Source organism: Camelina sativa, chromosome 7 (assembly GCF_030686135.1).
Source record: "Camelina sativa cultivar CO46 ecotype springtype chromosome 7, ASM3068613v1".
NCBI classification, from domain to species: domain Eukaryota; kingdom Viridiplantae; phylum Streptophyta; class Magnoliopsida; order Brassicales; family Brassicaceae; genus Camelina; species Camelina sativa.
In genome coordinates, this window is record NC_141886.1 from 17,904,721 (window position 1) to 17,976,809 (window position 72,089).

Below are 72,089 nucleotides of genomic sequence, written 5' to 3' on the forward strand. Positions count from 1 at the left end.
AACTCTTCCTAAATGCTATGAAAACTATAGCTAATATGAGTAAAATAATGATGTTATCAACTCCCCCAGACTTAGACTGACAAGCAAATAATGAGACTAAATCATGGAAAAGAGGTTTTGAAAATAATGGGAATTCACTTATATTTGGGGATATTGTCTTTGCACTCTTCTTCGCCTTGACATTAGGAACTTCCATTTGTAACCCACCATGAGAATCATCAACGCTCCTTGATCCCACAATTCTTTAGAGTCTCCAGAATCTCCATTGTCATCTCTTTACATAAATTAAGCAGTAATAAAAAGTGAAATCTTACCAAGGGAAAATCGATCAGAGGCTTGTAGACTCTCTTCAAGCCAAGTCTTTCTTCATATGATTCTTTTCCTCTCCCTTTTCTCACTTCTTCTTTTTTTTTAAAAAAAAAAATCAAAGGTGTAGGCGAATACTGGAGTCATCGGTAATTTACCTACCCTTCGCTTCCAAGCTTTGTGTGATCATTTGACTCAAGAGTAGAATAATGAGGTCACAGGTAATTTACATACCCCTCTAAACTGATCAAAATCATCTGAAGGGAAGAGAGACGGGAACATACTTTTTTTTTTTTTTTTTTTTTTAATAGAGTATTGAAGGGAAGAGAGACGGGAACATACTTTTGAAGAATTGCAATGTCTTGTGTGGCTTGAATGTAGAGATCTAGTCCAATGAATACCAATTCCCAGGGCTTGAAAATTAAGTCCGGTCACTACAACAAATATCTACATTGATAGCAGTAGAAAAACGCTATAATACATTATTTATAGCTTTTTCACAAACGCTATGTTAGGCCACTGTTATCGTAGGTACCACACATACGATAGCGCTGAATACGTATGTTGTGGTAGAGTCTTCTACCATAGCAGTAGCAAAATGCTTTGTTATCACGTTTTTCTAATTCTTTTAAATAGTGTTATAAGTCATTTTACACGCTATGTTAGGAGCTTCTACCGTAGCTATATTATACCACTAGATTGTAACACAAAAATAATGCTATTTTATATGTGATAGTATTTTTTTCACAATTTATTTAATTAGATTTATATTTTTATATTTCATAAAATAATCAACATACATAACCTTAATATTACATTAACCAAAATAAGTCTTACATAAGTGCCACCAAGTCTTAAACAAAATAAAACTAACATTACAAAGACGAACTGCTTCCAACCTTCAAGAGGGTATGTCAAGGTCTGACCAAGCAATCCAGCGACAGACCCGCATACAAGTTTAAGGGAAATGTCTTTCTCATGTTTTTTTCAGGGACATGGCGTTTCATCTCTTTCGACATAGAACTTCAAACCAGCATAAGGGAAAGATCACAAGCAACAAAAGAGGCAAAGAAATATCAAATATTTTCTGAGTCATAGTGAAGGAAGAGATTTAGGAAATCCAAAGTTACAATTTGTATGTACCTACACCACGATAGAGGCCTCATAATCCAGATTCTCTGTCTGTCCTCGAAAAACAATCTACAATACCTCTATACACAATTTGTTCCAGGGGAACAATGGTTTTTATTTGCGCATTTGCTGAACCAACAACCTGCAGTACTGAAACCTCTATGAGCCTACTCAGGTTCTACCTCGGTAAGCGACATAAAAAGGAGAAATATAGACAAGAGACACAGAAGAGAACTTACTGAAGAGTAGGAACAATCCCAGATGCTTAGTAAGGTCAACTGGTTGGCTCACTTTCATAAAAGAGCAAAATCGACTATACCAAAAAATCTACAAAGACAAAATAGGAGAAGAACAAGTCCCATGTTTCTCTGAAAACAAGAAATTGTCAGCACAATCGTTAAGAGTAAGAACATCTGTAATCGACTTAGCATAATTAAACCATAATGTATTGTTGTTAACCAACACATTGTTGCACAAAAGGTTGTGAGGTATGGAACCCTTCTCTTAAGACCAATGAAAAAAACACTATTAAACCATACGGTCCTAAAGAAATAAGCACAAAACACACATGTCAGATTTTATCAAATAAGCACACCAAAATTTAGAAATTATAAATTGTATCTATAGCATTAACTTGTTTTCCATTTTACTATTTTCAATTGAGTTTGCATCCAAACGTTTTCTTAATTTTACCCAACTAAAACTCAGATGTGAGGAGTATCATATACCTAAACTGGATTTAACAAACACAAACAACTATGGTTAATCCCTTAGATTTGGTCTATCCTTAAAGAAGAACAAAAGATTCTTTGGAGTACCTTCTCAAATTCAAGTTTCAAACGCACCCTTTTGAGCTTCAAGTTCCTCCTTCTCATCATCATAAAAAATTGATTGAGAAGTAGAATGAAGTAGGAATCTCGTTGAAGAAAACGTACCTGAGCTCCTTAGAATGTTCTCTCTTTCTAATTTCACAGAAAAATCATATACTTGGTGGTGAGTTGGTTCAGTGATAAACAGAGTCTCAAGTTAGAGAGAGAGAGAGAGAGATAGAGAGAGAGAGAGAGAGATAGAGAGTACCTTCAACTAAGTTTCCTCCCGCATTCGTGATGGTGGTACAAGCAAGTGGTTGGTGACGCTTTGGATTTGCTGAGTCCTTTACAGCCCAACAGCCTAAGGAGATCTACGCTTGTCGGATTCTGGGTCTTCCACTTCTGTGGTTGTTGCAGTAGCGAGATATTTTGCCGGAAAAACCAAAGATGCATCCTCTAAATTCAGATCTGTTGGGAGAGGGGCCAGATTCTTTGCCTTGGCAAGAGATTGGGCACTAATCTCAAGGAGAAACCAATTTGGGTCGGGAGAGAGTCGAGAGACACCAGATTAGACTTTACTAAAGCTCCAACAACTGATGTCGTTGATGGAGACGATGGTGGTTTCGCAGATGAAACCCTTGACGAAGGAGAGTTTCTAATTTTTTTTCTTTTGAGATATGTTTAATGTTTTAAAGGTAAAACTTTTTTTTTTGTCTATGGACTTGTTCACAAACGGCACTTAAGTGAAAAATTTCCCCAAATATTGGCGGAACAAGTGATTTTAACTTCCCACTTCATGATTTTTTTATTATAGTGTTGTTTAAGTGTTATTATAGAGTAATCGAAAAAAAAGTTATCTTTCATAGCATTACGGAAAATGAGCTATTGTCATGTGCTATCAATGTGGATATTTCTTGTAGTGGGTTTAGGTCCTATAAAAGTTAGAGACAATAGAGACAACGTTAGATCATCTGGATATCCATCGAATAGAGACTTGGGGATTGTTGAGTCGGCTGACAGTCTTTCCAAACTTTGGTTCTGTTGTCAAGCATAATCAAGAGTCATAAGAGTGTTAATGCAAATCAAATGAACCATTAGAATAAGATCATAATTCCCTACTAGTTTTGACTCAATAAAAAAAATGTGACTCGATAAAAACGTCAAAATTATTGATGTAAAAAGTGGAAAAAGGTCTCAAGTCAACAAAATAGAAAGTAGCATTAGTATAGGGTGGAACATCCTTCCCCCCAGACTTAAATCACACCGTCCTCGGTGGGAAAAAAGAAAGAGATGAGGATTAAAAATCATAAGGAAAAGTGTAGGGTTTAAGAACAATGTCACCTTGATGGAATGATGTTTGACGACTCTTAAACATTTTATGGTTGCCCAAAAATTGTCTAGAGATCGGCTGTGGTATGAAAAAGTGGTGACTAACCGTTTATACTTCCTTTGGTTGCTTGACATCGAGTTTGAACTAGGATAAGTTCATTCGAATTGTGTTGGATATATCTCTAAATGCATCCTCCTTGAAACAAAAACCTAAAACCATCAATAAAAATGAGAAAACAAACATAATAAAAACATACCTAAATGAAAGAATGGTGATGGTAGGTGGTGAGGATGGTGAGGATGGTGGTGGTTCAGATTTGTCGCACGGTACACGGATGAACGGTCGCGGACAGAAGCAGGTACGGTGGGGCGTGGTACGCGGTACGCAGGACATGGTACATGGTACGCGGTACGTAAGACATGGCATTGGCTACGATTGATATGGCTGGTGGGCACTCTCGGCATCGATCACTCAAGGACGGTGATGATCCGTTGCCTGCAGCGTACGTCAGTCACGTTAAACATGGCCGGTCAGTAGGTGGTGCTTGCCACTAGACATAGTGTGCATAGTCAATCCATGGACCTTCTTCTTCCTTCTTTTTGGCTTTTATATTTTCTATTTTTCTATTTTGTTTTGTTTTTTTTTTTTATGAAAACCTGAAACTAAAATGCAAAAATATTAAAAGTAAAAGAAAATAAATCCTAAAAATAAAAACTTACTAGACATGGGTTGCCTCCCACGAAGCGCACTTGTTTAACGTCGCTGGCTCGACAGTATCGGCCAAGTTAGGCTTGAGAAAGGTGAGCTTCGGGAATCAATGCTCCTTCGGCTCCTTTGATATCTTGATAGTCTGCTCCAGCTTCAATAACAAGTTGTCCTTTTGCAGAAGTTTCAAAAACATTTGCATGAAGAAGAACTTCTTTGGTATGCTTTATCATTTCTTGGATCTGTTCCTTGCTCTCATTGCTTAGCTCAGAAGGAACTATGATCTTGATCTTGGAAATTTGTGGTGGCTTAGGCGGTTTAGGTGGCTTAGGTAGCAGGTTGTTGGTACTTGTGAATGCTCTTTGGTCGAATTGCTTCAGCTTGTCAATGTTAGGATCCATCGGCTCTTCATGTAATGAGTTGGTCGGCCATGGCTTTGGCTTGGAGATAGTCGGATATGACTTCTTCTTGTTGATGTTAGCAAAGGTTGTCCTCTTTGACTTGTGGTCGATGATAGCTCTAACAGTAGCTAGGAATGGTCTTCCTAAAATCAATGGTCTCTCGGTCTTGTCTTCCATATCTAGGATGTGATAATCGGTAGGGACTATGCAATCTCCTACTACAAGTTGTAGGTCTCGAACAAATCCATCGGGAACCTTTTGTGATGAGTCTCCAAAGACTAAACTGAGGTTGGATGGCGATATGTCTCGCAATCCTAGTGTATCGGCTATACTTCTTGACATAACATTAACATTAGCACCAGAATCACAAAGAGAGTTAGAGAATTCAGTGCCTGTTATGGAGCATGAACAAACAAAACGTCTAGGGTCTTCAGCTTTAGGTAGTCTCCTTAAGGGGTAGTGGCTTGCGGTTTCTTCATCAAATGGACATGTCATACGAATAACATCTTCATAAGAGTCAAAGAGTGGTACCGTAGGTTTGGCTTCACGGCAAGTGAGGGCTGGTACGGCTGAGATAGCATTGCAATATCCTTTAGGTTTCTCTTCGGGTTTTCCCGGAAGTACACCAACTAGGCCTGGAACGGCATTAGCGGTTTGAGCAACTTGGGTTTCAATCTTCTTTACATGAATAGAAATGCTTTCAAACTTCCCATTCAGTTCGGTATAGATGTTATCCATCCTTAAGTTGATATCTCTTGATTGCTTTTGAAAAGCAACAAGGAGTTCTTGCATTTTTATGTCGACGTTAGCATCGGCTTGAGAGGAAGGCGCCTAGGCTGGTCCGAATTGGAAAGGCGGCTTGTTGTTGTTGAATTGGGGTCGCGGCTGAAAGTTGTTGTTGTTGTTTCCACCGAAGTTGTTGCCTTGAAAGCGGTTAGCTTGCTGAGGATAATTCTGATCTTGGGGATTCTCCACATTTCGGTTCTTATAAGAAAGGTTAGAAGTGTTTCTAAAGTTGTTGTTGAATTTGTTGTTGTACCCTCGGTTTTGGTAGTATCCTTGAGCACCAACATAGTTGAATTCTTCTTCTTGGTCATAAGAATCTTCTTGGAAAGGCACCATGTTTCCATTGTTAATAGTCTCACAAGAGTTTACTCCGCGTTGTTGGTTCCTTAGAAGTTGGTTCATCATGTTCTTGAGGTCACCAATCTCCTTAGCGTCGGAATTGCTAGAACAGATGGTTCTATCAAAATCGGTGCAAGTGTTGCTACTACTTGTGGCAAGGTTGTCGATGAGAGCTCGTCCTTCTTGAACGGTCTTCGTAGTAAAATCTCCATTGTTGGCCGTGTCGAGTGAAAGTTGATACTTAGGGTGTAATCCTCTATAGAAGGTACTTAAGAGGTTACCTTGAGCAAACGGTGCAGTCACGTTCATAGTCCTTGAAACGTTCCTATGCTTCATAAAAATTTTCGACCGGTCCTTGTTGAAAACTTTGCAGCTTGTTGCAAAGAGAGTTGGATCTAGACTTGGTGTAGAAGTGGCTAAGAAAGCTGACTTGCATCCTTCCCAGATAGTTAGTGATCCAGGAGGTAAAGACTTTAACCATTTATGAGCCTTGTTGGCTAGAGAGAAAGGAAAAAGCTTACACTTCAAGTAATCTTCGGGAATTCCATTGTTTCTTGTTGTAGAGCAGATTTCTTCAAAAAGATCAATGTGGTCCATCGGATGTTCGGTAGTAAGGCCATGGAACTGATTTTGTTTCACCAAACCAATAATTTGAGGTTTAATCTCGTAATCACGTCTTGGAGGATGAGTGATACGGATAGCAGCACGGTCTTGAACGAATTGGTTAGGAGCATCATAATTGGCTATGGTAAGGTTAGGTGCGGCACGTCTTAGCGGGTGCACATAAGCAGGTTGTCTTCCACCAACTTGAGGTAGTGGTGGATTAGCGACGAGAGAAGGCTGGTGAGGAGGAACATCGAGGTTGTCTCCCACGCCTAGAGGATTAGCATCACGAGGAGCTTGTAGATTGTCTCGGCCAACTTCAGGGTCGAGTTGCGGATCAGCGGCTACAAGGTTGGGGTTGCCACCTTGTGCAAGAATTGGTTCTCCTTGCTCGTTGAGGGCAGGAGGTATCAGCGGTTGGTCGAGGTTAAGGAAACCTTGGTCCATGAGTTGTTGTCTTCGAAGTTTCCTAGTTTCACGTTCTACTCGATCAATGTCTTGAATTGGAGATACGGTTCCGAGGGTTGACACCTAGTCATGCAGTACAAAATCCAAAAACATAAACTAAAAGGGAAAATACAGGTTATCGATAAACAAGAAAATTAAAACTAAAATTGAAAAATTCAAAGTATCTTAAACGAAAGTTCTTATCAAATTCAATGGGCAGCTAGTTACTCCCCGACAACGGCTCCAAAAAGCTTTGATGTGTGTAGAATTTCACTCAAAATCTTTTACCTGAAAAGACTACACGATGACTGAAAGTGCACAGTTAATCAATTGTAGTATTTTAGGATCAATCCCACAAAGAGTAATAACAAACACAAATTGAATTATAAGAGAAAGAACTATGGCTAAGACTAAAGAATAGATTGGGGTTTTGGTTTTCCTAATAACTATTGCAAGAAAATAAAAGTAAATAAAAGCGGTTTAAGCTATAAGAATAAGGCGTTGGACGTTTTGGGAGTCATATCAGGGTTTTCATAGTTCTAAGCAATATTAAGTGTAAGATGTAACAAGTAAATACTAATTTTTGGTCTAGGTTCTCAACTACGAAACACTAATGAACTAACAAGCTATTCTCATATAATGAAAGTCTAAAGTCTTCACACTCAGATACTCAACTTTCGCAGGCAACGACGCATGTCAACCAGCTAGTTAAACAAGTTCGATACATTCACCAAACTTTGCAACTCAACTTACGCAGGTTACGAGCAAGGTTTCGGTATAACACTAGGTCGGAGAAGTAGGATAATGCGGTTAGCGCTCCCGTTCTCTAGATCAGTACTTGGTGATCAATCCAAGCATAAGCATTAAGATAAATATGTCCCAAAAGAACTCTATAATAAAACCGAAAATAAAATCTAACAACCTAATTGAAGCGAACCATGAATTCCCCTTGAATCACCCCATAGAACCCAACAAATAAAACTACTCGCTCATGATGCAAAGAAACGACATTGATATTATAAAGTATAGCATCAAAAATGAATCAATAAACAAAAAGGGTTCAAAGGAAACTTCTTTATTTGTCACAAAAGTAACTTGATCCCAAAAGTAAAGTAAGAATGAAAGAAATCAGGAAGAGTAGAGATTTGGTGTCTTCGGCGATGGCTTCTAAAAGGAGGTGAGAGAGGACGAGCTTCGACGGTGGTAGAGGAGTCTCTGGTCGTCTCTAGGTCGGCTGCTGGTGGTGTGGATGAAGAACTTAGAGGCACAAAGGAAGCACCGAGGAAGCACACCTCAAGGTCTTAAGAGTATTTATAGGGTTAGGGTTTTGTAAGGGTAGAAATGTCTTCTCTTCTTAAGTGCAGGACAAGGGGCGGCGAAAGAGGCTTCTGGACCGTGGAGGAGGCTTGGACTGGGCCGCAGTGGTGGTCGCTGGTCAGGCCTTGAATGAAAGCCCATCGGCTGGTCGCTTCTCTTTACGTCGGTTTATAACATGTCTCGGTAAAATAGGCATAACTTTCGGATGAATGAATGGATTGACTTGATTCCACTTTGAGGAGAAAGATGACTCTTCCAGCTTTCCATAGAAACAAAGCATGATATATTTTGAGTTCTCCAAGCTCTTAAAAAGTTGCCCATATTGTAAAGCTCTGAAACTTTCCTAAAACGTATTTTCCTTGTCTTTTGGTCCAAATTGCTATAAAACCTGTAAAACCTTATTAAAACCTGAAATACTTGATAATAGACATTTTATACTTGAAATCTCATCAAACTCTTCCTAAATGCTATGAAAACTATAGCTAATATGAGTAAAATAATGATGTTATCAGTATTGCTTCTACTCAAATTATCTGTCTCAAAAACTTCTTCTCGGTTTTGTGATAGAAAATTGACTGAAATTGGAGAATCAAAGAGAGATATCCAAAGAAGGGAGAAAGAGGAGATGAGAGAGAGAGAGCCTAACTTTCCAAATGTATTGCATTTTTACTTCGGGTAAAAACTGTGGCAAATCCATTACAATTACGCTCTTGCTTGAGAAGATAATTATGAAGGATATGTTGGTGGTGATACACAGAGTGTCTGTTACAACTTGAATGAACACATCAGTTGCTACTCTCTCTCTATATGGGTTGAGGAAGAAAAGCATATGGCTTGAAGAAGACGAAGAGCGAGACTTTTAACTTTTTTGATTCGGTCGACGAGAGGCTTACGAGTAGAGAGAAGGTGACGTGGAACCAAGAATAATTGACATTGGTTCAAAAATCTGAGTTGTATCAATCGTTATATTTTGATTGGCTAGCTGGTTTAAATTAGGTGTCAGCTCCAGGTTTTTTTATATTGCTGAGGTGTCATGCTCTGGTGAGAAGCGTTCAAGTTTTATTGTATTATCGAGTTTGTGGGTTGGGTGAAAATCTTTGGTATTGCTTCTACTCAAATTATCTGTCTCAAAAACTTCTTCTCGTTTTTGTGATAGAAAATTGACTGAAATTGGAGAATCAAAGAGAGATATCCAAAGAAGGGAGAAAGAGGAGATGAGAGAGAGAGAGAGTCTAACTCTCCAAATGTATTGCAATTTTACTTCACGTAAAAACTGTGGCAAATACATTACAATTACGCTCTAGCTTGAGAAGATAATTATGAAGGATATGTTGGTGGTGATACACGGAGTATCTGTTACAACTTGAATGAACACGTCAATTGCTACTCACTCTTTATGGGTTGAGGAAGAAAAGCATATGGCTTGAAGAAGACGAAGAGCGAGACTTTTGACTTTTTTGATTCGGTTGACGAGAGGCTTACGAGTAGAGAGAAGGTGATGTGGAACCAAGAATAATTAACATTGGTTCAAAAATCTGAGTTGTATTAATCGTTATATTTTGATTGGTTAGATGATTTAAATTAGGTGTCAGCTCTAGTTTTTTTTAAATCGTTAAGGTCTCATGCTCTTGTGAGAAGCGTTCAAGTTTTATTGTATTGATATTTGTGTTTATATTAATTATATATAATTGAAGTTAGTACTAATAAAAAGAATTTTAAATTAAATTCTAAGAAATATATATTATTTAATTTTAGAAATTAATATAAAAGCAGATTATTAATTTCTTTGTCATAATAGTTGCCTATTACATGTGTTTTTTTTTAAGCATGGAAAAACACTAATATAACTATATATAAGAAAATTATGAAGTCTTTTATCAATGGAAGCAATATAAGACAAATTAAGTAAATAGTTGCATCACTATTAAAAGCTAAGGCTTTGTTTTTAATTAGCATCAGTTATTATTTGTTTAAATTGTATCATTTTCTAAATGATGTAAATTCAATTCATATATGTGTATCACTATTGTAAAATTATGCTTAAGGATTTATTTTTGCAACACTAATCAATAATGACATGTTTTATCACTACTGATGTTAAATTATAATTTGTGTATCGATAATTAATAAATAATTCATATTTTTATCATTCAAACTTTTGAGTCAAATTAGTTTATGCAATTGATTCATGATCTTTTAAAAATACCACCAAAGTTGTTCATTTACTTGGTTCATGATTTTTTGAACAATTTTGGAACATAAACTATCCTTACATGTGAAATGAAATGATTAAGTTAAATTTACCATCAAGCAAGCTTATAGATGATAGAACCATGAAGAATTTACCTTTATACATCATCTAAGAACCATTATATTAGTATCATTCAAAATTTTGAGTCAGAATAATTTATGTAATTGATCCTTGTTGTAGTGGAATATACCTTTTACCATGAATACCTTTAATTGGATATAGAGTTATTCATTTACTTGATTGATGGATGATTTTTATTAGCAATTTTAGAACAAAAATTACCCTTACATATAGAACAAAATGATTTTTTTTTTTTTTTTGTCAAATAGAACAAAATGATTATGTTAATTTTGCCATAGACAAACTTATAGATGAAAGAACGATGAAGCATTTACCCATAAAAATTATTTAAGAACCATCCTTATAAAATCAAAAAGGTAAATTCTTCATGGTTCTATCATCTATAAGCTTGTTAAAATATTATTATAAGTACAAAACAAAAAGGTTATAAATTTCATAAACCAAAGAAAGGAATCCATCAGTACATACAAATGTTGAATATTCTGCGCATACATGTAATGTGATTCCTCATACATATGGGGATGTTAGTTTGTAGCTCATTAGTGTTAAACTTATCAAATAGTTATTTCACTTTCTTTTTTTTTGAACAAACATCAAATTGTTTTTTCACATGTTTGCAGTATATTAATTGATTGCAGTCTTTAAGATATTTCAGAGATTAGGTATATTTAAGATATTTTAGATATGAGGTATATTCATGACATTAATGAAATAATTTTTTTTTAATTATTTTGAAAATCGTTCACCGATACTCCTGGTAAAGATGTTCTTAGAGACAAAAAACACACATAAACAAGTTGAAAGATGAAAACACTTGAACTACCCAATTTAATTTTTTTTCGACATCAAGTGTATATTTTTCGATATATCTCAAAAATCCTAAAAAACTTTGTCTGTTCGTCGATTTGTGTATATATATTCTTAGTGACTCTCGAAAACCTCAAAAAATTAGTGGTTCGATTTTGTTTAGTAATTCTCTAAAACCCAAAATTAATCAAAGACCTCATTCAGTCACATTTCACAATATCAAGTGAGGGTCGGGGGTGAAAATGGAGTGAGCAACTAATGATTTCAAGAAAAAATGGTGAAAACTTGAAAAAAAAACAAGAAGTTAGACTACCAAGTTCTTTTGACATCACATAGATTGTATTGTTGAGAAGTCTATACAATAATGGTAAAATATAGTTTTATGCACATGCAATTTTAGTCAGGTATTTTAAATAACAATCTCAAGCAATATTTTTTAAAATTACGTCTTTTCATCATAAAAGGGGTTTTTGAAAAATATATTAGATAGTTTGGAAAAAACTTGTTATTGTTAGGTATAATTTTAAAATACTATTTAAAGTTTTTGGAAATATATATTTCCTCTAGCTTTCAGCCATTATATATATATTCACTAGATAAGATCCCGCACGATGTGCGGGTTTGAAATTTTATAAATTAAATTTAATTTAATAAAAATATATTAAAATTTGTTATACGTTATTTATAAATTTTATTTTTACTATAATACACTGATTTATATCTATGTATGTTACTATTAAAAGTGTATTTTTACACCTAAATATACTTTACGTTACAAATATATTTTTTATCACCACCTAGAAAATGTCTATATGAACACATTAATCCAACTATTTTACTTTCACTTCTGCATATTTTTTTAATTAGTAAAATTGCTGTCTCAAAAAATATTTCGAATAAAAAATATATAATATACTAATCAATGATGTATCATCACAATAATGTATGACTACCATGGAGAAAACCTCGGCTCTGCCCTCATCCCTTATGGAGAGAACCTTGCGTTCAACCTCCTCCACCATGGAGAAAACATTGGCTCCTCCTTCCTCTTTTAGGGAGATAATCTTTTATCCAACCTCCTCCACCTTCCTCCCTTGGAGAGATAACCTTGTGTCCAACCTTCTACACCATAGAGAGAACCTCGGCTCTGCCCTCCTCCTGTGTGGAGAGAATATATTCATGTCTTTTTGCTATTTCAAAATGGTTTGCTCCAACAACCAATGAAAGTAAAAACCTTTTTCTAACGTCACAAAATCATTTGATAATAACTAATGCTATATTCCCCAATGTATTCGTGTAAAACACACCATGATGTAGCCTCTGTCTCTGTAACGCCCCAACCACCACCATGCATAGTGAGCCCAAATCCACTCTCAGTCTATAGGCCCACCTTCCTAAGTGGGCTCTACATCTATTCTCGGCCCGTAGACCCACCCATATTTGATGGTCGTTCTTGTGTTTTATCCTCACTCGCACAGTTCCGACAATCACATCCAGGAAGGTCACCCATCATGAAGTTCTCTCAGGACCCTTGACCGAAAAAATAATTACATTTTGGTGACATATGTGGCCAAATCAATTATTTTAAACATTTTTGCAAACCAGCGTGTCACAGCCTTTGAGCTCCTGTAAATATATCAACAACGATTTATATTTTTTCAATCTATATATCTATGTTTTGTTGTAAGTTTTTGTTTGATTAGCCTATTTATCCATCCATTAGATTGATGAACTTCTACTTATTATCTCCCTTTGGGATTGAATGAATAATTGTAACAATTATGTTTGAAAACAAAAAAAGGCTTTATGATCAACCAATCAATGTTGAGAAATTAGAAGAAAATTAGTTTGACATAATTAAAGAAACAATAGAAAATTATAAGCACTGTAGTATATGAATCACAAATAATTCAAAGATGAAATTATAAATTAAATAAAACAATCAAAAAATAGTTCAATAAATTTTTTAATAAAGTATTAGGAAAAAAATACGCATATATTAACTTTTTTTTTGGTCAGCATATTAATCTTACCTATTCCCAACTGAAAAATAAGAAAGTAGGAGAAAATTTTGGATAAAAAAATAAGAAAAATTTACCTTCCCATTTAAAAAATTTCCCAATTTAAAAAATTGAAAACAGTGTTTTTGAATAAATTATCTAAATATGAGACGATCTTTGTTTAATAAGTGAGTGTTTACAAAATTTAGAATTAATAATTAATTGTATATTTTCCTTAATCCCTTTTCCTATTTTTTTTTCAGAATTAATAACTTAAAATTAAAAATAAGTAAATAATATCATAATTTAGGATTTTATAAAATATATATATATATGATCTCCTTATAATTATTTTTAAAAACTTTATACTTTTTATAAATTCTGTAATTTTTGATAATTATCTATTTATATTATTAATATTTTTTAAACAAAATATTTTATTTTTGTTGGAATCAAATTTCTCCTATTAAATATTAATTTTTACACATGTCAAAATCTTAAATTGATAATTTGACACATGTCAAAATCTTATTAATGATTAACTTTCAAAACCCAAAATATATAAGATATTGAAACATAATTCATATATCTTTTTATATATCATTTGAGCTTATCTTCGTGAGCATAACTAATAGAGTTCATATATCATAATTAAGTTGATGGCTAATGATAACATAGTCTGGTCCCGTTACCACAACTTAGAAGTTAAAAGACAAGTGGACTAGAACTGTAGAATCATGGGGCTGCCTAGCTCCTTTTTTTTATGTTCCCGTTTGACATATGATTTGTCGTATTTATTTTCTTTTATTATATAGTTTTATTTTTGTTTGAAGATTTTCTGAAGTAATAAGTTGATGTGATATTTTGTTCAAATTTATTTGAATATTGAAACTGTCGTCGCTTTCTCTACAACTCTGAATTCGGTGGAATATGATGTTGTCGTGTTTTATTCATAACTCATTATTTATTTAAAGTTTCTAATAAAACAAAACAAAAAATGGGAATTGTGAGAATCAATTTTTAAGACTTTGTGGTTAACAGATTACGAGAGTATTTTAATATTCCAAAGCAATGTTCCATAGACTGTTCTATATATACTCAAGTATCACTTTCAGAAAAGTTTTATACATGAATGGTTTATACAATAAATTTCGATTATTAGAACTTGATGATAATTCATATAAAAATAATTATATTACGGTTTAAATAAAACTATGATTTTTGAGTATTATATATGTATGAATGATTTATATAAATAATTTTTAACTATTAACTTTTTAATGATAATTCATATCGGAAAAATTATATTACTATTTAAATCAAACTATGATCTTGAATATATATTATATGTTGTGAGCAAGAATGTTATAAATTAAAACAGTTGATGAGATTCATGAACGTAGACATGGTCCTACGGAAATTAAATTCCTGTAGTTATAAATACTATTTTTGAGTTTCATTTAATTTGACAAAGAACTAAATATGTTCACAAGATTCAATAGACATATAATTGGATCAAATATTACCGTTTTGTGTAAATAGTAATACAAAACAAAAGCTCTCACACGTCAACGCGGTATCGGTTTTAGTTCTTCAAAGCAAAGCTAGTGACACCTTTAAGCTCGGTTCTCAATTTAAAGTGGGAAATTATTTCCGGTAAACAAATCAATTAAAATAAGACATCACATACAAAAAAGTTTGTAACCACCAAAATTTAGAAATAATAATAAGTGTTGGAAGAAAAAAAAAACATTTATATAAATCTAAAACAGAATTCCGTAAGAAAACAAATAGTATGGAATAAATCATTGTCTCAAATTTAAGAGAAACCGCGTTTCGAACTTCATATTGCTTTCGGCCTCAACATCTTTTGTCATCTTTCCCATTAACACATAAATTGTCTCCCACTTCTTACGACATTTAGATGTTTTAGAAGTCTTTTCTTGAAATTATTAAAGAAACATACTAATTTTGTAGAGAATGGTGTAAAACTGAAACTGAACACTTGTTTTAAGGGTAACCATTAGCTATAGAATTTGCCACTCAAGAGGACAAAATTGTGGAGTATTGTTTATTATTGCAAAAATAATCATATTAAAACCTAATTGACTATTGTAAAAACAATATTTGTTTTCTTGATAAAGTACTTACCTAACGTAATCCAACTACTTAAAATAATATAACTAAACGAAGAAGTGCTTATTATTCAACTATATTAACTACAAAAAATATTCAACACAATCAGATAATTCGCTTATTTGCCACCGTAAATAGTAAATACTGTCAAACCAAAACTATATGTGTTTATATACTGTATAACGAAATGAAAACTCCACTACCTGTGTATTAGATAATTAAGCCGCAAGCTGTGTATGAAGTGTAACAGGAAAAAATGCGTCCTAATTTTATTTATTGAAACTCTTGGTAATCAGTTTATAGCCATTAAATCCCCTATATAATAAAACCGAAGTACACAATATTGTTTTGTAAACTATACAATTTTAATAAGTTAATTATAAATAAGTTATACATTAATGATAGATTAATTGGTTACAAATAAGTTATACCAAAAATTTTAAAGAGAATATTCTAAAAAATCATATCATCTAACTTACCATATTAATTTCTTTTATTAAATTATTTATCAAATAAAATCTTTTGATATCTAACTTAACATATTAATTTGTTAATTATCATTATACTTCACCTCTCATTTTTATATATGAGTCTATTTTGTGAAACAAATAAATTATAATATTATTTATTATAATTAAAAAATAGTTTTATTTCCGGATATACCATAAGTTGAATTATTAAAAACAAATATAAATTGTTCAATCTATAAAATATTCAAGCTTTAGTAATATTATTCTTTAAAAATAATATCTATTGAATTAAAAATATTACTGAGTAAATGGTCAAAATTTGAATATTTAAATTTAATTTCATATTTTTGTTGAATTTTATAATTTTATATAATATAATAAATTTCAAATAATTTATTTTGAAATACTTTTAATATATTGAAACTTGATATAAAAGTTAGAAACTATAAACACTCTAAATTGATTTGTTATAGCAATATCAATAATATGTCACTATAATATGAAAAAAATTTAAGAAACCAAGTATATTAAAACAAAAAGTATAACAATATATTAAATTACTCATAATATAATAACTCGCTTTTTAAAAACTAAATTTACAAAATTATTTCTTATAATGACATTCAAGTCATGATGTAGAATATATATTGTTGAAATAACTTCTCATATATAACCTAATGCAAAATATTAAAATTTTATTTTAAAATATAAAATATATAAATTTTGTATAAAATAAAATTTAATCAGTATTATAACACGGGTACATATCTGGAATCATTAACAATATAAAACTTACAATATATGTGTCTTTTTTCAAGTCATCATATTTAGTTTATTGCATAATGTTTTATCCAAAAATATTTTAAAATAATCACATAAAATATATTTTATAAAAAAATTATAATATAAATAAAATAAATTTCAACATGTACTCTAGCAGAGTCTTAATCTAGTAAAAGAAATATTTGGTTAAGTTAAAACAATATTTCCTTGGAGGAAGACACACAAGAATACATGGTGGACCATATTTTTGGACCATATTTTTAGATCCGATGTAGAAAATTAGAAATAATTCTTTCTTCTATTTTAATCTTTCATTTCTAAAAGTTGTCTACAAAATCATTTGGTTATATTTGATTTGAGCATTTATTAATTATTTCAACAAATATTAATCCATATAACATTATGTAATAATGCAGGTAGATACAATAAAAATTTACATAGTACTAGTTATTATTTTTCTAACTAAACATTACCCTAATAATCATCTCAAAATTATTTATCTCCATTTTTTTTGTTAAAGCATAGTTAAAATATGTTACATATACTTCATATTTATATATCTAAAATGTTTCGAACGAAGATTCATTATTATTTAGATCCGGATCAATTATATATTGCTTGATAATTAATTTCTTGGTTGCAATAATTTCCTTCAAAAATTATCCTATTTTTGTAAGGAAATGATAAGTATTTCAAAATTTTTAATTTACAACCAAATAATAATACTATATCCCAAAAAAAAAAAATCTAACCATTTTTCTTATTTTCAATTTTGTCAAACTCGTACAAACTTACTATAAATTACATACAACCTTAAAACTCCAAAATAATATGGGATATCCAAAAAAACAAAAACCCTTTTAATAAACCTGAAAATTAAGTAAGAAAACGTGTATGTTAAGTGTCTATATATTACAGTCACACCTTCCATTACTCTCCATCATCTCTCTCACTTCACAAAAAAACACACAAAAAAATGTCTCCCATTCCAAAACCACTCTTCTTCTTCTTCTTCTTCTTCCTCAACTATGTTGTATCTCTCTCAACCTCACTCTCCATCCACCTCCCACTCACCTCTCTCCCCATCTCACCCAAAACCACAACCTTCACAACCTCCCTCCTCTCCAGCAAAAACCCATCTCCACACTACCACTTCCGATCAAGATTCAAATACTCAATGGCTCTAATCATCTCACTTCCTATAGGAACACCACCGCAAACACAACAAATGGTTCTTGACACAGGAAGCCAACTTTCATGGATCCAATGCCACCGCAAAAAGCTCCCACCAGTAACATCGTTCGACCCATCTCTCTCCTCTTCTTTCTCAACCTTACCTTGCTCTCACCCTCTTTGTAAACCAAGAATCCCAGATTTTACACTTCCCACTTCTTGTGACTCGAACCGTTTATGTCACTACTCGTATTTCTACGCTGATGGAACCTTCGCTGAAGGTAACCTCGTCAAAGAAAAAATAACTTTCTCTAATACCGAAATTACCCCTCCTTTGATACTTGGTTGCGCTACTGAGTCCTCTGATGATAGGGGTATTTTGGGAATGAACCGTGGTCGTCTCTCGTTCGTCTCTCAAGCTAAGATTTCGAAGTTCTCTTACTGTATCCCACCCAAATCAAACCGGTCCGGTTTTACACCAACCGGTTCGTTTTACCTCGGAGATAACCCGAATTCGCACGGTTTCAAATACGTTTCACTGTTGACTTTTCCTGAAAGTCAACGAATGCCAAATCTTGATCCGTTGGCTTACACTGTACCGATGATTGGGATTAAATTCGGTTTAAAGAAGCTTAACATTTCCGGTTCGGTTTTTAGACCCGATGCAGGCGGGTCGGGTCAAACGATGGTTGATTCAGGATCCGAGTTTACTCATTTAGTGGACGCAGCTTACGATGCAGTGAGAGGAGAGATAGTAAGACGTGTTGGGCGGCGATTAAAGAAAGGTTACGTGTACGGTGGAACAGCTGACATGTGTTTCGATGGAAACGTGGTGATGATCCAACGGTTGATAGGTGATCTTGTGTTTGAGTTTACTAGAGGAGTTGAGATACTTGTTCCGAAAGAGAGGGTTCTTGTTAACGTGGGAGGTGGGGTTCACTGCGTTGGAATCGGACGGTCGAGTATGCTTGGAGCAGCTAGTAATATAATCGGGAACGTTCATCAACAGAATCTTTGGGTTGAGTTCGATGTGACCAATAGAAGAGTTGGTTTCGCTAAAGCTGACTGTAGCAGATTACTCTGAGGAAACGGGTTGGATTCAGCTACGGTGGGAATAGAGTTCTTCTGGTGGACTCGATTCGTTCGAGGATGTTTAATCGGACGGTACATAGTTAATATCAGTTTTGAATGAGGATGTCCTACAAAAAATAATTAAAAGTGTTCACGTAGATTTTTATGGTTGTACCGTTTTGTACATTATATGGTTCATATTAACTTGGGGATGTTACATAAAAAAAATATCTTTATATTTGTCACTGTGGATTGTTGACTCGTGCTGAAAGACTTGTGGATGAAGAAAAATATGAGATTTAGATTTGAGAATTTTTCAGAAGTGCTTTTGTTTGGTGTTATTTTTATTATGGTACTACTTAATTAGTACAATAATCCAAAAATATAGATCTACTCTAAGCCGAATGTCTACATATGTGGCCACTAATAAATCAAAGTAAACTCAAAACATGGAGTCTACTATACGTACTAACTATAAAAAGTGCCAATCAGATTTATATTAAAAATTATAATAGTTAATTTTATTAGATTCGGAAATTTTTATAATCTTAAATAATTATTTATAATTGTATAAAAATTAACATGTAATTTTTTTTTAAAGGGAGCGCCGCTGTCTCTTCTTTCAAATAGTAAAACCTTATGTTTTTTTAGATATGTGATTGGAAAGTCACTCTAATGGTTGGCGCTTCTCACTAACGCCGTGAGTGGCTTCCCCTTTCGTTTGTACTTTAGTTTTTTGGTTATGCAGTTCATCTATCTCATGGTTTTCATTTGGAGAAATATTTATTTTGGTGGAAATGGCTAATCTTCATGGCGAGGATGTTTGGTTCTGTCGGTGGTCAGCTTCTCTAGAGAGGGTTGTTGTTGGGTGACCGAGATCTTTAGATCTGGCGGGTGCTCTGTTCTTGTTGGTGGATCTCGAGGTTTGGTTTTTCGTGAATCCATGGCCATGGTCTCTTCTGTTTCTATTGTCCGGTAAGTTGGCCTTCTGGTTGTTCTTCTTCGACGTTTTGCTAGAATTAGATGGAATCACATAGTTGGTTGTTGTTAGTGGTAGCTTTATGGTAGTCCTGAGTAGTATTAAGCAGAGTTAGTAGCCTTCAATTGGGATGTTTCGGCTCCTTTCTAAGCAGAGGATTCGTTTTGTTTAAATGTGATGGCAGAATCTTAAGTTTGCTGAGTTCCTTCTTCTTCTTGTTGTTCTTAGTAGGTGATAGCTTTCTCCTTTTATGTTGGTCTCGTTTATGTGATTGGTGTTCTTCGAGAAGTTAGGCCTCGCTCCTCGCGTTTGAAGACTTCTAATTTGACGTTCTTGGGCGTATCAACGTCGTCGTCGCTTCCGGAAGTGAGTGGTCTTGCTTGTCGTGTTATGAAGTCCCTGGTTCTTGGTTACGAGAGATTGGCTCTCATCGTGTTAGGAGGTGGTTGATGTTATTCTTGAGTTGGTCGTGGGCATCCTTGGTAAATCTCATTCGTTTGTGCGTTAGAAGAAGAGGTTATTTGTTCCCTTGGTTCCATTGTTTCTCTTAAAGTTTTATTGCCGGTTGCTTTTGTTTTTAGATTAAAGTTGTTGTCTCATTTCGTTTTTGTTATCAAATGTTCTGTTATGTATGGCAACTTGCTTTAGTTTCCTTGTTAGTACTTAGTTTAATTTCCGAGAAAATCTCGTTTTTTTTCCTGGCTTTTGTCTTCAGAGACATCTTGTAGTCCGCCGGCTTAAACCTCCCTTCTTTCGTGCGTAGTATTCTACCTTGTATTCTACGGTGTTGACTGGTTCTGCCGCTACCTCCCGCAAACGCTGCGTTTGCGGGTGGTAGCGGTTGCTAGCGATTGGAACCAATCACACAAACCGCTTCCAATCGCTCCTAATCGCTCCCAACCGCTCCAAACCACTGAATTCTAAAAGCTGCTACCCGCAAGCGTTTGCGGTTGCGGGCAATTGCGGTTGGAAAATTTTTTTTGTTATATTTTCTATCTAACCATTTTACTCATTAAGGATGAGAGAAAATGAAGTACGAATACGATTGCAGAGATTATAAAATAAACAATTAGAAAAAAATAATATTCCAATTAACAATTATCCGGAAAACTTGATGTAAATTTAATGGCACATCGCACATAAGTTCAAAAAAATCTAAATAAATACTTCCTCCGTTTCAAAATATAAGATGTTTTAGAGAAGTTTTTTGTTTTATAATATAGGATGTTTTCAAGTTTCTATGCAATTTTTAGATTAGTTTAGTATTTTATATTATGCAGTATTATTTCTGATTGGTTAAACTTGTTAAAAGTAAAGACTTCTTAATCTGCGTGTTTTAGTTAAAACATTCTATATTTTGAAACGGAGGGAGTATAATATTTCATCAGAAATTTAAGAAAATAAGATTATTTGTGAAAAATATTAAAACAAATCACCAATGACTCTTCTCAATTCTCACTTGACCATTCCTACCGATGCAACTAATGACCCACGATCTAAGAGAAAAGAGAAAAGATCTACGATCTAAAGCATATGTTTTGTCATTTATCAAATTACTTGATTAAATTTTTGGTGAAAACCCAAATACATAAAGGAATAAGTATTTCAATATGAATTTTTTTTTGAATAATTATTATTTTGATAAATTTTAATTATAATTCAAGTTTAATAAAAATTTTGGTGTTTTTAAACATTTATATATTAGATATCACATTTATTATGTTCCAACCGCTATTGCACCCGCTGCTCAACCTGTCGTAAACTTTCCGCAAACGCACCAATTTTAAGCCGCTAAACCAGTCGTTCAAAACGCTTAATAATGCTTACAACCGTAATCGTCCACTTCCGCAATTTCCCGCAACCGTAACTGCAACCGTAACGTTTGAACCAGTCAGGCTTTACATCAATAATATCAGTTGACTAAAACAAAATTTAACATGTCATGTTCTTGTATATTTTTCATTATATTATAAGTTAACGAAAAGACAATTTCGAACAAAATTAATAGATATTAAAATATATTTTCTATGATTTTGATTCTTTGTATTTGATCACTGATACACACATATTTCAAAACTTTATACAAAGATTTAAAACCCATTAATTTTATAATTATTACTCAAACATTTAAAAAGTAATATATGTAGGTGATCGGTGTAATAACATTTTAGATCTTTGTTTACTTTATTATAAAACATATTTAATTCTAGACATGTATACTACAGTCTTAAAACTCTCGTGGATGTTTTTTTGTCTAACTAGTCTCCCACCACAATCCACATTTATAACATTAACATGCATTTACTCACCAACTAGTCAATGCTAGTGGTTACAATCATTATCATTATCATATATTTGATTAGAATGTGGAGGAAACACGAATTGCTTTGTGTGTGTATTTATACTATAACTTTGCTTGTAACATAATTCTTGATTATAGAAATCGAAAATACATTAAGAAAAGACAAACAAGCATGGCTTTATATTTTATTGTCTCTGTGATATTTACAAATTATTAGTAAGACAAACCGAAATCAGGATCACAACACGACATTTTAGAATTAATATAAACCAAAAACATAGTATTATTCTAAGAAATTGGATAGAAGGAGAAAGATGCAATGGATAAACCACAAAAATACATGCAACAAATAAAGAATACTAAGATCAATTAACAGTCGGACAAGGTCACAAGGAGATGTATCATCTTATATTTTTGGGATTAAGCAAATATAGGTCAGATTATTTATTAAAAAATGTAATTGATACGTTAATGTTAGAGAATCAAGTATATTAGGCGCCGTCAAAACCAACACAAATCTAGAATATGAGTTAAGATTTTCTATGTAACCCCAAGACAAAACACTTTGAGCATTGCAAGTTGCAACACATGAAAGTTTTATATCGAAACAAAAACAAAACCAAAGATATTAGATATGATCAACTAACACGCTTTTAACTTTGAAAATGTTAGGGAAGTGTGAAGTAGGGGCCACAGATGAGCTGGTCAGCCTTAACTTTGAGATAGGACTTGGGGTCTAGTAGCCGACAGCTTAGTTCCAACTCTTCTCCCTTTACCTTTTCTTTCCTTTTATTATTCTCTTTATTCCCGACAATGACGTTTCTTTAATTTCTTCATTTTTCGTCTTTCCCATCTTTGTTACCATCATTGTAGTTTAGTTTTTGGTTTAATCATCATTGTAGTTTAGTTTTGAAATTCTATATGTAAGAAAATTGACAAGCTAAACAGAAACTAAAGTTGAAGTCTTTAGCTTGAATAAGCTTAAACTAGGGATCTCGAGAACTTAACTAAGTTTGTAAAATACGAACTCGAAACATAACAGAACCAAAAAAACAGAACAAAACAGAGCACACCAAACAAATGTTTACCCAATGCAATTCCGTTAACGAAGAAGCTACATCTTGGCCGGGATCTGTCTCCCGGAATCCACTATTAATAGAATTTAACACAAAGAAATCTGTCACCCACTACTGAACCCTTTACAAGCTCACTCGATTCAATCTCTCTTGTTTCTCTCTCTTTCCCCAAGAACACAAAACACAAGTTTACTCTTTGTTTTGTTCTCTCTACTTACCTTACATCTCTCTCTCAAACATACACATCCTTTAAATAGATGCTTGCTCAATAACTCTAGTTCCCCTTCTAGTTGCTTTTACAAAGTTGTCTCTTTCTTGGCGTTATTCTACTAACATCACTCGGTCTCTTTGCAAGGAGAAAATAAGACGAAAACTCCTTTTGCTTTTGCTTTTATAGGCCCGACGGCAAAAATAGTTAGCTGCAGCTTGTGGTCCTGAACGTGAGTCATCACTTGAGCTCGCACTACTTATCCTTCACGCTTCTTTGAACTTTTATTTGTCTTGTTCTTTATTCACTAATTCCAAACAAAAATAATTATTTCTTACTAATGTATGTGGTCTTATAGTTAGTAGGTCATTTAATTGGGTTTGTTATATTTTGTTTTTTTTTAATAATCATTTGAGAACTAAAAAGGACAAGTGTGAAGCTATATGTCATGTTTATGCTTATAAAGACAAGTGCTAAGGTATATGTCATGCTAAACCTTATAAGAGGACAAGTGTTAAGTTGCATGTTCTTTAGGTTCAGTGAACCAAGTTTGAGAAGCAATGCTATACATTTGTCCTCACACTTGTCACCAATGTCTTCATCTCTACTATGATGGATGATTGAGATTAGATTAGCAGACAAAACCCTTATGAGGAGTAAGGTCCTCTTCCCTCCTATAAATAGATGGTTTGCTCCATCACAAATCATCACGAAAATAAAACAACACTTAAAGAAAAGAGTTTATAGGAAAGGGGAGAAAAACCTTATCTTCCACCTAAAAATCATCAAAGAGTTCTTTTTCAAGTCTTTAAGCCATTAAAGAAGAAAAGAAGAAAGCTTCAAGAACAATACAAGGAAGTATCATTTCTACAATTACTTTAATCCTATTTATGATTCCATTATGTGATTGATATAGATGTTTAAGATCTTAGGGTTCATGTTAAAGTATGTTTAACATGTGGTATAAGAGCTTATGGTTATGAACATCTAATTAATTCATTAAGAATAATAGATTTATGGTTTAAAGAACTGAAAATTAAAGCTTTAAGTTCTGATGTTTGTACACTTGAATTTTTTGTTTGATTTAGCTTCAAGTTACAATCTTTGTTTAAATTGTAGATTTTTTTTTAAGTGATAAAAGATTGGTTTCTCTTAATGTGCATAACTAAGAAATTGATATTACCATAATGGTTTTATCTTATAATGATTTACACATTGAAAACCAAAATATTTAAATTTTGATATATTTATGTATTAATTAGCTACCCACAGGTAGACTATTGACATAAAACATGATCAATAATTTATTAGAATGTTTGTATGTGAGTTAATTAAGTATATCCACATATAGCTTAATTAATCTGATACATCATTCGAGAAAAGTTTCTGAAAGTTATGACCTTAGGATATATTATAATGACTACCCACATGAGCATTATAATTTAAAATCATATGCATTCAATAATTTTTGTTATGTCTTGTTTAAATTTTGAACTTCAATTGAAGCTTGTTATATCTCTAAATCACAACATCATTTCCTGCTAGTTTGTCATCTATGGTCTCTACTGTTCCGATCCTAACTGGAACCAACTTCTCAGAATGGAAAGAGAAAGTTGAGTTCACATTAGGAGTACTAGATATGGATTTGACACTTCGTGATGAAGAGCCGGATCCCTTAACTATAATTAGTATTGAGGAAGAAAAAACTCTTCATAAAGCTTGGGAGAAAGCGAACAGATTAAGCATGATGTTTTTAAAAATGACCATAGCTAGCAATCTTAAAACTTTCCTTCCAGATGCAGATAAAGCTAAAGCTTACCTAGCAGCTATAGAAGAACGGTTTAAGACTGCAGACAAATCCTTTGTAGGGAAACTTATGGCAGATCTTAGAACCATTAAGTATGATAGGACAAGGTCTATGCATGAACATTGCATTGAAATGACCAACCTTGCGGCTAAACTAAAGAATTTAGGAATGAGTGTGGACGATTCATTTCTTGTCCAATTTATCCTTGTAAGTCCCCGACCGCCACCTCTTAGTGGGCCTCATGTCCAATCCCAAACCATGGGCCCACCTTCCTTAATGGCCCTCACGTCCTCTCACGAGGCCTGTGAGTCCATCCATATCCGACGGTCGGTTTGCTACGTCCGGGAGGCTTTAAAGACTTGTTACCATTCCTACAAATCACCACATGATCTTTCCCTGTGTTTTGTCTTCACTCGCACAGTTCCGACAATCATTTTCCTGAAGGTCACCCATCCTGACACTACTGCAGCTCAAGCACGCTTAACTCTGGAGTTCTCTCAGGGCCCTTGACAAAAATTATAAGTGCACTTTGGTGACATAGGTGACCAATTCAATTCTTTTAAACCTCACCGCAAATAGGAGTGTCACAATCCTAAATTTACTACCTCCTCAGTATAGACCAATTCAGATCAATTATAATGCAATTGATGAAAGGTGGACATCAAATGAATTGGCTAATAAACTAGTCCAAGAGGAGGCTAGACTTGGTCGTAAAGGCATTAAAGTTTACCATTATGTTCAAGGAGCTGGATCCAAAGTTGGGAAAAGGCATTAAAAGAGCCATCAAAGAGCACCACCCATTATGAATGAATTCGATCAAGTTAATCCGAAGAAAAACGCAAAGAAAGATTACAAGTGCAACTTTTTAAAAAAGGTTGGATACTTTCAGTAAGATTGCCCTAAAAGAAGAGAATGGTTCAAAAAAAAAGGTAATCCTATGGGTTTCGTAAGCTTTTCCGAATCTAATCTTACTCATGTTTCTTCCAAAACTTGGTGGATAGATAGCGGTGCTAATGTACATGTAATGAATTCACTACAAGAAAACAAGCCTTTTGCGAGGACACATTGCGACGGAGTACAGCTCTCGCAAATTTGCGATAGATTTGCGAGGGATTTAATAGGAAATAAAAAACCGTAGCAAATCCCTCGCAAATTTGCGAGGAACAACTCCGTCGCAAATCTGCTGCTCATTTGCGACGCATTTACGACAAATTCGCTGGGAAGGTCCCTTTCCTCGCAAATCCCTCGCAATATTGCGACGATTTTGCGAGAACAACCTCCATAGCAAATTTGCTATGGAATTGCGAGTAATTTGCGAAAGCCATAGCAAATTTGCTATTACAAAACTTAATAGAATTATTCTGAAATACATTTAAATGTGTTCATAAGGTGAATTTAGTAACTTTTAACATTATTTTGATGGTTTTTACAAATTAGATATTCAAGGTTTGCGACAAATTTGCGACTGATTTGCTAGAGCCATAGCAAATTCGTCGCAAATCCATTGCAAAAGACCCAAAACATAGCAATTCCCTCGCAAAAAAAACTTTAAACCCTTAACCCTAAACCCTAAACCCTAATTTGTTACAATTATTTTGATGGTTTTTACAAATTAGATATTCAAGGTTTGCGACAAATTTGCGACTGATTTGCTATGGCTTTAGAAAATCAGTCGCAAATCCATTGCAAAGGTCTCAATACATAGCAATTCCCTCGCAAATAACAACCCTAAACCGTTGAACCTAGACCTTTAAGACTTACTTTGCGAGGGATTTGCAAGAGTCCCTCGCAATTTGGTCGCAAAAAACTGTAAATAAGAAAATTTATATTAATTATTGTTTGCGATGCTTTTGCGAGGGACTCTAGTAAATCCCTCGCAAATTTTGCGAGGGAATTGCGACGCCATTAATTTCTTATATAAGTAGAAAACCTAGTTTGAGCAAAGCTCAAACCATCACCCGCAGCCGACAAACCCTAAAAACTTCTCTTCTTCTTCCGATTTCATTCTTCTCCGGTTGTCTTCTCCGGTTGTCTACTCCTCATCTCATCCCTTCTCCGGTTGTCTACTCCTCCTCTCATCTCTTCTCCGGTGTCTACTCCTCCTCTCATCTCTTCTCCGGTGTCTACTCCTCCTCCCATCCCTTCTCAGGTTATGCTACTCCTCCTCTCATCCCTTCTCCGACTAATCTCCTCCTCCTCTCTCTTCTTCTGTTGTTTTTTAGATGGGTTTCGATTTAGGGTTTGTCGATTTAGGGTTCTTAATTCAATTTTTGGGTTTCGATTTAGGGTTTTCCGATTAGGGTTTCGATTTAGGGTTTTCCGATTAGGGTTTCGATTTGATTAGGGTTTCAATTAGGGTTTCGATTCGATTTTAGGGGTTTTAATTCGATTCGATTGGGATTAGGGTTTCGATTGGGATTAGGGTTTTGATTGGGATTAGGGTTTCGATTGGGATTAGGGTTTCGATTGGGATTAGGGTTTCGATTCGATTGGGATTAGGGTTTCGATTGGGATTAGGGTTTCGATTGGGATTAGGGTTTCGATTCGATTGGGATTAGGGTTTCGATTGGGATTAGGGTTTTTAATTCAATTCGATTGTGATTAGGTGTTTTAATTTTTGTTTTTAATTTAGGGTAATGATTAATTTTACATATTCTCCCTCTCTTCTCAGATGTCTTCTCGAGACCAAAACGGATCTGTCAACCAAAACCATTACTCAAGGTTCATATCTTCACAAGGATTATCTCCTCCCGTCCCTTCTCGAGGGGTACGCTCTACTGGCTCTGCTCAAAGGCTACATTCTACCGCCTCTTCTCAAGGTACCTCACCGGTGCAAAATGATCTTCCTCCTCTGCAAAATGATCCTCCTCAGCAAAATGATCCTCCTCAGCAATCAACGTCGTGTGTCAACGGTGCAAGTGCCTCTCAAGTGTTTTTCACTTTGGAAGAGTTACTTGCAAGTCCCGGGCGTGCTGGCTTACCAAAACTGGATCCTAAGCGGCCTCCGGGTACTATGTGGTGAGAATGTTATGTATCTAACATATAGTTTATCTTTATGTTTTGTATTTTCAATGATCCTAATTCCTTTTATCTTATGTTTTGTAGGTTTGACCAGGATTCTTCGGTTGTTGCTACTGTCCGGGCCATTTTTGAAAGAGATTTCAAGTCAGCTCATGCCAATTGGACCCAAACACCATGTCCGGTTGTAAACCGGTGGTTTGAAACTTTCGCGGTAAGTTACAAATTGTTGTTGTGTTTAAATTTGAATTTGGTTCTGATTCTGTTTCTGATTCATTTTATGTCTTTACAAGCAAACATACAATTGGGATGCGTCCATCAATGGAAGAGTTAGAGCTGAGTTTGAAAAGAAGTTGAAGACCCGAATGAGTGATCAAGTGTCTCGGTGGAAGGGTAAGTGAAGGAAGAAAGGTAATGACGCAATGCCGCGGTGGCTTGATCCTACTGTATGGGATGGCTTGGTCAACTTTTGGTGTGAACCAAAATCAGAAGCAAAGAGTATCAACAGCCGTAATGCTCGCTATAGTGATCCTGATGGCACCGGAATACATAAGCACCGTTCTGGTCAGACCTCTTTTAAAGCCCGAGCACGAAAGCTTGTAAGTATATATGTTTAACACAAGTTCATTAATCATATCATATATACAATATAGTAATATAGTTGTTTGATTTCTCTGTTTTTAGTCTGAGAGTACTGGTGAGCCACTACCTGATTTCCTGCGAGTACTAGAAGATACTCATAGGAAACCTGATGGGTCGTTTGTTGATGGATTGTCTGAGAAGGTGTTCAATGAAGTGTCGTCAAAGATAGCTGAAGCTGAGTCTTCCCTAATATCAGCGGATAACATGGAGAGTCGTGCTTCTGGTGGGTTATCACTAATTGTGAAGAACCAAATTTATGCCGAGGTAAAACATGCTTCATTGTTTATGTTAATGTTTGTGTTTGTGTAAACACTTATGGTGTCTATATGTTTTGTTCGCAGGTTGCTCCAAAGAAAAAGAACCGGATATATGGTGTTGGTAACATGCAAGCAGAAGCATCTTCAGCTCATATTGTTCAACCGCCTCCTCCTTTTGAAGATCCACTTGTTCTAGCTGCGAACCTTGCTGCTGCCGAAGCTGTTCTTGAAACTCAGGCAACTCAACTACAGGCCAATGCACAAAAGATGCAAGAAAATTCATAGAAGATGCATAGTTATGATGCATACTTTGATTATCTTACATCTAAAGATCCAGAGTTTGCTGCTAGATTTCGCCGAGAAGATTCACCGGCCAGACCTGCCACCGGAGATGGAACCACCGGAGATGGAACCACCGGAGATGGAACCACCGGACAGTAAACAATGATGAACTTGTTTTGTAAACTTAGTACTCTTTATCCTCTCATATTTAGAACAATATCGGTTATTATGTTTTGTTATTGTAAACTTAGTACTTTTAATTTGCTTAAGTATAAAGTTTAATTATAATTCCAGGTTTAATTTTAATTACAAGTTTAATTTAATTACCAAAATGAAAATTCTATTTTTTTTACAATTTGCACCGAAATTTGCAACGGAAATTTTAATTGCAAAAGCCTCGCAAATTTGCGAGGGATTTACTAGATCCAGAATTGCTAGGATTTTGCTAGAATAGTAGTTCCTAGCAAAAATGCGTGGGATTTGCGAGAGACAACGTTTCCTCGCAAAAGTTGCGAGGGAATTGCAACGTTGACCGATTTGCGAGACACGATTTGCGAGGAACGGACTTTCCTCGCAAATTTCTCGCTTTTGTCGATTTGCGAGGGGTTCACGATAGATTTGTCCATCGCAAAAGACGTGTTTTCTTGTAGTGATTCTGTACAGGGATTCCTTACGATCCAAACCATAAATTCAAGTGAAAACTACTTACTGATGGGAAATCGAGACAAAGGCACCAGTTGAAGCTATCGGTACCTATATTCTCATTTTCGATAGTGTATTTTGTCTAGATTTATATCAGACACTTTATGTTCCATCTATTTCCCGTAATTTAGTTTATGTAAGCAAACTTGATTTGGCTGGTTTGAAATCTACTCAAGGTGATGGTTGTTTTAATATATTTCTTAACTCTAAACGAATTGGTTCTGGAATATTAGTTGATGGTCTTTATATGTTAAAACTGGCTGATCAACCTTATGAGACACATCTCTCCTTGTATTCTGAAAGTAGACTTAAAAATAAAACATGTATAGATGACTCATATTTCTTGTGGCTTAAAAGATTAGAACATATTTCTTATGAAAGAATTAAAATATTGGTAAAAGATGAAGTCATTCTGAATCTTGATTTTACCAATAAGAAAATGTGTATAGATTGCATTAAGTTAAACAAACTAAACACACTAAGAAAGGAGCCACAAGAAGTACATAGCTTCTTGAAATCATAAATATAGATATTTGTGAACCATTTGACGTTCCAACTTTTGAAGGTGAAAAGTAGTTCATCACTTTTATCAATGATTATTTACGTTATTGTTATCTCTATCTATTGCATGAAAAAATCTCAATCTGTGGATGTTGTACAAGCATTCATTACTAAAGTTGAGATTCAATTAGATAGAAAGGTGAAAATCATAAGGTAAGATAGAGTTGGTGAATTCTATGGCAGATATAATGAAACAGGACAACATCCTGGACCATTTGCCATACTCCTTCACAAATTAGGAATTGTTGCACAGTAAACAACGCCTAGTTCTCCATGGCAGAATGGTGTAGCTGAAAGGCGTAATCATACTTATATGGAAATGGTTAGATCCATGATGAGTTATGCTAACTGATGTTCATATATTTTACCTTGTTTTCCCTTAATATATTCACATCTTTTGCATCTTTTGCTATCCATTTTGACCATTATTGCATAGCTTTAGGATTCTTCTTGCATTAAAGTTTAGTTGCATTGCACTTGCATCTTTTCATGCATAAACAGGTGATTTTGGAGCTTAACGAGCATGGAAGCAATGCTGAGGAGAAGTGAAGCAATCATGAGGAGAAAACAAAGGAGCTAAGGCTGAAGAACCAAGGTCCGGAGTCCAACTCGACTGCCCACTCGACCAGACACTCGACCGTGTGCTGAGAGGGACTCGACCGAGTGGGAGGAGCACAAGAGGAGCCAACTCGACCGAGCACCAGGTCGAGTTGGTTGAGCCGCCTGACTATTTTGTCTTTTAGCGTTTTTAGGGCTTCCACTACTTTTTCTATATAAGGGCTTGTACCTGCAGCCACCAAAAAAGCCCAGTTTTTTAGAGAGTCAAAAACCTAGTCTTTACCTTTTTGGGATTATTCCTTTTGCATTTTTATTTTCTTAGATCTTGTACTTCTTTTAAAGGAGAAAAAGACTAAATTCTTCAATATTGTTGGTTTCATAACTTTCTTAATATTGAGAATTTGAGTTTGGTTCTTTCTTCAATATTGTAGATCTTTGATTTATCTTTCTAATGATGCAAGTTTCAGTATTTTATGGGTTTATGACTTTATTGTTCATCATGTATGCTTGTGAGTAGTTGCTTAGGATCTTGAGGATGGGTTAGGCTGGGTTGTGTTTGAGGTTTGTTTGATTTGGTCAAGCTTGATTGTTGTAGATCTCTTCTAGGCTAGATGTTCTTAATGCTGATCCTATATCTGAGAGGGTAGGATCTGATTTCAAGCCTCTTAGCATCACACCAATGTCTAAGGAGCATAGATAAAGCTAGATCTGGAGACTATCATTAGGCTTGCTAAGAGATTAGAAGTCTTGTTTGATTTTTGACATATTGCTTAATGCCTGCTTGTGTAGATTCTTTACTTTGTGAGAACAAGTCTAGAGATGCATGAGTTTGATTGTTTCTTGCCATGAGAGTGGATTAAACATGTCTTAGAAATATATGTCTAGAGATTAGCTCAAGTTGTTTGAGATTTGTTGACCAAGTTAGATGACCTCAATCATAGTCCAGCCCATGAATCCCTCCTCAAGACCTTTCTTGTTTATTGATTTCTTAGCTTAAATCCTGTTGTTTGATCGTTGTTTGATTTGTTTTGGTATTGCTCTGTTTTTCTTGTGTTGCTCTGTTTTGCGTATTTGTCCAGCTCGACCCTGCACTCGATCAGCACTCGATCGAGTGCTTGCTCGAGTTCCAACCCAGAACTTGTGTTTATGATTTGTGTTTGTCCTGTTTCACTCTAGTTGCATTTCTGTTGCATTCATTTAGTATCCTGTTCATTACTTACCTTGCATTAGTTCAATACTTGCATTTCCATAGTTTCTTTTTCTGTTTTAGCTTCATAATTGTCATAATCATTCTGTTCCATTTGCATTTAGCTCATAGTTCTTGTAGTTTTACTTTCTGCATTTTACATTTCATCATAGGATTGTTAGTGACAAACAACCTTTACATCTGGCTTGACTTAGACTCATATGCACATCTTGATTGATCACAAACACTCAGATTGGATTGACACCTCTTATACTACAATTGCATAAGGGGAATTGAAACACCCTGACATCCATTCATTCATAATTCATCATTCCATACATCATTCACCACAACCAACAAAAATAATCTGTTTCACTAACCTACCTTTATCCTTGTGGATGGACGCATTATGTACTGCGACCTATATTTTGAATAGGGTTCCTAGCAAAGCAGTTTCAAAGACCCCTTTTGAACTGTGGAAAGGTTGGAAACCTAGTTTGTCACACCTCCATGTTTGGGGGTATCCAGCTGAAGTAAGAATATACAATCCACATGAAAAGATATTAAACTTCCAAAACGATCAGTGGTTTCTTTATAGGTTACTTTGAGAAGTCTAAAGGATATAGATTTTATTGTCCATCCCATAGTACGAGAATAGTAGAAACCAATAATGCCAGATTTTTTTGAGAATAATGAGATTAGTGGGAGTGATAAAGTTCGTGATATAACTATTCAAGAAACTAGGGTTAATATACCTTTACCCTTAGTTTTGAATGTTGGGGTTCCTAGCATTGTTGAACCATTAAACAATGAGGAAAACCCATTGAATGATCACACACTCCATTATGAAAATCTTGCCAATAATGATCATGAAACACAAGAGGAACCAGCATTAAGAAGATGAACTCGTACGAAGAGATCTGCTATTTCCAATGACTTTGTGATTTATCAAAGAGAAACTAGAGAATGAAACATTAAAGATCCGGTTTCTTATTCACAAGCCATGAAAGATGTTAATTTTGATAAATGGATTGATGCTACTAAAAATGAAATAGACTTGATGGTTAAGAATGAAGTTTGGGACATTGTTCCATTGCCTGATCGACACAAAGCGGTCGTGTTTACGTGGATCTTTAAGACCAAACTCAATTGTAATGGCAATGTAGAACGATATAAAACCAGACTTGTAGCCAAAGGGTTTAGTCAAAAAGAAGGCATCAATTATAGTGAGACTTTTTCACATGTGTCTAGAAAAGACTCTCTCAGAATTATCATGTCATTAGTAGCTCAGTTTGATCTCGAGTTACATCAAATGGATGTGAAAACTGTTTTTCTTAATGGAGACTTGCAAGAAGAAGTCTATATGTGCCAACTTGAAGGCTTCATAACCGAAGGTCAGGAAGATATGGTTTGCAAATTGAAAAAATCAATATATGGACTGAAACAAGCTTCGAGGAATGGTATCTAAAGTTTGATGTAACCATCACAAAATTTGGTCTTCCTCTTTAGACTGGACGACAATCTCGCCGTACCTCGACGATATCAAGATTGACAGGGAAGAGTTTACTTCTTTCTCTATCTCTTATTTCTAGAAATGCAAATGTAAGTGCGGATTCTTTGGCACGACAAACGTATACATCTCCGCATAATGTTTTGTATATAAACAATTTCCCACCCAATATAAGCTAATCTTTTGTCGTAAAAAAAAAAAAAACAACTACAAACTCTTATGACACTTGAGCTCTTATTGGACGACACATAAAAACTATAGAATAAAAAGAAATACACAAATTGTAACAAAAAGTTTAATTACATGAGGTTCAACCAATTGTCGTACCAACGACCCATTATAATTTAAAGATGCATAAGTTGATTATGGTGATAAACATACTTTAACGTGAACCCTAAGATCTTAAAGTAATACCTCCACTCATTGTAGAAATTATGCTTACTTGAATTGTTCTTGAAGCTTTATTCTTTAATGACTTGAAGACTTGAAAAAGAACTCTTTGATGTTCTTTAGGTGGAAGATAAGGTTTCTTTCCCCTTTCCTATATACTTTTTTCTTTATGTGTTGTTTTCCATCTATATATAGGAGGAAGAGGACCTTACTCTTTATAAGGGTTTTGTCTTCTAATTTAATCTCAACCATCCATCATAGTAGAGATGAAGACATTAGTGACAAGTTTGAGGACAAGTGTCTAGCATTGCTTCTCAAGCTTGGTTCATTGAACCTAAACACAACATGTAACTCCACTAACTCCACCTCAATAAAATATTATTTTAGCGGGTTCCTTCATGTTTCCCGCAACCTTTCTGGTTCACGGTACTATCTGCATGAACGTTCCCTCTTCCGTCCTCGTATGCTGTCCTGCGCATACCGCGTATACTGGTACGTACCAACTGATTGGCCTGATGCTCGATTTACTTTTTCTCGGACATCTCTCGGCAATTCTTTTCTGCTTCCACCTCCCTTCCTTTTTGATCCCTTCTCGTGTCAGTTCCTTAGGAAAATTTTATCCTGTAGTGAGGGTCACTACACCACCGGTACCTGAGTTAAAGCCCAAGCCTGGCGAGCGGAAGGACACACAAAGATGGCATGATTTATTGTTTTCTCATTGACACCACACCTTGCACAGCCTGTATCAAAAGCAATACCATGCCGCCTCAAATTTGCTGATACTAAAATGCATCTTGACATTACTTGCCACATAAAATGTTGTATTTTTGGTGGACATTTAACTTGCCAAACCCTGGCTAGAAGATTTTCTTGACCACAACCACGGACCTGAAAAGTCCTAGGTTATGCCCTACGTTCTGTATGATACCCTGACTGAACCATATACTTCCCTGTTTTCGTAAAATACCAACTTATAGAATCTGTTTTTTGGCAACTTCCTACAGGTAAATCCCCTATGAGTGCGACATCGACCGGGTCGAAATGCTCTTTAAGCAGATCCATATGCCATGTATTCATTTGATGATGAATAAAATGATTCATTTAGAGAGAAGGGTCCTTAAACAGACACTTACTTAAAGCTGGTGTCGGGAAATGAGCCAATATCGAGGGATCAATCCATATAGAAATAGATTCCCCGAAACCAATTCTTTTAATAAGCCCTTTGTTTACCAAAGATCTAGCAGAAACAATACCCTTCCACCCATAAGATGAAGAGTATGACCGAATCGGTTCTAGTGGGTTCGAGTTCCGATAATACCTACTTTTGAAAACCCTGGCAAACATTGAGTCTGGAGCCTCAATCAGCCACCACAATTGTTTAACAAACAACGTCGAATTAAAATCATCAACATTCTTGAAACTCTGTCCGCCCATCTGTTTACTACAACATAGTTTCTCCAAGCTAACCAATTCATACCCCCTGATTGGCTATTGTTACTCCACAAAATGTTGGCCACTGCACAAGTGAGTTTGGATGTGATTGTTTTCGGTATCCGAAAACAAGACATCACAAATGTCGGTACAACAGCTACAACTGATTTAATCATCACATATTTTCCCCCTTTTGAGTGTAGTTTCACAGTCCAACCATTCATCCGACCCTGCAGCCTATCCAAAAAAAAAAAAATACCTTCGTTTTAGACCCACCCTAACTCTCAGGTAACAAGATATGATCCCATACCGCCAAATTTAATATCCCAAGAACCCTCTGAATCTCCGTCTTTGCCACCTCATCAACCTTATGACCAAACTGAATTGAGGATTTCACAAAATTAATTTTTTGTTCCGAGACGGTCTCATACTTCTTTAAAATATCCAAAATAACTTCACATTGTTTTTTATTTACATTATAGAAGAAAAAACTATCATCCGCAAACAACAAATGCGTTATTGGCGGATATTTGTTTGCTACCTTGAACCCTGTAATCAGCCAGTCCCGACAAGGGTTGATAGTCTCGATAAGGGGTTTACGACAGGAGAGGCCTTTATTTTTTTATTTGTTTATCTTATATACAAAAGTTTTAATCGCAAATATCCATAAAGTGGAGATGTATAAAAAAGATTTTGTAATTTTGTTCTCTAAACTTTTTTTTTAGCATATTATAAATCTTTTCTCATACTATTTTGTCAAATAAATGCATTATGCCGGATTTGCATCAAAAATGGGTGACAAAGTATTATTGTAAACTATTTATGAATTTAGGAGAATTTAGTTTGAATTAGGTTTCGGGTAAAACATTTTAATTCACATTTTATTTTGTTTGTGGTAAATTTTTATTGCATAAATTACCGCCGACCTGCTTTATTGTAACCACTATTAGGTTAAGAAGTTGCAAGGAAAAAAATTCTAATTCCACTGAACTCTTTTGTATACATCTTCGTGTCAAAACTAAATATTTTTCACCACATGATGAAGATTAGAAAAGGGTAGATTGCTAATATCTTAGTTGGTCGAAGATTGCTAAGATAACTAGAAATAATTTCACAGGTTATTTTGGTTGATAGACTTAGTTTATCATATTTGCCCTCTGCTCCAAAAACCAAGTTTACTTTTATATGGTTACATTCATCATCTTAATATCAAAATAATTCTAAAAAGGTTGATATGATCATAAAATAAGTATACTTGGATTTTGGGACAGAGCAACTACGATGAACCATCTTCAAGCAGCTAAGACCTTCACAATCTGTCCTTTGCGTCATCGTGGAAACAAGATATTTAGTAATGAGAATGAAAATGCATACGAAGGAGTTCAATGGAGTTAATTAAAATCCCGATGCTCTTTTAATATATGCAATACAGAGTAGTCATATTTTTTAAATAATTAATAAAATGCAAAATACCCAATGAAAATTATGAGAGCTTTACTATTAATGAAAAGATAAAATCTATAATATTATTGCAATTATACGCTCTATTCGATATATTACAAGCGAAAGAGTTTGGAAATATATATATGTAGGGAGAGAGAGATTTACAAGGTTCGAAAATTATCGAGGAGCATAATTCTCACAAACTCCTATAGATGCATGTAGTATGCTTCCCTACACAAGCAAAACGTTTGTGTTAAAACTTCATCAACAACAAAAACGTCGAACAGCATACAAGTCTAAGGAAAAAAAAGAATAAGTAAAAAAAAGGAGAATGTTGTTATCTAGCTAGAAAGAAAAAAAAAGATCCAGTGGATCATTTAGGAGTCCCGATCCTATTAGAATTTAACAACTAAATACACATATTTATAATAATTTTTTGTCCTTAATAAAAAAAAATTCAAAAGTTAACCAATGCTTTTAAATCTTACCAACTTTGTTGGTAATATTATTAACCTAATATGCATTTTATTGACTATATATGTTTCTGGTCAAAAATTTGACTATTTTTTCTTTTAAAAATAATTTATGTTGTAAAACACTTGGAGTGGACTTCCATAACCGGCCCGTTATGTGTCTTGATGTGTAAGGCCCATGGCCGATGGCCCATGGCCGATTTACTATTGCCTAGTCGGTTTTGGTTTAGTCTTTGTCATTGCTATATATATTGTAACCTCTATTCGATTCTATCAATAAGAATAAGAGTTTTACAACCTTCGAATCTCTAAGTTTCATAACACGTTATCAAGGGGGTGCAAGACTTCTAAGTTTGGGCCTCATATTTCTCTCTGAGAGTGGCCCATTTCGGACTACTCTTGGCTAGTGTTGACCGGATGTTCACTCGACTCCCTCCCCCTTTGTGGGGGTCCGGACCCCTACGAGTGAGCAGAAAAGGGAGGAGGAAAGAGGCCCTGGCGAACCGTCATAATTAGTGAACAAGTGTAAGCTTCGCTGCCCGACAGAGTTGGCGCACCCGCTTCCGCCTAAGCGAGATCCTTCTCTTTCTAAAGCCAGCTGAGAAAAACCCTTACCCTAAAAACCCTAAAAAACCGCCGTCTCTTCCCTTGCTCGTGATACGCCCTAGTTCGTGGTCTGTTCCTGTCTGGGATGAGTTCTGTTCGGCGATTGGTTCCTGTTCGAAGTAGCAGCCCAAGTTTGTGATCGGTTTCTTCCTCCTACCTTGTCCGAGGTTCGTGATCAAGAAGAGGTAAAACCGAGGTCTTTAGATCCTGGTTCATATCCAGTCAACCTCCTAATCGGTGAAGGTAAATAAGATCAAACCCTCTTAGAACCCATAATCGAACTTGATCTTTAAATCTATTGGAACTCTAAAACTTACAAGTACACAATCAAACAAACAAGTTCATAAGCTTTCAAAACCCTAAACCCTAAACCCTATAACTTTAAAACTTTAAAAAAAAATCGGTTGTTATAGGTTGTTTAGAATGGTTGCAATTAAACTATTTAAACTATGATTAAAATCCGATCTTGATTGTGTGGTTGATTGAAGCCTTAGAACTAAAACCCCTAAAATCTGAATTGCTTAAGATTAAAAGTTTAGGGCTGTTTGATTGTTTGTTTGTTGTATAAAAACCCTAGAACTAAATCATTAAATTCGAAATTCATATAGAAAAAAATAAAACTGTTTGTTCTAGGTTGAATCCGATTATGCTTAATTATTTGCTAAAAATCAAAACCCTAAAATCCTAATTAAAATCGGAAATTGTTCTAATTTTGCATGAAGAAATTTGGATAACTTCTAAATTAATTATAACCATTATCTTAAACTTAAAGTTTAAGAAAATATTTTGTTTTCATGTTAAGAAAAAGGAAAATTTCTAAAAACTCAAAACTATTTAAGAAAAAGGAAATTGTTGCTTGCTAATATCTATCTAGGTTTGTTGTCTTGCATGCATGATTAAACCACGAAATTTGAGTATAAGTATTTGACATGGTTCGGTCTCATTACCGTATGTCTTATTAAGTGATTGCATGGATCGGTCTCATAATACCGCATTCTAACGAACGGTTGTCTATTTCTGTATAATGCAGATGGCAAGGCTTAACAATCTTGACTATGTTGCCTTGAATGCCTCTGGAGACAATTACCTGCAATGGGCATTGGACACTAAGATCATGCTAAAGTCAAAGGATTTATTTGAGTGCATTGAGGAAGGTTATGAACCATCTGATAAGCAAAAGTACAAGGCCATTATGCATATGCGCCATCACCTTTCTGAGAGTCTCAAGAATCAGTACCTCACCATAGAGGATCCACTTGACCTTTGGACAGAGCTGAAAAGCAGATATGGACACCAAAAGACGGTGCTCCTACCAAAGGCTCAATTTGATTGGAAAAACCTAAGGATCCAGGACTACAAATCCGTTGATGAGTATAAATCAGAGCTATTTAAGATAGTCTCAATCCTTAGGTTGTGTGGTACTGCGGTGACCGAGAAGGAGCTGCTAGAGAAGACATTCTCTACTTTTCACACTAACAACATACTGCTTCAGCAACAGTACCGTGAAAAGGGGTTCAAAAACTATGCAGACCTAATCTCGTGTTTGCTGCTAGCTGAGCAGAACAATGAGCTATTGATAATGAATAGTGCATTGAGACCTCCTGGTACAGCCCCATTACCAGAAGCTCACAAGGATAATTTAGCAAAGAAAAATCCTCAAGAGCTTAAAGAGCCAAAAGAGATCAAGGAGTCTAACTAATAGGGACAAGAGTGGCCGTGGCCGTGGAGGACGTGGTGGTTTTGGTCGTGGCACTTACCAAGGACATAAGTTCGGTGGTCAAGGCCGTGGTAACCGATCCGGTTTCGGCCGTGGTCGGGGTAGAGGCCGTGGGGCATTCAAGCCGCAACCAAAGACCAAGTCCACTTGCCATAGATGTGGTTTAGAGAACCATTGGTTTAAGGCTTGCAGAACTCCTAAGCATTTTGTTGATCTCTATCAAGAGAGCTTGAAGAAAAATCCAGAGGCTAACCTGGTTCATCTCGATGGTGAAGAAGATTTTGACCATGAGAAGGATGATCTATTTGATCATGAGACCTCCGATTGTTTAAGAGAGGATATGTGAACTCAAAATGTTGTTTTGGTTTAACTTCTATGCTTTATGTTTTTGCATTTGATTGGATTATTTTGTTGAATGATTATTTGGTTTAAATTCAAAGTTATTTCATTTCCTTCAATATATTTTTTAAAACAAAAATTATTGTCATTATAGAAATGGCTGTGGACAAAAGTGAACTTGTGGTGGATAGTGGATCCAGCCACACAATCTTGAAGGATAAGAGATACTTTATTAATCTCATAATGAAAAATGCCAATGTTAGTACAATTGTGGGTATAGCAAGCCTTATAGAGGGCTACGGCCAGACTCATATATTATTACCTAATGGCACACATCTTGAACTAAGTGATGCCTTGTATTCACCCAGCTCTAAGAGAAGCTTATTAAGCTTTAAGGACATTTGATTGAATGGTTACCATGTTGAAACAAAGGGTGAAGGAGATAAAGAATTTCTATACATTACTGAAATCGTACAAAGACATAAGAAAGTCCTAGAGACTATACCTGCACTAGCCACTGCTCTTTACCATGCTAAGATTAACATGATAGAATCTAACTTGGCAAAGAATAAAATGTTCAATGAACAGTTCACTCTATGGCATGACCGGCTTGGCCACCCGGGTTCTAACATGATGCGTAAGCTTATTATGAATTCAAATGGGCACACTCTTAAAGAGAGAAAAGTTATCCCTAAGAATCTCACGTGTGTCGCATGTGCACAAGGGAAACTTATTGTTAGGCCATCACCAGTCAAAGTAACTAAGGAAACTTTGCATTTTCTGGAAAGGATACAAGGGGACATATGTAGACCTATACACCCACCTTGTGGGACGTTTAGGTACTTTATGGTCCTTATTGATGCATCGACCAGATGGTCGCATGTTTGTTTGCTATCTACAAGGAACCTAGCATTTGCTAGGCTGTTGGCTCAAGTTATAAGACTAAAAGCACATTTTCCAGATTTTCCACGTAAGACTATACGTCTAGACAATGCTAGTGAATTTACATCCCAAGCGTTTAATGAATATTGTATGTCCATGGGGGTGAGTGTGGAACATCCTGTGGCACATGTCCATACACAGAACGGATTAGCTGAATCCTTCATTAAACGAATACAACTGATTGCTCGACCATTGTTAATGAGGTCGAAGCTTCCTGTGTCGGCTTGGGGACACACAGTATTACATGCAGCAGAGCTTATACGCATCAGGCCATCTAGTGAACATAAGTATTCACCATCTCAACTATTAACGGGTCATCAGCCCGACATATCCCATCTCAAAACATTCGGGTGTGCCGTTTATGTACCGATTGCTCCACCACAGAGAACTAAGATGGGACCTCAAAGGAGGATGGGAATATATGTAGGATATGAGTCTCCCAACATTATTAAGTATCTTGAGCCAACTACAGGAGTTTTGTTTAAGGCTAGATACGCGGACTATCAATTTACAGAATCCAAATTTCCAATGTTGGGTGGAGAGACAAGCAAGCTGGTTAAAGAATTAACATGGAATCAAACATCCTTAAATTGGCAAGATCCTTGAAATCTAGCATGTGATGCAGAGGTTCAGAAGATTATTCATTTACAGAAGCTAGCTAATCAATTGCCAGATTCCTTTGCTGACCCAAAGAGAGTAACAAAATCGTACATACCAGCTTGTAATGCACCAGTACGTATTGATGTTCAGAAGAAACACAATCAAGTTGCTATAGAGTCTAAGCCACGTTTAAAACGAGGTAGACCATTAGGTTCCAAAGATAAGAACCCTCGGAAATCTAAGAAAGGTGCAAATCAAACCGAGATTAAGGAAATTACAGACATGGTCGCGGCAAATCCTAAGGTACCGAATGAGGTTTGGGACGCTGAATCTCAAGGACCTTAAGGTGTTGATAATAATGAGATCTCAATCAATTATATCATGTCTGGAATACAATGGAACCGTAAGAATGTCGACATTGATGAAGTATTTGCATATAAGGTAGCACTTGAGATAAATGAGGATCATGAACCCACGTCTATATTAGAGTGCACTCAAAGTAAAGATTAGCTAAAATGGAAAGAAGCCATTGATGTGGAGTTAAACTCTTTAAAGAAGAGGAATGTGTTTGGTCCTGTTTTAAGGACACCATTCAATATAGAACCAGTAGGACATAAGTGGGTCTTTGTAAGGAAGAGAAATGAGAGTAATGAAATCATGAGATATAAGGCACGGCTTGTAGCACTAGGATTCTCTCAAAGACCAGGAATAGATTATGAGGAGACATACTCCCCTGTGATGAATGCAACGACTTTTAGATATCTAATAAGTCTGGCTATAAGAGAAAAACTGGATTTGCGGTTAATGGATGTTGTAACTGCATACTTCTATGGTCCACTCGAGAATGAGATTTATATGAGATTACCAGAGGGTTTTGAGCTTAAAGATAAGAGTGGTTCTCGAGAACAATACTGCATAAGGCTGAACAAATCCCTTTATGGACTGAAACAAAGTGGGCGAATGTGGTACAATAGACTAAGTGAGTACCTAGCCAAAGAAGGCTATAAGAATGACCCAATCAGTCCATGTATTTTTATAAAGAAGTTTGCAAACAAGGGGTTTGTAATAATAGCAGTGTATGTGGATGATTTAAACATCCTTGGAGCCTCTGGTGAAATTGCCCAAACAGTAGAATATCTCAAGAAAGAATTTGAAATGAAAGACCTAGGTAAAACAAAGTTCTGTTTGGGATTGCAGCTTGAGCACATTGATAATGGAATCCTTGTGCATCAAATGGCATATACAGAGCCTTGACTTGGATAAAGATCCATTTGGTCCAAAGAAGGCCGATGAAGAAGTTCTCGGTCCTGAAGTGCCATACCTCAGTGCTATAGGAGCGTTAATGTTCTTGGCTAGCCACACTAGACCAGACATATGTTTTGCCGTGAACCTCCTAGCAAGATTTAGTTCTTGTCCGACTAAAAGGTACTGGAATGGTGTTAAACATGTTCTGCGTTACCTACAAGGGACGATAGACTTTGGTTTGTTTTATACTAACTATAACAAGGAAGGTTTAGTTGGTTTTGCTGATGCAGGTTACTTATCGGATCCGCACAACTCAAGGTCCCAGACCGGTTATGTTTTTACTCACAGTGGTACGGCGATCTCATGGCGTTCTATGAAGCAAAGTATTGTGGCCACTTCGTCTAACCATGCGGAGATCCTAGCAATTGATGCAGCCGGACGTGAGTGTTGTTTGGTTGAGGTCAATGACTCAACATATCAGGACAGATTATGGCATGATCGACAATAAGGAAGCAACAATCATATACGAAATACGGCCTGCATCACACAGCTCAAGGAAGGATACATCAAGGGAGATCGGACGAAGCACATCCTACCCAAGTTCTTCTTCACACATGAACTACAAAAGGCCGGAGAAGTTCAAGTGGTGCAAGTTCAATTATGCGACAACTCAGCTGATCTCTTCACCAAAGCATTGTCGACTACTACATTCAAGAAGCTCATGCACCAGATTGGAATGCGGAGGCTTAAGGACTTTAGGGATGCTTAGAACAGGGGGAGCAATGCGTGTTGTACTCTTTTTCCTTCACCATGGTTTTGTCCCATTGGGTTTCCTGGTAAGGTTTTAATGAGGCAGCACCCCCAAGCGTATTGCACTAATCCCTTAGCATTGACACGATTATGTCATCCAAGGGGGAGTGTTGTAAAACACTTGGAGTGGACTTCCATAACCGGCCCGTTATGTGTCTTGATGTGTAAGGCCCATGGCCGATGGCCCATGGCCTATTTACTATTGCCTAGTCGGTTTTGGTTTAGCCTTTGTCATTGTTATATATATTGTAACCTCTATTCGATTCTATCAATAAGAATAAGAGTTTTACAACCTTCGAATCTCTTAGTTTCATAACAATTTATTAATTGTTTTATACTGGCGAATATTTGAAAGAATGAAATATATTGACCGAGAGATAGGGGGTATGAATTTAACTGAACCGAACCAACTAGACTTAAACCGATTAAAATCAAACCATAATCAATGTACAAACTGCTTAATTAAGTTTTTTATAACACACTTGTTTCAAGAAATATGGTGGTGCATGTGGAGAGGTTTAAAAGAATTAATTTATTTACCTATGTCATAAAAGTACACTTATATTTTTAGTTAAACATTTTGAGAAAACTGTACGATTAAATGTGTTTATGATAGAGCAATATCAAGATAGATGACATTTAGAAAAATGATTGTCAGAATCGTGGGAATAAGGATAAAACAATGGAAAGGATCATGTGATGATCTATAGGATCCATAAACAATTTTTTTAAGCCTCCCAAACGTAATGCACTGACCATCGAATAAGGGTGGACTCACGAACCTAGAGAAGATAGAGAGCCGGCCCAAGCGACAAGCTAGTGAAGCATGTGCTTGTGGCCTCAAAATAATAAGTAAAATTTTGACCTCTTTTTGGCAAGAATCTCTTATTGCTCTACTTGTCGAGTATTAGGGGGGGGATAGAGAATGGTAGTGGGTTTGACTCCCACATTTGCAAGAGTCCTTAAAACTTTTTTTTCTTTGTATGAATTAGTTTGTTTTTTTTTAGTTTGTAGCCCTTAAAATGTCAGAGCCCGGCTCTGAGAAGAAGTGGACTCTATTAAAAAATGTGGTGGTCGGACCATTATATTTGGTATCAGAACCACATTTATATGAGCGTAGAGTCAAAATAATTCACATTGTCACTGTCGAGAGTAACAATTTTGGTGTGCAACAAAGATATTGTGACCTTCGTACAAAATTTATATGAGCTAGTTTTGTAGCGGAATGTTTATGAGTTTTACGCACTCGATTGTACAACGAATCATTGTAATGTCATTGAAGTAAGAAATATACAGTGCAGAAAGACAGAAATATGCCCATTCATTATTTCATTCTTTTTCGACTAATTTTGTGTGTTAATAATATCATTTCAACTCTGGACCGACCAAGATGGGTTCAAGTTTCATTTTTATGTGCTTACGATCATCAAATAATTCTATGGCCGACATAAAGTGTAGTTGGTACTCAGTCAAAAGATGGAAAAGGGCTGAAAAGGAACAGCAATCTTCATGCACTAGCTAGCGAGGCCACAACAAACCTTGATATATATATATGACATTTATCTTATACATAAAAGTGGTGGAGTTAGAATTTTGTGAAAATGTACTTTACAACTTATAAGTATACTCTAGAAATCACTTGTACTTACAATAAAAATATTTTTTTTTATTGATCCTTGGAACTAACTATTTTCTTTGGTCCAACCGATATATGAAATGGTACTTATTGGTTAATTAGGATTTACTAGTGCTCCTGATGGATCACCAAATATTAAATTAACGGTAACATTTTGATAGCACGAGAAAGCCGTAGGAAATTTGCGGCACAAATACAAAAAACAAAAATTACAGATTTCTTTGGTGTTATGTGGTGTCCATAACAAGATGAGCCAGCTTATCAAACCTCGTCGTGAGACCTTGAAAATATTCTTCAACAGATTTGTCACCTTTGACCCAGACTTCGATCTGTTGCTTCAATTGTTGGACATGTGCACGACTTGGAGCCGCATAGATCGACGTGAGGGTACGCCAGATCTCAGCAGACGTCGTGGTAGTGGAAAGAAGCGGCTGAACAGAGACACCTAGGAGAGCACTGTAAATGAGTACTGTAAATGAGACGGTCTTGACGTTTTCAGATCTTGTAGTCGGGATTGTCAGAAGTGACACCAGCAACTGTTCTGGTGAGCGGAGGAACGTCGACGGTGTCGTCGATGTAACCGGTGAGGTCGTAGCCATCAAGGAGTGCACGAAATTGACGACACCACATCAAGAAGTTGGTGCCGGTAAGCTTAGTCACATTCGTTATGTTGATGGTAAGAAGATTTTGAGAGTCAGAGATGGCAATGGTTTCGCCAGAGGAGGTCGACATCACAAGCGGCGGTGAAAAGAAAAATTTTTGTTTTAAGATTCTAGGGTTTAGGTATCGATGCTTTGATATCATATAAGATTGAAGGCTTGATGTCTTATTAACTTAAGAGAGTACATTATATATAGATAGTACATGAGACTCTAGGGTTATACTAATGACTATTGTAACCTTTACATATATACATTCTACACATAATTCTATTAACATCATGATTGATAATAGTTTACTATGATGATTCTAATAAAGAAAAATAAGCTGGTTTGACTCATTGATGCAATGAACTATCATACTGATAAGAAAGAAAAAAACATCATACTGATTGCTTCACTGTAAATTGAAGTGGGTTCTATTTTCATTTTAATGTGCTGACGGACATTAAGAATCATGTGGTAGACAAAAAGTGTAGTTGGTAGTCGTCAAAATATAGAGAAAGGTTTGAAAAATAAATAGTACAGACGTTAGTGATTAGTGGCATTTTTCCAACAGTTGAGGTCACAACAAACCTAGAACTCTTTTAACAAAATGGCATTTTTTTCGTTTCGTTTGAGTGGGTTTTTGACTTTTGTACACCAAACGAGATTCCCACTGACTATATTCAAAATCTGTAAATATATAAGCTCTCTGCAAAGTTTCATCCCAAATCAAAGAAGAACTTTTTGTAAATGTGTAAAACTTATTTAACCAAGAAAAACATTGTTAACTACCATTCCAAGCTTATTTAGCAATCCGTTTGATGCCTCGGCCGAATCTAGTCTGATCAGTCTCTCCACATGTTCTTACAACGACCCTCTTTCACTCTCTCAACTCGAAAATGGGAGACCTATGCTAACATAACAACATGACCGCCTTTGGCGTCAAAAGCAAGGGGATAGTTCTTTAACTATAAATTTATTACAGAGTATATTACCATGAAGTTTTGTTTTGGTGAAAGAGAGGGGATATATCCCTTTCATTTTATTAAAAAATAACTAATAAAATTACATCCGAACTTGGTGTGAAAATGCAGTTCCATTTGCATCCTCCAATAAAATTGGATGGACCACATCGAGACAAGAATCAAATAGATGCAACCCTACTCCTAAAGCAAATACATAGTTCACTAACCCATCGGCTAGACGTTTAGCCTCCCTATACATATGAGTAACCCAAATCAACCAGTCCTGTGTAAAAAATCTTAGCACAAATGTACCAGGAAAGCCAGCGGGTAAACCGTACTAACCCCTGACTGAAGAAACTCCACCACTAACAGCGAATCCACCTCTAATTCCACTCTCCAAAAACCACGGTCCCAAACAATAAGCAAACAATAATATACACCCCAAATTTCTGCCAAAGTAGCTGTACAAATACCAATATGAAGCCCAAACCCGCCCAACCAAACCCCATCCCTAACACAGACCAGTCTATTACCATGCAGTTGCAGACTATATTAATGTATTTCTTTTCATTTTTTTTTGTTTTTTTTTATTGTATCGTTCTAGTGATATTTTTAAAATTAAAAATTACAGAAGGGTGGTTTTATGTTTGAATTTTTATATAAAACAGTTTTTGTTTTTTCTTGTAAAACAAGTAATAAGAGAAATTTAGGGGATGTATTCAAGTTGATATTTTAAGTGATTTGTATAAAATTTACAAATCCTATGTTGTTCAATTATGAATTTTAGAAAGTCTAATGAAATCCACTATATTGAACTAATGATTAAAAATATATTTTAAAATCTACTATTATTTAAAACAGTTTGTGGATGTGGATTTTAATGATTTTTATTTATGGAGGATTTGAGAGGATTTCTTTAGTTTAAAATAGAGAAATCTAAATCTCATGGTTTTAGGTGCGGTTTGAAAGGTTTGACAAACAAAAATGGTATTCTTTCCCCCCCCCCCCCCCCCCACACCAATTACTTTGTTTCAGTTCATGACCATTCTTAGTTATCATATATCCAACTTTTTTTTTCTTGTGAAGACCGAGAAATTTTAATAGAACCAAATTAAACTGAGAAGGATACATTCTTTGATAGCACACGCTTAGCCAAAGCTAGAGGATAGCGTTAGGATATCAAAGATGATCTCATGGAGTTCCTTAGGTAAATTCTCCGAGTTTATGGCTTCAATTAATTGCTTTCAATCTGAAACAACTGATGTAACACTTGTGTTCTATTTTTGGAATTATGGAGTGGTTGGTGTCGGTCGACACCAACATTTCCCAGATTGGACCGACTTAAGCTAAACACACGTGTTGTTGCGTTTTGAGTTTGGAAACCCTAGGACTCGGGTATTAAAGTGGAAAAACTCGACGTCCTAGTTTTGGTTAGCCGTTTTTACCTTTTGCAAAAGAGAGAAAGCTTCCAGAGAGTTTCATGTGAGTTCCTGAGTCTGTTCTTGAGATATTGTTCCTATGGTTGGAGATCTGAGGCCGTGAACGTGTTAGGAGCATGTTGTGGTGTTGTATCTGATCATGTGTGATTTATTTCATTCTGATTTGCAATGTGAGTGCATGGCCATGGCTTATTTAAGCTGAAAACTTTATTTTTGTGATTATGTGACTTGTTTGGTTGTTTTTCTTGCTCATTTTGTGCGATTGGTGGTTTCCATGACTTGTGTTGGCCTCTGGGAGAGTCTTGGCCGCATTGGAGGCGGTGGTAGGCGGAGATTAGACCTTCAGCTTCAAGGAGAACTATGCTACGGAGTCGGTGTTGGTTAACACCAGGAGGGTGTCTGTCGAAACCAAGGCGTGATGGCGCGAGGGCTTTAGTGAGTGTTAGTCGACACCAGTTAGGGTTTTCGGGTTGTTGATATATCATGGTTTTTATGGTTTTTAACCATGATATAAGTGTGCTTTTTGAGTCTTTTGATTTTTTTTCTAGGATGTTTTTGAGTCTTTCATGTTTTATAGGATTTTGGCATGGACTGAGCAAAGTGGACCAATTTGGATCATTTTGGAGCATTAATCCGGAGGAAATCAACTTGGAATCTATTCAGAGAGATAATGTCAGTCGACACCCGGTGGTGTCGGTCGACACCCATGTTAGCCGCAAGAAGACCCAAGTTTTGGAAGTTTTACAAATCTGCCCCAAAGTTTTCCATATTTGCATCACTAGTCCCTGGACATGTTCTAGGAATATAAATAGGATTTCTAGGTCATTGTTTAGACCTAAGCTTTTTTTTTCCCTGCAACTTTTGAGAGAGAATCCTGAGAGATTTTAGAGAGCTTTTGGAGAGAAGAATCAAGACTCCTTCAGAGAAGATTCATAACTCTTTTACTTCTTCTATTAATTTCTTAATGATATCTATTTTATTCATGATTTTGTTTCATTGATCATGTCTGAGTAGATCTGCTTGTTAGGTTTAGAGTTTCTCATTAGAGATTTCATGGATTGTTAGATTGATTAATTGTTTTGATTCGTTATCTTTCTTGTTCTTCACCATAGGTTGTTCTTAATGCTAGATCTTTGATTAGTCAACTGGATTTAGATCTTAGGATTATTGATTGATATAAGAATATAATTGATTTTCCTGACAAAAACCTTTGGTGAGCAAAATTACTTTTTGCAAAGAGATTTGAATTAGTGATTTTGTGAACTTATCTAAACTTAATTTTATTGCTGGTTTTTAACTTGAATTTTGCAAAGAGATTTGAATTTTTGGGTTTAAAAACTTAGATAATATTTGCAGTGAGAACTGATTTATTTTACAATTGTGTTTAGAGTTCAAGAACGGTGCTTATATAGTTGAATCCTTCTTGCTTAATTAATTGATCTGATTTTCTATGATTTCCTGAGAATTTTCCTAGGCCTAACGTTTCATCTATCTGAATTTTACAACTCTTTTATTTTCTGTTTAGTCTTGCAATTTAATTACAATATTTCTGTTTAGCATAATTAAAAGATTATTAAATCTATTGTGTGAATCTAGAGTCTTTGTGGATTTAATCCCTAAATACTACAATGATCTCTTAATTTGAGAAAGTAGCTCTAGGGTAAATTTGAGCATACCAAATTTTGGCGCCGTTGTCGGGGACTCTTTGATTTACCATTAGATTAAAGTCTTTGATTTTGTCTAAATTTTTATTTTCTTATTTTACTAACACGCTTTTTGTTTCTCCTCTCTTGTGTGTTTCAGGTACATGCCTAATAAGCCTAACACATGGAACAACAAAATTGGTCCAGTTGTGAAGCTTTCAAACCAAGAGTTGGGAAAACTTGAGCGTGAAAACCGAAAAGCAGCCAAATCAGCAAAGATGGTCACTCCAATCATTCTGAGATTTGATGAGGCTAGTGTTTTGAGGGATCAAGAGGGCCACTTGCATAATGAGCAGGGCCAAAAGATTGATGCAGAGGGCAACATGATTGCTGAAATCGTTGTCGCTGAGGAGCAGGTCGACGGTGTCACCAAATTACAATTATCTTTTCGGTTAGTGGTCCTGAGAGAACTCCAAAGTGAAGTGTGCTTGAGCTGGAGTAGTCTCAGGATGGGTGACCTACCGGGAAGTGATTTTCATAACTGTGCGAGTGAGAACAAAACACAGGGAAAGATCATGTGGTGATTTGTAGGGATGGTAACAAGTCTTTAAAACCTCCCAGACGTAGCAAACCGTCCGTCGGATATTGATGGGCTCATTGTAACAACCTGTCCCACGGACCCCACTAGCCCACCGCTAGCTGACCCAACGGATTGTCCGTGGACCCCACTAGCCCACCGCTAGCCGCCCAAACGGAATCCAAGCTGGCCCTGCAGGGCATCGATCCTAACCCATCACTGTGGATATCCAAATCCACCAGTAGGTTATTGGTGCGCCAGGCGTTCCTTGAACCCTGGTCCCCACCCTTTAACAACCTTTCCACATGACAAGTTGTCACCAATTGAGCTGCAGATCAATTGGTGACAGCTTGTCCTGTGGGAAGGTTGTTAAAGGGTGGGGACCAGGGTTCGAGGAACGCCTAGCGCACCAATAACTTACTGGTGGATTTGGATGAATAGTTCCTATCCACAGTGAGGGGTTAGGATCGATGCCCTGCAGGGTCAGCTTGGAGTCCGTTTGGGCGGCTAGCAGTGGGCTAGTAGGGTCCACAGACGGTCCGTTGGGGCAGCTAGCGGTGGGCTAGTGGGGTCTACGGGACGGGTTGTCACACTCATGGGCCTACTGAGAGGATGTGAGGTACATTAAGGAAGGTGGCCCCACGGACTGGGATTGGACATAGGGCCCACTAAGAGGTGGCGGTCGGAGCGTTACAATCGCGTCCTGAAGGGCTTGGAAGACTGCTTCCGCAACAAGTGGTGATCGGATAGAGCTGTGTTCACACGAAACTTGTACAGTGTTGGCGAATGAAGTTATTGCTAAAGATCCAGCCGCATCCCGCCTTCTTTGTCTCCTTGTTCCATGCCGCGTCAACTTGGCAGATGACTTCATCTCTTCCCTAGGGTTGGAGGGTTTCTTTAATCACCAAAGGTGTTGGTACTTCCGGTGCCTTTTGATCTTCACACCATTCTCTTCCTAGCTTGAGAGCATGGTTCAATGTTTCCTCCGGGGAATAAGATATTGGGACACCCCAGCTTGCGGAAAAGTTTAAAAGAATTGATTTGGCCACCTATGTCACCAAAGTGCACTTATCTTTTTGGTCAAATGTCTTGAGAGAACTCCACAGTTAAGCGTGCTTATGCTGGAGTAATCTCAGGATGGGTGACCTTCCGGGAAGTGACTGTCGGAACTGTGCGAGTAAGGACAAAACCATGAAAAGATCATGGGGTGATTTGTATGGACGGTAATAAGTTTTTAAAGCTTTGATTTCTCATAAGGTGGCACCTGGACGTAAACCGACCGTCAGATATGAATGGGCCCACGGGCCTAGTGAGGGACGTGAGGTCCATTAAGGAAAATGGACCCATGGACTGGGATTGGACATAGGATCCAGTAAAAGGTGACGGTCGGGGCGTTACAGATGTGATCTTGAAAGTTTTATGGTTTCGAAAGATCTAGATGGACCAAATAATCCACAGGTATAGAGGTCCAGCTCCAATTCTACAAAGGGAAGGCAGATCCATATTTTCGCTGACTCTATTAGGGATCTTAGGGTGTGTATGGTTCTGAGATCCGTTTGAGACTTGAAGGGGGCCAAACTCTGGATCTATTGAGCAAATCAGCTAGTGATAAATAGATGTTTGCTGGATTCCGGATCACCATAGAAAGGACAAATGGCATCAACATTTATGTTTCGAGCCCTCAAGTTCTCTCCCATAGGTAAGGCTCCTTTCATTGCTTTCTATAGGAGGAGTTTGTATTTCGGTAAGGTTTTCAGATTCCACCTATGATTGCAGGTGGAGGTAAAAGTGACTCTGGATATTCCCTCGACACTCTCAAAGTACTCTGACTTAGCCGAATATACACCATTCTTTGTTGGTAACCATACAAAGGTATCTCCTTCACCTTTAACTCTCAGTTTTTTTCTTTTGTTATAATAAGATTTATTTGCCGATCGATTTCGCAAGTCTTCATTTTTCAATTTCATCATTGTTTCTTAATTAGACATTTCTGATCCACCTTGAGCGATGAGTCCTAGTCACAACCATGTTTCATAGCTTCTTCATTCTTGTCTCTATACTAATATCAGAATTGTTTATTTTAGAGTGTATTCATCAGTCAAACCATATATGGAACAGCTTTACACAACACGAAGAGAGTCCTTCTATTCTACCGGGCTGGATTTCTATATGCGTTGTTGCTATGGGTTGGTTCAACTTGACCTTTATTAATGTGTTGGGCTCTTTATTTTTTCTAGTTGTAAAGCCAAAACTTAAATGTGTTACAAACTTACAAACCCTTATATTTTTTTTATTCTCCTGCACCTTTAAAAGAAAAATGTGCACCCAAAAAAAAAACAGAAGTATATATGTATTATGTTTTTCTATATTAGACTTCAGTAATAAGTTTTAATATATTGTACTGAGACTAGAAATATAATGCAGTATTTTCTTAGAAAAAAATAAAATCTAGAAGTAGTTCGTATAATCTAAAGGAAAAAATCTAAGTTCAAATCACAACTGAGGTAGAACGATCTTTAATTTCTACATTTTTTTTTCCTGAAGATGTACATATGTACTCAAACTGGTCGAACTCGAAAGTATACAGCTAGTAAAAAAACAAAGTGGAATTAAATATATATATATATATATATATATATATGTTTAAAAGAAAAAGCCCTTCCAGGCTCTAAAAAGTCTTTAAAGTTCAACAACCCAAGAACCACTAAAGTTAGCGACGACCACTTTGGGTCTTGCCACTTACCGCCGACTTGACCAGAGCCTCCGCCGCCGCTGCAACCTTAACCGTTCTCCTGCCGGCTTGCGAAGCCACGTCATCACTTCTCCCACAAACCGTCGACCCTGGACCCATCACAATCATTCCCTTCCACAAACTTCTTTTGCTCACTTTTCTCATGAAGCCACCATTATAGCTCTTGTCATTTTTTGTTCTAGTAGCAGTGTTGTTATCATATTCATCATTACGATTATGATTGTGATGATGATCATTGCCGTTGTGCCACAAATCATTGCTTGAACTCACGGAGAAACTATAATCATCAATGTTAAGCCTCTTGGACTTGTTCTTGATCTCGTAAGTGTCAAGAAGACGAGAGTATTGCGTTTCTTGATCCCCACGGAATGAGTAATTAGTATACCAAAGCGGAGACTTAGTAGAAAACCTATTCTCAGCCAAAACCTTATTCTCCGAGAGGATCATGTTCTTCGTGGCTTCGATCTTGTACCGTGACGGTCGCGGTGTTCTTGTTGCTCTAGTTAGATCAAACTCTCTCATGATCGGTTTGCCTTCTTTCCGTAAGTACCAAGCCCACGCCGCCGCCTTCACCACCGCCAAATCATCATCTCCTTCTCCTCCTCCTCCTCTTCCATCATAAACCGTCATTGTCGGCCGTTTCTTCTTCCTCTTCTTGTTTCCGTTGTTGTTGCTAATGTTCATCTTGGACATAGATGGTGAAGAAATGTAGTAGTTGCTAAATGGGAGCATAGTGGAGATAGAATAAATGAAATTTCTGGGATAGACGTTAATAGTGGCGAAGGAAAGGCTAAGGACATAAATGATGATTCTATTAAATTTTGTGTAAAGGAAATTAGTAGATACAAATGAAAAAAAAGTAGGTGCGTTGGTCTTTGCTTTTATGGTCCACCAATTGATACGGCAATCTAAATAATTCCATAGAGAAAATGTTATTTTTATTTGTGTGTTAGTTGGATTTGTAATTGGATAGTGCATATCATATGTATCGCCAGCGGTCCCTTATACGTTATACTTATTTCGTGCATTAATATCTCAATAAATTGGGACTATACAAGTCGTTATTTTTCAAATGATTTAAAACTCAGAAGTTTGGTTGTGACAGATGAAAAACAATAATACTACAGTAAAACCTCTATAAATTAATAAACACTATAAATTAAAAAAATTTGTTGGTCTCAAGTTTGACCGGTGTAAAAATAACAAAATTTAATAAAATAAAATAATTTTTTTTTTGAAATTCTCATGTAAAATATGGTCTCAATAATATCGTAAATTAATAATCATGTAAATTTACGCATATATATATATATGTTGATATATGTATGTTTTAGAATTTTGAATTTTCTCATAGAACTTATATTTATAAAACAATTCTTATCTTGTATTTTCAAACTATAATGATAGAAAATATACTATTCTGTCTGTAGAGGTTTTACTGTATTACAGACAGTACAATGCAAAGACAAGATTCAGAGTTTTTTGGACAACAATGAAAAGATATATTTAAAGCCCAAATGTTGATAGAAAAAATATATTTAAAACTTAAACGTGATTAATATTAATAAAGTTATTTTAAACGTACATAAAAATATCTTTCTAAAAAAAATTGATAATTTTGTTATATATATTGCATATTTTTGATAATTATGTAAATAGTGCAAATTATTTTATGATTTTTAATACTATCAATTAAATTTTATGATTTTGATAAAAAAAAAAATTCAAAAGTCCGCAGAAAGTTCATCAGTAAAAATATAATTATCAGGGGACATTTTGAACTGAATTTAGTTATCAAAATTTTATGAACTTAGCCATACATCAGCTTTTTCTTTGAAAATGTTTCTTCTTTAAGATATTGGGGATGTTTTAATATATAGGGGATGTGGAAGAAATAAAGCTTTTGGTCTCAGGTAATGATTCGATTATTTCCTTTTAAGTCAACTTGGCTTTATTGTGGGGATGATTTGAATGTTACTGTGTGAATTCTTTTTGTCCCGTACCGGAATAGGTTTTGTTAGTTTGTGGAACTATTGGGTTTTCTTTTCTCAAGTTCGATCATTTTTGTAAGTGCTGAAGTTTTGAAAATATAGTTTATGTTTTAATTTAGTAATTTTTGTATCGTAAATAAAAATATGAGTAATCTAAAATAATTTGAAAAGTGTGTATGAGAAGCTAAAGGAGAAAGAAAGTTTACGTTTATTATCGATAAGAAGTGCATCGTACAATTGAAACAATACATCCATATTTATAGAGTAAAAATATAGACAATTACTACTGTAACAATTAAGACAATATGCTCCAATATAACTTGTATACGCAAATGTTTTGTTGATTTTTGTAACATATACCCAAGAGTTCATTGTCGTTTGTGTTTTTGCGATGGATCTTATTGCCTCGTTAAAAACATTTCTAGGAAACTTGTTGAGAAAAACCATAGTAAGGTAAAAGAGTACAATTACACTTGCTCCCCTCGAATGACTTAGTATAACACTCTAGAGATTCCGTTGATGACACATCCCAATGTTATGGACATGTTTTTTGAATATTGAAGTAGGTAATGACTTTTTGAAAAGATCTGTTGCATTGTTAGATGACCTAACATATCTTACTTCAATTACATTATTCTTATCAAACTCTTGGGTATATGAGAAGAACTTTGGAGGGATGTGTTTAGTTCTATCACTTTTAATATATCCTTCTTTCGTATGAGCAACACATGCGACATTATCTTCATATAAGACGGTTGGCTCTATATTTACATTGATTCCACTACTTGACATAATGTGTTAACTTATTGATCTAAGCCACACACAATCTTTACTTGCCTCATAGAGTGCGATGATTTCAGCATGATTTGAGGAAGTAGCTACTAAACTCTGTTTTTGAGAGTGCCAAGATATGGCGGTGCCCCCAACAGTAAAAACATATCCAGTTTGTGATTTAGCTTTGCGTGGATCTGATAAATATCCTGCATCTGCAAAACCCACCATTTGACCCTTTGAGTCTTTAGGATAAAATAATCCTAAATCAATAGTCCCTTGAAGGTAACGAAAGACATGTTTTATCCCATTCCAATGTCTTTGTGTAGGAGATGAGCTGAATCTTGCCAAAAGGTTAACTGCAAATGATATATCAGGCCGAGTGCAATTTTCAAGGTACATTAGTGCTCCAATTGCACTTAGATACGGTACTTCAGGACCAAGTATCTCCTCATTTTTTTCATGTGGTCGGAAGGGATCCTTTTCAATATTAAGTGATCTAACGACCATTGGTGTACTGAGAGGATTTTCTTTATCCATTTGAAAGCGTTTTAAAACCCTTTTAGTGTATGTGGATTGATGTACAAATATTCTCTCATGAGAATGTTCAATTTGTAAACCAAGACAAAACTTTGTTTGTCTGAGATCTTTCATCTCAAACTCTCCTTTTAAATCGTTTATTGCTTTCTGTATTTCCTCTTGAGTTCCAATGATATTTAGATCATCAACATAGACCGCGATAATTACAAATCCGGATATTGTTTTCTTGATAAAAAACACAAGGAAATAGAAGATTTATTCACATATCCTTCTTTAGTTAATTGCTCACTAAGACGATTATACCACATACACCCAGATTGCTTTAGACCATATAATGATCTTTGTAATTTTATTGCACATAATTCTTTAGGTTCAGAAGTTAACGTTTAGGCATATTAAATCCATCGGAGATTTTCATATAGATATCACTATCTAATGATCCATATAAAATATGTCGTTACAACATCCATGAGACACATATCTAGATTTTTATCAGCTGCTAGACTCATTAAAAATCTAAACGTGATAGCATCCATAACGGGAGAATATGTTTCCTCGTAATCAATCACATGTCTTTGAGAAAATCCTTGGGCCACAAGACGAGCTTTGTACCTTGTTATCTTGTTTTCTTCATTACGTTGTCAGACGAAAACCCATTTATAACCAACACGTTTTATACCCTTAGGTGTGGTCACAATTGGTCCGAATACATTTCTTTTATTAAGAGAATCAAGTTCGACTTGTATTGCATCTTTCCATTTTATCCAGTCATGTCTCTTTTGACATTCATATACTGACCTTGGTTCTGGATCCTCAATTTCTTCGTTTATTTCCTTTGAAACAAGATGAGAAAAAATATCATCCATTTTCTTTCGATTCCATATCTTTTCACTATGGATATAATTGATAGAAATCTCATGATTTTCTTCAGATTCATGATGCTCTATATTGGTAGAAGAGTCATGATTCATTTTTTTCCATAATTCTGTCATTTTGGGAGCGTCATATTTTTCGACTTCCTTTCTTTTTCTAGGATTTTTATCCTTCGCACCAATTGGTCTACCACGCTTTAAGAGTATCTAGACTCATGTGTTTCATCAAATTATCCATGTTCTTGTGTGATTTCAATTCTAGCAGGAGCATTTGCTGATGGTATATGTGATTTAGTTACCATTCTGATTTCTACAAATGCATCAGGTAGTTGATTGGCTATACTATGTAAATTCATAATTCGTCGAACTTCTAGTTATGACTGCTTTGTGGGAGGATCAAGGTATAACTGCGATGGTACACACCATTTGATATCCTTTTTGATATTTTTATTTTCTCCCCCTAGAACGGGAAATTCTTTTTTTATCAAAATGACAATCTGCAAAACGTGCAATAAATATGTCACCTGTTTGAGGTTCTAGGTATCATATAATTGATGGAGAGTCACAACCAACGTATATTCACAACCTTCTCTGTGGTCCCATTTTAGTATGTTGTGGGAGTGCAATTGGTCTATATATCGCACAACCAAATATTTTTAGATGAGAAATATTTGGTTCTCGACCAAATGCTAACTGTAGTGGAGAATAATTATGATATGCACTTGGCCTTATGCGTATAAGTGATTCAGCATGCAAAATAGCATGTCCCCATATTGAGGTTGGTAGTTTTGATCTCATGATCAATGGTCTAGCAATTAATTGCAGACGTGTAATTAAAGATTCTGTCAATCCATTTTGTGTATGCACATGGGCTATAGGGTGTTCAACATTGATTCCTGTCACCATACAATAACCATTGAATGCTTGGGACGTGAATTCACCATTTTTATCAAATCTAACTCCTTAAATTGGATAATCAGGAAAGTGAGCTCTTAGTTTGATTATCTGAGTCATAAATCTCGCAAATGCCATATTTTGAGATGATAACAAACAAATATGTGACCATCTACTAGACGCGTCTATCATTACCATCAAAATAATAGAATGGTCCACATGGTGGGTGTATAGGTCCACAAATGTTCCCTTGAATTCGTTCAAGAAAATTTGGTAATTCCTTATTGATTTTGGTTAGCGATGGCCTTATAATCAATTTTCCTAGAGAACATGCAACACATGTCATATTATTCCCCTGATAAATCTCTTGGGGTTTCAGTGAATGTCCATATGAACTCTCTATAATTTTACGCATTATTGTGGTGCCTGGGTGACCACGGCGATTATGCCACAATGTGAAATCATCATGATTTCTTTTGATCACAAGGTGTGATTCTATTGAATTTATGTATGTATGGTGCAAACCTGACGGGAGTCTTGGTAATTTTTCCAATACAAGTCTTTTTCCCGATTCTTCAGAAGTAATGTACATGTACTTCTTTCCATTCTCAGTTGCAGACTGAGTGTCATATCCATGAAGGTATATGTCTTTAAAACTCAACAAATTTCTTTTAGAATTTGGCGAAAACAATGCATTGTTTATTGAAAAATTTGTCTTATTAGGTAATGCAAAATTTGTTTTACCAGTCCATTTAATTAAGTCGGTGGGACATGATATTGTATTAACAATAACTCTTGTTGATTTCAGATCGGAGAAATATTTTTTATGTTTCAGGGTAGTGTGCGTTGTTCCACTATCTGGTATGCAAATGCCTTCATGATTTGTCTTAGAAAATGTCCCACTTGTAATGTGATCCATTTGCTTCTGTGTGAAATAAATATAATCGGTTAATAGAAATTGAAAACAAATTTATTCATAAGGCACAAAATAATTATACAAGATAGGTAATAGAAGCACACAAATATGGAAACTTTCAAACAAATATCGACTTATTTATGGCATAATTGTCGGAAATTCGAGTTTCATAAGATAAGCATTTTAGTTTTCTGCAAGGACATCCTCATCAGGATCGTTTGCGAAGTCAGCGGCCTCAAGGTGGGTTGTACCCTCAAAATGTTCCACAAGGTTCACTTCCTTTCCTTTGCCCTTAGCGGATTCTTTGTACAGAGCACAAAGATGTGCAGGATTCTCTTTTATGGTTTCAGTTAACCCATAAGACTCCAGATGTAATTCGACATTGGTAGTCCAAGATATGAAGTTAGCTCCAGTGATATCTAAGGCCGGGAATTGGTGCTTCTCGATGTTTGCCATTTTTGTTTTTCTTTCTTTCTATAAAATAAAATCATAAAAGTTTTTTTCTTTCTTTCTATAAAATAAAATCATAAAAACATAATTAGAGATTTCATTTATTTTAATTTTAAAACATAGGAGATTTCATAAGTAGCGCAATTACAAGAAACACAATTACATTAAAAGGTAAAATAAGAACCATCAAAAATTCTTCGGGAAAAACTCTCCAAAGAGTAAACCGTAAATAGCAACAATTATAAAACCTATTACAAAAACTAAGAATGGATGAGTCATTTTTCCTAGTAAAACTAATTAATTTTTTAGGAAGATTTTTGAAAGAGATGAAAAATTTGAGTGAAATAGATGAATAAAAATGAGTGTATATATAGATTAATTTCACTGTTCATTAGTCGTTTGAAAAGTGAGAAAAAGTTAAAATTTATTTAATTTTACACTTATGACCGTTGAGACTTAAAATAATAAATCAAATTATTTTCTAAGAAAAAAATTGATATAATTGATCTAGAATAATATGTACTAGTTAAAAGTATAAAATTATATATATATATATATATGTATGTATATATATTTAGGTGGCAGAGCCTCCTTTTATACAAATAATAAAATGATAATTATATGGTGATTAAATCATCTATGGTAAATTAAATCAATAATAAAAAAACAGTAACTAAATTAAATCAGTAACTAAATCATCCATGTTAAATCAATAAATTAGAACAATAAATAAAAGATTGTGACTTTTAATTTTCCATGTGAAAGCAATAAATTAGAACAATAAATAAAATGTGGTGATTTTTAATCATCCATGTTAAAACAATAAGTTAAAGAATAAATAAAAGCAATAAATATGTTATAGTGATTAAAGTCATCCATAAAAACTATAATTAAATTATGGTGACTGAAGTCATTCATAATAGAAAAATAAATCAAAACAGTAAATAAATCATTATGCATTAAAATGTCATGGGGCGGTATAGCCGCGTTCCTGTAGTAATAAATATTATTTGGATAGAGTGATTTTGAATTTGGCAGAGTGATCGTGCTGATAACGTGTTTTAATTTAGTAATTTTTGTATTGTAAATAAAAATACGAGTAATCTAAAATAATCTGAAATGTGTGTATGAGAAGCTAAAGGAGAAAGTGAGTTTACGTTTATTATCGAGAAGAAGTGCATCGTACAATTGAAACAATACATCCATATTTATAGAATAAAAATATAGACAATTACTACTGTAACAATTAAGACAATGGGCTCCAATATAACTTGTATACGCAAATGTTTTGTTGACTTTTGTAACAGTTTAGTTATTGTTAATGAAGTCTGATGTTTACTAATCCCTCAGTATCAATTTTAAGTGATATTTTAGTTGGAAAATTTTGTTTCATTTTAAGTGGTATATATTTTCAAATTTTTATGCAAAAATGAAGTGTGCGTTTTTTTGGCCAACTAAATTTTAGAACATGTTTTCTAATTGGTTGAATTTTAGACCCTAAATTACAAAGTTAAAGTTATATATTTAATTTATGTGTGGAAACCTTAAACATCAGTTTAAATTATATTAGATTGAGTGAATGCTAGTTTGCTAAAACGGGTTTGAATGCCAAATAGGTTAAGCTCAGAAAACTCGTTAAATTTAGGAAACTCGTTACGTTGGAGGAAGGTTTGTGGCTCGAAAATTCTCGAATGATAAACTGAGTATGGAATTTTATTTTTTAATTGACGTGCGTAATGATTACTAAAATGAATGTTCGGTACATGAATATATTTGATAAAGGTTTTGTTTACTGCGGAATGAAGATGTTTATTCATTCATCCACATTCACAACCTTCAGATTATCTTGTACAATTATGTCGTTTTCGGGATGTCGTTTTTTTGCATTTACCAACAGTTTCATTACCAAGTTGATTTGCTTGGCTTATTATCTTGTTCAATTATGTACTGGTATATTGGTAGCTTTCGAAGTCAATATTGTCAGAAGAGGGTCAAAAACTGGGTCTCGTTGATGCTTTGGTGCCACCTGGAGATTTGTTGAGCGCGTCCAGAAAGTGGGCTCTAGACATTGCAGATGGACGTAAACCCTTTTTGCGTTCACTGCACAGGACCGACAAAATTGGTGAGGAAAGTAGATGCGCTTTCTATAATACCCACACTGCAGTGGTGGTGATGCCTTTAATTTTCTCGTCCATCGTGTTGTTTGATTTTGAGATACAAAATGATTTGGGTAACAAAAAGCTGATCCATGTGATTCGAGAAGTTGAAATTTCTCATTGAGGATAATAGAGGCCTTAGACAGACTAATTACGGCCCATGATCGATCATAATCACTTGAAACCCACGTGAACAAAAAAGTTGGAGAGATTTTTTTTTTTGTTAAAGGAAAAAATAGGGCCCAACCGGGTTCGAGCCGGTGACCTATTGATCTGCAGTCAATTGCTCTACCACTGAGCTATGGACCCAAGCTTATTCTGTTTTATGTTGCTTTAGAAAAAAGAGACAAAAGGGATTTACTGCCAAATGACTTAAGAATGTGTTCTTGGGAAATAGTCAAATGGAAACAACAATATGTCAATATGTGATCAGACTTACATGCCAGTTTATACATAACACCTCGATCTAAAAAGGCTTGACTTAAACTTAATATATAGTCCACTTGAGCCCATTATTCATTCCCTTGATCGTCGTATTCGTCTCATTAGTGCCCTCCCCCCCCCCCCCATTGAAATCCACTTTATCATCAAGGTGGAAAATAAATAAAATTGCGGATTCGGTCTAGTGATAAGCATCCAACAACATTGTGGTTTGATTAGACCAGGCTGGACCAGAATTGGTATTGTAACATGAAAAATAAAATATCATTATTCATTGGCTTATAGGAACCTTACGGAAATTGTATCTTATATAATATTGGACTGTTAATTGAGATCTTTAGTCTCTAGCATTGGAACATGAAGAGGCCTTTTCAGATCGTATTATTAGTACAAATACTTAAAACTTAAAACAAACAGAGCAGAGGGACTTGCTCTTAAGTCTTAACCACAGAACCCCAAAACCCAAAAGATTTTTAGAAAAGAAAAAAGAAAAAAAAAAGGCCCCAAATCACCAACCCCGGCAGTGTCAACCGGTACAATTGCTTAAATAAGCTGTAGAAAAGACAAACTTGGAACTTCCAAGAAACCCAATTCAAGACTTTTGGATCTTGGCCTTCAAGGGTTCCAGAGGAGTGTGGTCTCTGCAATCATGGAAGTAACAATGTAAGGATCCATGTTTGAAGATGGCCTTCTATCCTCAAAGTATCCTTTCCCTTCTTTCTCAGTATCACGTCCTACTCGGATCGATGCTCCACGGTTTGCAACACCCTTTAAACAATATCCAAACACAAAAAGATCAGTACAAAAATATGTAATGTCATCAACTCTTTAAACAACTAAAGAGCAATGTTATAATATCTTGTACCCAAAGGAAAGTGTTAATGTCAGCAGTTTCATGGTGTCCAGTAAGACGGCGCTCGTTGCCTTCACCGTAAGCAGCAATGTGCTCCTTGTGTCTCAGTCCGAGCTTCTCGATCGCTTTCTTGATCACCTCGTATCCTCCTTCTTCCCTCATCGTTTTAGTACTGAAAAAAAAAAACCATTCACCATTTTTATATATTTCTTCCGAATCATTGTAAAGGCTAACAAGCTAGAAGATTCAAGGCCCTTTGATACCTGTAATTGGTGTGAGCACCAGCTCCGTTCCAGTCACCAGGAATAGGTTTCGGGTCGAAAGATACAACCACACCAGCAATCTCAGTGATCCTCTGTTTTTAAAAAACCACCAAAACTTGTGTCTTAAGTTTACATTCCTTAAAGAGATCAACAAGAATGGTTTTAAGATTATACCTCCAAAATGTAACGAGCGATCCACACTTCATCAGCAGCTGAGATACCAACCGATGGGCCGACTTGGAACTCCCACTGTCTCAACAAAAAGGATACGGTTAAAGCAAAAAGATGGAAACTTTTAGGTCATAAGTGATTTTATAAAACTTTGTTGGTTGTTATGATTACCTGACCCGGCATGACTTCTCCATTGATCCCACTGATGTTGATTCCAGCATACAAACAAGCCTTGTAGTGAGCATCAACAATGTCTCTTCCAAAAGACTTGTCAGCTCCAATACTGCAGTAGTATGGTCCCTGCAAGAGATGGATGATTCAGACACCGAGAACAGATAATCTAAGAAGAGCGGTGAACAAACGTGAAAACGAAATGTACCTGAGGGCCAGGGTAGCCACCAATGGGCCATCCAAGAGGCCAGTTCACATCCTTCTGCAACAAAGTGTATTCTTGTTCGATTCCATACCTAATTAACTCGAAAAATCAGCAATCTCAAAACCGGAAACTGAAAAAGATATAACAAAACAGAGGAGTTTGGACGAACCATGGCACTTCAGCTACAACATCAGGGTTTGAAAAGATCTCAGCTGCAGCATGTCTCTTGTTCGTAGGGATTGGTTCGCCCGCAGGAGTGTAAGCATCACACATAACCTGATCAAACCGGTTTAAAAAAAAAAGATTAATCTAACTGCTAAAAATAGAACATATACAAGAAAAAAACCAAAGTTTAAACTCACAAGAATGTTGTTGCCTCTACGGAATGGATCTTTGAAAATTGCTTGAGGGCTAAGAAACACAAACAAAACCGATCAATTAAGAAAAATCGAAAAGACAAAAGGAGAAAGGGTGTTTCAAGAAAATCTTGAAAAGGGCTTACAATAAGATCACTTCACTGTCTTGACCAGGAGCTTGACCAGTGCTTGAACCATCATAGTTCCATTTCGGAAGCTTCGATGGATCGGTCACAGGTCCAGAGAGAGTCTGCACAGGAAACAAACCAGTAACTCAGTAATTCAATCTAATCTAATCAAACTGAAAAAAAAAAACATCACATAAGTCTTATCCTTTCGGCTCAAATATCCGAAAAAGTTACGATTATTCGAATAAATTAAGTAAAAGAAAGATTAAATTACCCTGGCTTTGCTTCTCATGTCCATACCAGAACCACCAACCCTGTTTGGAAAATAAAATAAAACATCAAGAAACCAAATTAGACCAATGGGAATAACAAACATTGACTTTAAGATTCTAATCCTTTGACTTCATGCTCTTGTTCATCAGTAAGAACACAAAGATCCAAAGAAACCCAAATGACAAAAGCAGAGGGAAGAAGACGAACCATATGTATTCAGCGATGATCTTCTCAGTGTTGTCTGAGAGGTCAAGGTTAACAAGATCTGCAAGAAGACTCATGGCTGTGAAAAGGGAAGGAGAAGGTTGGATCTTTTTGTAATAAGCAAATCTTGAGATTGTGTGTGTTCTTGGCGTTATGAGATGATGTTTTTGGAGTTCGTGGTTGTGGTAGTACTTATAGTGCAACGAAGGTACTCAGAGATAGAGGGTGACGTGAGGATACTCTGTTTTCGCAAACATTATTTTATAATATAAACTAAAAAATATAATAAAGTTGTTTTTGTTTTTTTTTCCTTTTTACCAATGGAAAACTCGATCTCGATGTATTAAAATGGGAATACTTTATTTTATAATTTGATTAAGTTTTAATTTAGTCTTTAGTCATTAAATTGATTGTTGACTTGTTATTATTGGGTTATATTTTAAAAAGTTCCTGTAGGTAGATAATTTATGTAGGTGTTGAATTTTTCGTTCGTATGGGTTGGTGTGTTCTTCTAGTGTTATTAGTATTACCATTGACATTTTTACAAATTTACCATTTTCCGAAAGTGACGGATGGTGAAACTAAATAGATCAAACAGAACATGTATAATGCATACCGGATCAAGAAAAAAAATTCATATACTTGTGTTGTTCATACACTAAAGTCTTTAAAACAAGTTAAAGAAAATAGTTATTATGTTATTGGAAAATAAGTAAGAAAGTAGTAAATTAGATAGATGACCAAAAACCAATAGCTCAACTTTTAAAGATTTTTGGAAAAAGTTTAAATATTGTTGGTTTGAGTGTTTCTTGGAACGAGAGAATATATAACTTATTTTGGTCTAGGGTCTGAAAGGATGTACAAACTTTGGTTCATAATCTTTTAGTTATTTTAGAAAAACAAAAAATTAGATAAATGACTCATATTTAGAGATGAAAATTAAGAAAACAGTAACAATGTAATTTTATTGTTTATTTAACATGTCCTCAATTACTCAAAAATAAATGGATAGACATGAAGAAAAAAACGTCGTTGTGATGCTTCATTATTTATCCATGGATGAGATAACGAAAGAATAAAATTATAAAAAGCAAAAACATCATATGCAAAGGTTGTCCCAATCGAACTGGTTAAACCGGTTAAAAGACAAGTTGGAAGACGATTGTACGGCCTTAGGACCCATTCGTCCCCACAACCCATCCACTAAACAACCGCTTCCTCAAAGTTGTTTGCTAACAAGCGCCTTAAGCTGCGAGCCTTACCCAATCATGAATCATCTACTATACACACTTTATTTTTTATTTTATTTTTGGGTCTCGAATCTACACAAATTATTATATAAATAAACAATACGAAATTCGAAAAGGGACAAAAGAGATTCGATATTTCTTTTGAGCAGCGCTCGCTGTTGTTTGTTGAAGATATACATATATAATATTAGTTGTGTTTTACATGGTGAATATGTGATAATTTGAATTTGTGTAAAAAGTTTAGCTCACCTAACAAAACTTCCAAAATTTTGTGTAAAGCTGGGAAAATTTCTTGGATTTAGGGTTATCCCAGATCTATGAATTTTCAAAGCTTTTAGTACTTATATCCAACATAAAAAAAATAAAAAACCAAATATTTGGATAAGTATGTATGGACGTTTCATAGCAATGATAAGAATGAGTTATCGGACCCAACTTGTTATGAGAGCATTTGCAGTGGAGTCTCTCGTTGAATTTCTCATCGTAAAAAAATATATAAATAATAGAAAAATAAATGAGTGAATAAAGTGAATATCTCAAATAAAAGACTTTGAGAATATGTGAAAGACTCGTTTATACACATATTTCAACTATATTGGTGATATGTTTTTATTTCTAGTTTAGTTTTTAAACAAAATAAAATTATACAAAATTTATTAAAATAATATATTTGAGAGACTAATAGAGGTTGTCTCCACTGCACATGCTTTCAATATCTAAATTCAAATAATGACATTTACGTTAATATTTAAATTTTCTAAAATATGTACATCAGTACATAAGCATATTTTAAAGATACTTAACAAATGAATAAAATATTCAAAACTAAAAATTATGTTTTCAAAAATAGATGGTTTTTTAAAAAGTTATGTTGATTTTAAATTTCCTAAATGTTATATTATATATATGTTTTCTCAGAGGTGAGATTTATGCAGGATTATACATAACGCGAACTATGTAATGCTAATAATAAAATTTATACTTATTTTAAAAAAATTGATTTGACACATCATATTTGTATTGAAAAAGATAAATCCAGGCGGTAGTCTAAAACAAAAAAGATAAACCCAGGAGAAGTCGACAAAAAAAACAAAACGACATCAATGAAATTGATTTGTAACCACAACGACCATTTTAATTACGCACAATGTTAATCCATGATAGCCATAATTGCACATTTGCACCCACGAACACGTTAAAAGAGAATTCATACACTTAACTAATATATTTACGTTTAGTTTAGCATGTTTTGACAATTAAAATAATCATGTTTTGGTGCGCGTGTTTAATGTATGTCTTCCATTTTCGAAAAAATATATATATGTTAAGTGTTCTCTAAACTTTTTCCATTGACACTTTTTGAACATTGATATCGTAATTTATTCAAAATGCATGTGACTCAATTTTATTGATTTATTTCGAGGAAGAGAATAGACAAATATCAAAATTAAAAAAAAAAAAAAAAAGAAAAAAAAAAAAGAAAGCAGATGCTTTGATTTCTGATCGTACGTATAAATTAGACCAACACGTTACCAACCAAATAGCTTGTTCTTTTTTTCTTTTCTTTTTTTGGTTAAAAGTTGAAACGCTGTAACCTTTTTATGGACTAGAGTTTGTTAGATCGAGCTGTCTTTTATACAAATCTAGACCGAACATAACTTGTTGTGGATTTTTGTACATTTTGAACTAGTTCCAACGCTGATAAAACATAAACAGAACAACAAGTATTAGTAGTAAGATGTCATTATTAGTAATAGATCTAACTCACTTTCAAAGCTATTTCAAGACAGGAAGGTTGCCACACACTATATATATTGTTCAAAGAATTATGTTTCTTTCAATGTGGGATATATTTTAACACACCCCCTGACGCTCAGGACTGGACATCTGTAGCGTGAAGTTTGTGGGACTAGATATCCACGGGTGATAGTCCACAATCAAGAAAAATAGACATTCGTTCTGATACCATATGAAGGTGAAACAATGGTCGTCTCGGCAGATACAGTCTCATCAACAGAAGAGTCACCAGTAGGATTTGCATTTGTAGTTGTGTGAGATGCATCAAATGTGGATGCATGAGATGCACTAGATGTATGAGATGTAGGATTATGAATATAGTCTATATTGTGAGGGATATCTAATGGTAATATAGACATGTCAAAAGGATCAGTAGAACTAAGACCTGTTCTATTATCAACAAAAGGGAAAACATTTTCACAAAAGATAACATTGCGAGAAACAGAGATCAGATTACTATCTAGATGAAGTACTTTGTAACCCTTGTAACCAAAGGAATATCCTAAAAAGACACACTTATCAGCTCGAGAACTAAACTTATGACGATCTTTAGAGATAGTGGAAACATAGCATAGGCAACCAAAAGATCGTAAAAAAGTATAATCCGGTTTCTTGTTGTTAAGAAGCTCATAAGGGGTATGATTCAGTAATAAAGGTGAAGATGTCCTATTAATAAGAAACACAACAGTAAGAAGACACTCTGTCCAATGTGCTAGAGGAATATTAGACTGAAAGAAACGAGCTCGAGCAACGTTAAGAATATGCTGATGTTTACGTTCAACAACAGAGTTCTGTTGGGGTGTGTAAGCACAAGAGAACTGATGAATCATGCCATGAGTCAAACTAGATCAGTGAAGGCAAGTTCAGGGGCATTTTCAGTCCTAATCTTTTTAATTTTCTTTTATATTGAGTCAGAACATATTGCATAAAAGTTGGAAAGATAGTAATAACATCTTTTTTATTTCTTAATAGGTAAACCTAAGTAGCTATAGTACAATCATCAACTACTGTAAGGAAATATCTAAAACCTTCTACAGACTCAACAAAAAAGGGGTCCCAAATGTCTAGATGAACTAAGTCAAAAGGAGAAGAAGACAAATGATTATTGGAAATGAAAGGCAAACGTTTCAGCTTAGCTAGAGGACATACATCAAAAGGAGTATCATGCCTAAGAAGGTAATGTACCAGTGAGAAACTTTAACTTGTCAGGAGATGGATGTCCAAGGCGTTGATGCCAAAGATGTCCATCGACTTCCAAGGATCCAGAAAAATGAGTAGATGCAGATGACGATGGTGGAGAGATGAGAGCAGACGATGAATCAAGCTGCAGGATGTAAAGATTATGCAACAAGAAGCCTTTACCAATCATCAAGCCCTGAAAAGACTCCTGAAGATAACTGCGGTAGAGATGAACAACAAGCTTGCTCTAATTTTCTTATCAACCGAATTAATGATCCATGTGGATACAATGTCATTGCAACATGACCAAGAATAACGGTGATCATCAGGCGGTTTCTTGATCGTTCTATCTATGAATCCAAGTTTATTCCTAACATTAAGAGCTACTCGAACTGACCTTCGCCAAGAATAGAAATCAGCTCCAAACGTGAGACGATCGGATACGATACTCATCCTCGCATGATCTGAGCTATGCAAGAAGAACGAATTCTCATATTGATCTGTCGGATTCATCGGCACTTGATTTGCAACTGGAGTAACCATGATTCAGATCTGAAACAAGATTATGCGATAGAAGGCAACAACCCAAGCTTAATCAAACAAGAGAAAAGCGATTAACCCCAAAAGAACTCGGGTAATCAAAGAGGAGCATAGAACCAACATAATCACAACGAGATCTGAAGATTTAATGCACTCATCGAATACAAAAAAGAACAAGAATAGCAAAATCGGAGCTCCGAAAGATTGATTAGAAGCAAAGAAGGAGACGAAATGTAGCTCAACCGAAAAAGAGAGAGCTCAAATCGAAGAAAATATTAAAATTGAAGCTCATAAGCATCACCAATGGCGTTTCTTTCATCAATGATAAGTTAGTGATGATGTTCTCTTTACTGAAGTTTGACATGCGTATGATGAAATTATCTCACTATTAATACGTAAGACAACGATCTTGTTCACGACATATATATTGTTTACATCTATTATCTGAAAAAAAATTATATACTTATTTTGAACTACAAAAAAATCAGCTTATAAAATGTGGGGTAAAGTTTCCTACCATTTTGATTTATTATCTTATTCCTATTTTATAGTCAAAACTAGTTTCTTTTTTTTTTTTGTCAACTAGAATTTTATTAATACTTGTTTTGGTAACAAGGTAGGATTACATATGCCCAAAAGAGGGAAGCTAAAGCTGGCGGACAACTAAAAGTCCCCAGAATCCATGCCGGAGGAAAAGAACATTCCCCGGAAACTAAGCCCTATCAAAGGGAGCCAAACCACTGAACTGGAAATACAAAAACAGAAATATCAAAACAAAATCGGAAAAGACGACTCCTTAGACTATAAGCAGAGATAACTAGGCAGTTCCTTAAAGGTGGTAGAACCAAGATAACAGAGAAACTTCTTCTTTTGAAACACCTGCGCATGTGATTTATTACGGCCAACCCGTAATAACAACTACCTCCTCCTATCATGATGAGAGTCAATCTCTCGAGAACCAAGGAAATCATAACCCGACAAGCAAAGAGTACTCATAGGAGATCATAGAGACTCAAAAATACTCCCAGATGCGACGACGATGACTGATACGTCCCATTACGTCTAACTAGACTCCTTCAAAAAACGATCATATCTAAACCCATCATGAATGCAAGGACAAGGAGAAAGGAAAAACTTCTCAAGAAGCATAACCAAGAAGTTAACACACACCATGAACAACAAGTAAAAGCAATGACTGATATCTTTGAGGACTACCACCCACCAAACAATAAGAACGAAACATCTGCTAGGAAAGGAACTGAGCGCCATAAACTGAAACAAAGAGACAAGGATTGGGAGAAAGGCAATAGCTGGACGGAGCCTCAGCCATTCCACACCTGCGGCTTAGAAACAAAGATACGCACAAGACCAGCAACAAGATCTGAGACAGGAACAAGCAAACCACAATGGCAATTATTCTTCAAATGCCAACCGTTGATCTAAGATCCGACATCATCATCTTTACTTGTAATCAGAAACCCTCACAAAGATGGCTGCTCTGACCGCTTCCTCAACCAATCACAAATCAGGGCATGAATCAACCAAAAAGACTCCCCAAACGAAGGCCCAACAACACTGCAAACCACACTAAACACCTAACCGTAGCTAAAAGATGCAGGAGAAGGACAAGGATAGCTTACTCAAAAAGAAGATAACAAGAACTCATGGCCACAAAAGCGAGAAGCATCACCTTACAGAACAGGAAAACCGGATCTAACGAATGAGACTTCTCTTGAAACCAGTTAAAATGTTCTTTTTTGTTTTTTTCTTTTAACATGATTTGAGTGCACAAATTTAAATATCCAGTCACAACCAAACATCGATAGCTTAATTGGTAAAAATTCTCTGAAAAAATTTAGAAGTCGCTGGTTTAAAGGACGCCGCTTAGAAAGACACCATATAAAATGTTTTGGTCCCTAGCTTAAGGGCATTCCCATCGATAAACCTTTCAAAATTAAGATTCTATGTTGATTTTATTTATA

The 72,089-nt window shown here is 35.3% G+C and overlaps 5 protein-coding genes, 1 non-coding gene and 3 pseudogenes across 7 annotated transcripts; 5 read left to right on the forward strand and 4 right to left on the reverse strand.

The window, feature by feature from the left end:
• The first annotated feature begins 17,450 nt into the window (after positions 1-17,450).
• LOC104701211 (aspartic proteinase PCS1) lies at positions 17,451-19,191 on the forward strand. Its single transcript, XM_010416858.3, has one exon. The coding sequence runs from the start codon at positions 17,679-17,681 to the stop codon at positions 18,957-18,959; it is 1,281 nt and encodes a 426-aa protein (XP_010415160.2). The 5' UTR covers positions 17,451-17,678; the 3' UTR covers positions 18,960-19,191.
• A 970-nt stretch (positions 19,192-20,161) lies between these two features.
• On the forward strand, positions 20,162-20,529 carry LOC109125621 (uncharacterized). The gene is given in 1 exon segment (XM_019227601.2): positions 20,162-20,529. A coding segment is annotated over 1 exon segment (96 nt). The 5' UTR covers positions 20,162-20,315; the 3' UTR covers positions 20,412-20,529.
• Positions 20,530-25,066: 4,537 nt separating this feature from the next.
• Positions 25,067-26,093, forward strand: LOC147941369 (uncharacterized). Its single transcript, XM_087458494.1, has 2 exons — positions 25,067-25,525; positions 25,932-26,093. The coding sequence occupies exons 1-2, from the start codon at positions 25,067-25,069 to the stop codon at positions 26,091-26,093; spliced, it is 621 nt and encodes a 206-aa protein (XP_087314620.1).
• A 1,896-nt stretch (positions 26,094-27,989) lies between these two features.
• LOC147941370 (uncharacterized) lies at positions 27,990-29,683 on the forward strand (annotated as a pseudogene).
• Positions 29,684-39,407: 9,724 nt separating this feature from the next.
• Positions 39,408-40,440, forward strand: LOC147941371 (uncharacterized; annotated as a pseudogene).
• Positions 40,441-53,434: 12,994 nt separating this feature from the next.
• Positions 53,435-54,510, reverse strand: LOC104701212 (uncharacterized). The gene has a single exon (XM_010416859.3). It carries the CDS (start codon positions 54,416-54,418, stop codon positions 53,645-53,647), a length of 774 nt encoding a protein of 257 aa, XP_010415161.2. The 5' UTR covers positions 54,419-54,510; the 3' UTR covers positions 53,435-53,644.
• A 1,965-nt stretch (positions 54,511-56,475) lies between these two features.
• LOC147941372 (secreted RxLR effector protein 161 pseudogene) lies at positions 56,476-56,988 on the reverse strand (annotated as a pseudogene).
• A 5,525-nt stretch (positions 56,989-62,513) lies between these two features.
• Positions 62,514-62,585, reverse strand: TRNAC-GCA (transfer RNA cysteine (anticodon GCA)). The gene has a single exon. It is a non-coding gene; the product is annotated as a tRNA-Cys (tRNA).
• A 422-nt stretch (positions 62,586-63,007) lies between these two features.
• Positions 63,008-65,628, reverse strand: LOC104701213 (glutamine synthetase cytosolic isozyme 1-2-like). Of its 2 annotated transcripts, XM_010416860.3 has the most exons (11): positions 65,345-65,628; positions 65,139-65,178; positions 64,883-64,986; positions 64,743-64,791; positions 64,550-64,656; positions 64,384-64,471; positions 64,176-64,304; positions 64,008-64,082; positions 63,834-63,925; positions 63,583-63,742; positions 63,008-63,485 (listed from the first exon to the last, which is right to left on the reverse strand). In XM_010416860.3, the coding sequence occupies exons 1-11, from the start codon at positions 65,416-65,418 to the stop codon at positions 63,333-63,335; spliced, it is 1,071 nt and encodes a 356-aa protein (XP_010415162.1). In that variant the 5' UTR covers positions 65,419-65,628; the 3' UTR covers positions 63,008-63,332. The 2 variants fall into 2 exon arrangements, with proteins under 2 accessions (XP_010415162.1, XP_010415164.1); XM_010416862.2 differs by lacking the exon at positions 63,583-63,742 and having other exon boundaries at positions 63,008-63,437; positions 65,345-65,582.
• Positions 65,629-72,089: the final 6,461 nt, after the last annotated feature.

Bases quoted from the DNA above. Each gene is read 5' to 3' on its own strand.
- LOC104701212 (XM_010416859.3), bottom strand. From the start codon at position 54,418: ATGCTCCCATTTAGCAACTACTACATTTCTTCACCATCTATGTCCAAG.
- LOC147941369 (XM_087458494.1), top strand. From the start codon at position 25,067: ATGGTCTCTACTGTTCCGATCCTAACTGGAACCAACTTCTCAGAATGG. The intron at 25,526-25,931 runs GTAAGTCCCCGA...CTACCTCCTCAG, and splicing joins TTCTTGTCCAATTTATCCTT to TATAGACCAATTCAGATCAA.
- LOC104701211 (XM_010416858.3), top strand. From the start codon at position 17,679: ATGTCTCCCATTCCAAAACCACTCTTCTTCTTCTTCTTCTTCTTCCTC.
- LOC104701213 (XM_010416860.3), bottom strand. From the start codon at position 65,418: ATGAGTCTTCTTGCAGATCTTGTTAACCTTGACCTCTCAGACAACACT. The intron at 64,305-64,383 runs GTACATTTCGTT...CATCTCTTGCAG, and splicing joins GTGGCTACCCTGGCCCTCAG to GGACCATACTACTGCAGTAT. The intron at 63,743-63,833 runs GTATCAAAGGGC...TTTTTTTTTCAG, and splicing joins GGTGCTCACACCAATTACAG to TACTAAAACGATGAGGGAAG.